Source organism: Thunnus maccoyii, chromosome 6, assembly GCF_910596095.1.
Source record: "Thunnus maccoyii chromosome 6, fThuMac1.1, whole genome shotgun sequence".
NCBI classification, from domain to species: Eukaryota; Metazoa; Chordata; class Actinopteri; order Scombriformes; family Scombridae; genus Thunnus; species Thunnus maccoyii.
In genome coordinates this window covers 2,585,255-2,657,343 of record NC_056538.1, presented here as the reverse complement: position 1 = coordinate 2,657,343, position 72,089 = coordinate 2,585,255, and the positions used below count along the sequence as shown (strand labels likewise).

The 72,089-nt window shown below is 40.1% G+C and overlaps 1 protein-coding gene and 1 long non-coding RNA gene across 2 annotated transcripts; both read right to left on the bottom strand.

Annotated features, from left to right (window-relative positions):
• Positions 1-15,360: 15,360 nt before the first annotated feature.
• Positions 15,361-20,478, bottom strand: LOC121899158. Its single transcript, XR_006096636.1, has 3 exons — positions 20,330-20,478; positions 17,906-17,959; positions 15,361-16,453 (listed from the first exon to the last, which is right to left on the bottom strand). It is a non-coding gene; the product is annotated as an uncharacterized LOC121899158 (long non-coding RNA).
• A 16,130-nt stretch (positions 20,479-36,608) lies between these two features.
• lhx1a (LIM homeobox 1a) lies at positions 36,609-43,734 on the bottom strand. The gene is made up of 5 exons (XM_042414669.1): positions 43,565-43,734; positions 41,520-41,743; positions 40,433-40,674; positions 38,318-38,483; positions 36,609-37,296 (listed from the first exon to the last, which is right to left on the bottom strand). Exons 1-5 carry the CDS (start codon positions 43,732-43,734, stop codon positions 36,917-36,919), a joined length of 1,182 nt encoding a protein of 393 aa, XP_042270603.1. The 3' UTR covers positions 36,609-36,916.
• Positions 43,735-72,089: the final 28,355 nt, after the last annotated feature.

Here is a 72,089-nt window from a genome sequence, read left to right as displayed (position 1 = left end):
GACCTCCTGCACACATAGAAACACATACACACACACACACCTTCTCTATTTAATAGATGAACTTACCTGCAGATGCTTTCCCTGTTCTTGGAATGAATCCCAATCAGGGGTTCCCATCGCTGCGGCTACATCCATCGAGGAACAAATTACAGTTGGGGATTAGGATTGGGGAGGGGGGGACAACCCAGTGTTTTATCAGTGGGGCCGTGTTCCGTCTGCCGAGCCGCTTATATTTCAGGTAAACATAATCCAGATTCGGCTCTGGCGGGGGTAGATTCAATTAAGATACAGAGACAACTTTGTTAATGCGGCCGTATCTTAATACCCTGGCCACAGCTTGTAATGAATCTGGGCTCAGGGTGGGAGCTGGGAGTCAGGGACAAGGGAAGAGGACTGAGTGTGACAGTATCCTGTGGCGGTAGCTGCTGGAGTTACAGTCATCAGGCCAAGGCTTGTACTGTATGGGTGGGGAAACTTTAAAATGCTGAGTGTTTTCAGGTTTGTCTTCTTAATTCACATTAGATTTGATTACAAGAGAGAACTTCTGATACCATTTGTGTTTCCTAGTTATTTTATATCAATGAATCAGGCTTTTTAACATGGTTATACTGATTGATCACTCCATTTCTGTGAGTTATGCAATGTTTAAGTCCCACAATATGAAATAATGAATGGAAATGCTTACCCTCACTGATACTCCTGCGATACAAAAGTTTATCGGTTAGGCAATGCTTTGACTTTTAACTCAGTCACTCCTAACTCCATCTTTTTTGATTTCAAGACCATAAACTTTGATGACTGATTAGTGGTTTTTGCAGTACACCTATAAGACAAGAGTGAGATGAGAAAAACAATATCAATTTCATGTCTGTGTGTGAAGTACAGAACTGGAGCCAGGATATGGTTAGCCTAGTTTAACAAATACTTGAAACAGGTAGTCTGACTCTGTCCTAGTTCAAAAACACACCTGCCGGAGCATCTAAAGCTCGCTAATGAACATTTTTGGCTTGTTTGTTTAGTCCCTACCCAAACATGGTTATAGGGGGCGTTATCTGCTGTAACTATATACTGATATGCACTTCTGTGTGGCATCTCTGCATTTCTGCAGTGTGGGTTGCTAGATATAGTTGGTGAGCACCGGTTTGGTCTCTATACAGGCCTATACAGGCAACCTCAATGTGACTGCAAGACTTAAGGAAGCTGCAGACAGTCGTTAAGCAAAAAGTAGTTCCAGCATATAACTCCCTCTACAAGCAACAGTTTTAAATTTCTATTTAAGTCAGGATTAAACAAACCAGATGCAACGTGTAAACTAGTGAACTCCGAGTTGTCGGCAGACATATTTTTGTCTTTTTGGAGAGCACCAGCCCAGCCATTTCATCTGCCTCCAGTCTGCTAACCTAAGCTAACCAAGTTTTGGCCTCGGCTTTATATTTAACAAACAGACATGAAATTGATATGTATCTTCTCATCTCATGCTCAGAAAGAGAGTGGATAAGCAATATAAATTGGTTGACAAGAGACACAACATACCAGTAGAGTTGGTGTATGGAGTTTTGTATTACCAATTTAGGCTTCTGAGAGCCATTTAATAAAACCTTTGAAGGCTTGCAAACTCAAATCATGATAAAATTTAGAGAGTGTATTGAATGAATGAATGTTAAATTTCAATTGAAAAAAAAAAACAGAAACCCCAAAGTTCAGCAAGCCTGAACATAACATGAAAATATAACAGATGCAACATTTTTTTGAAAGTCACAATGACCTTTAGCATCTCTTGGAAAATGCCATCAATAGAACAAACAAAGAAACAAACAAATGAATGAACAAATGAACAAACAAAAATTAAACAAAAGAAACCCAAATCCAGAAATGCATATGGCACGACAGCAGTTTAGCACATCCAGAGTGAAGAAGTAATCATTATTGCTGGAGGGAAAGTGGAATCATTCTTGAATTACAGCAGATTCACATGCACAATGTATTAGAATATTTTACTTTATTGTTGTACTGTCCTCTTCTTAACTAACATACACCAGCTGGGAATCCAATTTCCAATTCAAACCTACTTTGCCCATTTTCATAGGCAGCAGTGGTATTAGGATATGAATTGACAAGACTATCTATTTTAAGTCTACTGTCACTGTTGACATAACAACTTTGCTTAAAGCTCTGTATGTAGCTAAAGCCAGAATTAAGTCAGTAAAAATTCTTATTTTCCCACCCATGCTGAAACAACAATTTGACATCATCTGATTTAGTGAGCCAACAGATGAAGACATTTCCTGAATAGCATCTACAAGAACTGCACAATCCCAAAGCGTGTTTGGTCTTTAAGTCTGGGTCACTAGCTCAACAATCCTTCCTCAGTATCAGCTGAGAGACAGCCACCCTGAGACCCATGTGGTGAACAGACGGCCTAACCAGAGCATATCTCATCCCTCTGGATGTTAATATTTATTGACGGCACTAGGCTGGTGTTAGAACATTAAAAAGGGGATCGGGAAGAAGGGCTCTGCGGACTTAAGCCCTGGGAGGCCACGGCGACTCAAAGTCTTATTCAGATGATGTGCCGTGAGATGCTTGTCCTTGAAGAAAGGGAATTAGTGTCTGTGGAAGTCAAAGGGAAAATAGAGAGAGTGAGAGAGAAAGAGTTGGGGGGGCTGAGAAAGACAGGGAGAGGGAGAACGTGTATGACAGGAAAATGTGTGTGTGGATTTGCGAACGTGTGTTTGCATGCATATGCGTGCACATGCCCGTGTGAGATAGAGCGAAACAGAGAAAGGAGGGAGAGAAAGGCAAAGCAAGACGTCTTCATGCGGGGAGAGATGATGCAAAGAGCACTGGCTGGTACAAAAGTGCTACCACAGGACCGAGCAGACAATCCCCTCTCCAGGAAACGCAGATCAAAGTGGATTTAAGTAGTCAGGACTTGTTCCGTGCAGTTCCAACCAGCAGTCTCGACCCTGTAGCCATACTTTTCCTCTCTGTGTTAAGATCAGTTAGGAGGGGTGACGAAGCTCCAGAATTGAGTCACGGCAAAATTTGACGGAGAGGCCCAGGCGTTCCTAAGAAGCAGCGATGCTCTGTGACATTGTGGAGTTTGTGTAGGTTACTTGTCATGGCTTGGAGGTGCTGGGAAATACATTTTAATCACATTACAGTATATATATAAAGCTGACTACAACCTTCAAGGCCTCCAGTGTTTTTAACCGTCTCTTAAATGATATTATTGTTGGTATAGCTGTCTGCGGCACTATATAATAAAGTACAAGAAATCAAGGCATTATTGTCTGTATTAGTGAGATGGTTTGCATGAGTACTCTGAATCTTAATTACTGTTAAAAGACAGAACACTTGCTGCAATGCTCTGGTTTTGAACATGACTCCTCCATCACCAATGCCCAATTGCGCATATGTACAATACAGTTTTATGGACTGTAGTGTTTTCCCAAAGGACAAATTCTCCCCTAGAATCCTCTTTCACTGACATCTACATACACTCCACGCATTTCAGGGGTTATGTTGTGAACTGCTGTGATTTACTTCCCAACCTGTCAACTTCAGTTATTGATTTTCTACATATCTAGACATAAAAAAATCCAATTTTGTAAATGTTGGGGAATCTTTGTCATCATGATTAGAGTAATAAATATGTACAAACATTGACTTTTAGTAGGAAACTAACGGTGGTAATGGCTCTTTTGACCCATCCATCCACCCTGACCTCCTCCTTACTAGGTTTTGAGGTTATAAAACAATATCATGCTATGTCCGCCATTGTTTTGGACAGTCAAGAGTTATAATTCACACTAGAGATCAAAGGAAACACAGGTTGTATTTAGAATTTGAAAAAATATCTGAAGCTGTTATTTTCCTAGGGAGGACAGTATTGCCAATTAACTATTGTGACCTGAATGGCTGATCACCCCAATCAAATTGGCTAATTTGCTTTCTTTTTTCAAACTGAAAAAATTTGCTTGTTGTTCTGGAGAGGTCAAATTTATCTTGAACATTATCCACCACAGTCAGTTTATGAATAAACTTAAGGTGAAGATCATGCCATGCAGTTGCAGAATCATTTTTTGTTTAATTAATCCTCTGTTTAAACTGTTGTTCACATAATTAATAGCCTGATAATTAGCCTTACGTAGCCTGATTGAATTGCCATATAGTTTGTCGGGTAGCAGTTGCTAGAGCAGTTACAACAACGATCAAAGAAATATGTAGACTTAAAAGAGGTTCATGGATATCACTAGTTAGCTAGCTACCTATGTAGACAGATGATTTCTCCATTCTTAATCCTGCCTCCAAAGCTCTGATTGGATGATTGTTTCTTCAAATGGCAGAATGGCCTTACACAGAGAATCTGGAATAAGGCTAGAATATTGGGGAGTTTGGAGAAACCCCAATCTTTTTACCATCCAAACCACTTGTCACTTGCTGATTGGTTTGTAGGCTCAATTGATTTGGATATCTTCCAAAGTATATTGTCCATTTGTCCAAAGATGGGGCCAGTTGTTTGCCTGTGCTACTGAAATGTTAACAATGAATTTCCTGACATTTTAACTACATATTATAGACAATGATAGTACATGCAGTATAGAGAAAACAGACACATTCATTGCTTTCACACTACCTAGGCAGGCTATGCATACAGTAGACTGTACATCTGTAAGTATAAGAAAGATGTGTAAGAAGTCTGCATTAGAAACAAGAAGTGGCAGAAGATTATACATCTGCACTGCCTCACATTTAACAGAGGACTCTATTCTGCACAGTACAAGCTGGCACGACAGCATAGAGATAGAGCAGAGTATAAGGACTGGGGCTGCAACAGAAACACAGATAGTGAACAACAGAGACGGCTGAAAAGGCTGATAGAGACAGTATAATGTTGGGAGAGGGGAAGCCAACAGAATGCATATCAACAGAGGAAGGGGAGAAATATAAGAGGAAGAAGCAAAGACGAGGACACAAGGAGGGAAGGAGGTGATTTATTATTTGTCTTGATATATGGTGTGATCACAGACATTCAATTTATTCCCGAGCGAGGGTAGAGCAGTGACAGTGGTGGCGTGTAGGTATGAGTGGCCGTCAGCACCACAGGGAGAAAGATGCCAGTCTCCCTTCTCCGCTCTACAAACTCCCCTCAGAGCAGGCCTGTTACTTTCAAAACCTCTATCCTTTCTCTGTCATCTGCATGCAAGAAAATGATTATTAAAATATATTTTAGAATCAGTTGTGAATTTAACTGAGGCTGTTGTAGGTGAAGGTCAATGTTGTACCATCAAAAACTTTTACTCTCTCCAAGTTCACTTGAGGTCTGTAAGTGTTAGCTTACCTTAAGCAGTGCTGTACAAGCCCTGATTCACCTGCTCTGCCCTGGTCAGTACTAGTGAAAACCAGGGGTGGGCCCTGCCATGAAATTTGGTTTTGATTCGATACCAAGTAATACCAGGGCTGGAATCATGATATTGATACTGATACTTCTTATTATTAAAAGCAATTGATGTCACGAATTTCTTTTTGTGATTTTTTTGTGTGGATGACTTAATCCCAAATGTTAAAACTCAAGACAGCTGGTGAACTTGCAAAGTGATCACTGCACTGAGTACATGTCATTTAACATGGTACGGATGCATTTGAGGCTAGTATAAATATTTAAAACAATTATCTTTTGGTCATTAACAATTTTTGTGAAAAAAAAAGGTTCACACTTTTGTAATTTTGTCAAGCAAATCGCTATTGTAAATTGTTTTTTAAAACAGTTTAATATGAGTTTTTTAGATCTCATTAGATACAGACCATGCTGAGTGGCTGATACCTGTTTTTATTTAAAATCCACTACCACCTGGTCCACTCTTGTCTCTATCCCCAGGATGAGGACCACACCCTCCGTGCTAGGGCATTCTCAAACCCTGCATGTGTCAACTTATTCTTAGAGCACTTCATCTCTAAGAAACCATGCCTGGATCCTCCTTAACCCCCACTGTGAGCTCCTCCACACCCAGGAGAGAGAGGGCAGAATCTCCCTCAGTATGACAAGCTTGTTCTCCCTTGCTGTCCCCAGGTGGGTTATCCTCTGAGAGCAAACCCCAGGAACATCACTCCACCCCCCGTCATAACTCCCATCTCATGGAAGCAGATGGGCGCAGTTCTCCATACATCTTTCATTCTACTGTAGTTGCTGCAGAGATAGTTTCAACTTTACATTCTGACCAGTTGTGAGTCTGTAGAAAGGATAACAAATAAGATTACACATGGTCCTAACCAAAGAGGTATGTTCCTCTTCCTGCTACCTCTGCCAACTGCCACCCAACATTAAGCCAAGATCGAGGGAATTCATTACAAATCAACCCCTCACCCTGTTTCCTATGCCCCCACCCAAACCCAGCTCAAACTGCTTGCATCCTGTAATCCGACAGATTAATGGCAGAGCATGAAATGTGGCGTTTACGTCGACAAAAGTTAAATGTTGTAGGGAGGGAGGGGCGGGCTGGCTTTGGCGTGTGGATTACGCCCTGCGAAACCCCCTTAATGCCAGTATAATTTGATGGAGCTGCCAATTTGCTGTATGCGCACTCTCTCTGCCCCACTTACAACCCCCCTTCCCACCCACTCACCCACCCACCCCCCCACCAAAACCAAAGCCGACTTTGCTGCAACACTTCTGAGGAGGATCTGAAGTTCGGAGAGGCGGAGATACACGTTGGGAGGAGGGACAAGCAGCCACAGATGCTGCCTGGGATCCCTACCTCCCCCAAGCTTAAGATCACAGTGCTAATGTCATGGCAGAATTTATGTCATGTCTGGATTTACATAATCTGAGTCAAAGGTACCACAGGTGTAGATGCTAAAGTGAAACCTGGTAGAAAAAATATTACTAAGGGGTCATCTTAAATGCTACTTGTAGCATTCTAATGCCAAAGTTTGATACACTATAATTACCATAAACAAACAAGATCATCTAGAGACATTTAATCATACATTTTTTCACCACAAAATCACACCCTGTCAGTGTCAAACTTTGTCAAAATTTGTCAAACCAGAACGCCCAAATATCCTACACAGGCTGCTGTTTGTCCAATGTCTGTTGATGATAAATATCCATAAATCAACTTAGAAATATAGATATATGTTTTATTATACATATAAACATTTTAAGAGTCTATAACCATGCTAGCGGAGTTTTACTTTGGTACAGCAGCACTTTGAGTTAAATGCTAATATCAACTCGCTGACAGTGATAATGTTAACATGTTTAGCAGGTGATGTTTACCATGGTCACCTCAATGCTAATTAGTACTGATCACAAGGTACAGCTGAGGCTGATGGGAATGTAATTATTGGTAACACTTTCTATGAAGCCCATGTCTATAATGCATTATGAACATACTTATAATGTGTTATAATCTGCTTATAGTGCTGTATAATCATAGTTATAAACACTCATAAATACTCATAATGCTTTATAACAATAATCATAACACATCATAAAGCATTTTATAATGGCTTATAAGGTCAAGTATCATAATATTTCATAATTGCTCGTCACTCACTGATATTTATAACTGATGTATTATAATTGTCATAGTTGTAATACATTATAATCATTTTACAATGCATTATAATCACTGTTATATTGCATTATAATGTCATTATAAGGTACTCTAAGTAGTCACTGGGTGCTTTAAGTAAAGTGAGAAAAATATCATTAAATCTATCGGCTCTTTTATACAGAGATCCCGCATTATAGCTGTAAAGAAGATCCATCATTAAACCGCCTCTGCTTTTTTACACTGAACCAAACAAAGCCGGCAAAAGCACCCCCTGTGTGCTTTCACATAGCATGCCGGTGTTCTGGATTCAGAAGCATGACGTGTAACACAACAGTGTCAGCTCCCTATCTCACTGTGCCGGCTGTTCCTTGATCCAGCTCTGTGACTACCTCTGTAGCCGGCTTATTAGCGGAGCAACTCTGCCCCCCGACTCCTTGTCTGTACCTTTTATACAGAACAGTGAGGTGGAATAAAGGTGCAACGTTCCCACCTTGAACAGGCTGTGTAAAGGGGACTTGCGTGTGGTGAAGGAAGGTTCCCACATTGGGTCTTGAACCACAGACGACTATGCTAACCAGTCAGCCAATGAATTAAGCCATTGGCCAATGGCCAGCGTGTCTAGTCATATGGGGTCATTACTCTCTAGAGGGCATGTGCCTGCACCGTGACACTATGCAAGAACAACACACAAAATGTTGTAAAATTAATTTATGTATTTAACGGATCAGAACAAAAATTGAATACTTGAATACAATTTGACACATGACAGAGATATTCCTGAATGTAGGTACATGTGTGAATAGCGAAAATCACCAGCAGTGGCTGAAAGGTCATACCAGTAATTTACCGGGAACTATTTGTGAAAGAGGCAACAGATTTAATGATATTTTTCTCACTTTACTTAAAGCACCTAATGACCACTCATAGTAACTTGTAATCACATTATAATGCATTATAACAGTGATTATAATGCATTGTAAAATAATGTATTGCAACTGTGAGAATTATAATACACTATGATCCTTATGTCATTAAAAAATGCTTTTAATGTGTTATGATTATTGTTATAAAGAATTATGAATATTTATGAGAGCTTATAACTATAATTATACAGTGCAATAAGCAGATCATAATGCAATATAAGCATGTTTGTAATGCATTATGGACATGGACTTCATAGAAAGTGTTACTTAATTATTTTTGCAGGTATTTGGTCATGAATTAAATAATTGGATACATTTATTTATTTAGTTTTAACTTATAATGGATCTATATGAAAAGTCAGGGGATCACCAAGGATACTACGGTTCATGCTTAGGGGAAGATGAATGTTTGTACTAGATTTCATGGCAAACCATCCTGTAGTTGTTGAGAAATGTAATTCTGAATGAAAAATGCCAGCCTGCCTGATTCAGTGGATGAAAAGTGCGAGGCTCAAGGGGCTCACCAAAGTCACCAGGATTGATCCTCTGAGCATTGTGAATATCAGTGCCAACCTTCACACGATCTGGACCAACTTAATCATCTAAACAACCGATACTGCCATCCTAAGAGCGGACTGCTAGCATGGCTAAAAAGGCACTCATCACAGATCTAACCTCACCAAAAGCATGGTGGCAACTGTAGTTCCAAAAACTGAAACACTTTAGCTGTGACCTAGAACCTGGAACATGTATAGTACCATTCATATACCAAGTGATGGCATTTGTTGGGAAAGATAGGTACTTTCCCTCCATTGAGTGGTACCAAAAAAAGTTGTTACTTGCACAAAAACCTCACTACATTGACACCACATGCTTATTTGCAGGTGAGCTGGTCCCATCTGGTGAATGTTTTTCTGACTAGTTTTGATTTTATAATAGAACTCTATGTTAGTTTAACATAGTTTAGTTTTTTCAGGAAGGCCTACTTGGGTCCAACAGGAGTAAAACACAAACTAGTTGCTCTTGATACACAAGCAAAAACGGTCAAATTTGATGTTTTTAATGACACATTTAGTTGTTCCTCCATATACAATGCAGCATGTCTTCTCCAATCCAATTCCATTGTTTTGTTGACTCACATTGGTTCAGTCTTGAAAAAAGTCTTCAGTTTGAATGAATACATATTTGTCACTGTGCTCATAGCAGAAGGAGGGGCTATACCCCATATGTGAAGCACTGTGATCAGAGTTCTTTGGATTAAACAGTAGGTGCGTCACCACCAACCATACCAATTTGTCACTAAATGCTGTAGGAATCAACACATTAATGTTTCTCCCCGTGGTCTGAAAAAGTAGTTCAATTTGTCGCTAGTTAATTTCGAGAAATTAATTTGCCTTGGGAGTCTTATAAATCAGTAAATCTAGCAACAAAGTTGGCAACAGTGGTTTCTGCACTGACTGAGTTACAAAACTTACAGAGTCTCTAATGGAGGAAGAAGCACACAACCACTGAGGAAACTGACTTTAAATCTGACTGTAAATTCCACTTCAAAGTTTTCTTGTGGTCTATATTTTCTCCAACATAACTTAACAATTCTATGTTATATCAGAAACAAAACATCATTATAGTTACTACACTGACCTAAAATTGATCCAGAATATGAAAGTGAATTCATTCAATCTGCTGAATGTATCTAATGACTTCTAAAAAGTCAACCCATAATGTAGCAGCACAGCAACAGAATTTCAAGCTCTCTGACTGGATATATCCTCTTGCACTGCTACTTGGGATTCATCATTGACTTCTCTACAGAAATTATGCATGCAGTACATTTGACTTTAGTATTTTAAACTTTGTTTTTATCTTTTTAACTTTAACCTTTTTCAGCACATTAGTACTGATGATTCAACAAAGAACTTCAGTGAAGAGAGTGAAAATATTCCGTTGACCAACATTGTCATTGTTACATTTGGCAAGAGGTTATGAGTAAGTGTGATTTTAAGTGTAATCATGATATATGCATGTTATCTCCACCTTCACTCCTAGTTTCACTCCCATTCGAGATTTGGAAACACTCCATCTAACCTAATATTGTCTAGGATATATCCCACATTGGTACTCTGTAGAAGAGAGGGGGTAAAAACAATGGTCTTGCTTGTTTAGAGTAATTACACCAAGATATCATGATGAATTTGTCATCTTTCATCATCTTTAATTTTAAGACTGTGTACTCACTGATGGTAAGGTCAAATGATTAAACTAATTTAGAAATGTGATTTCATGCAGTGATTCCTGAAAGTGAAGTTTGAACCTACTGACCCTCCACCTACGGTACATCACTGGTTATGCATGCTTCAGTGCATGTTTACAACATTTGTGAACTTTGACTCTAGGTCTAAGGCCATCTATCCACCCTCCACCCCAAACAAAGAAAAAAAAATCATGGACCTAAACATATGGCTATGATCAAAGCCATCTACCACAAAGTGTACTGTGCTAAGCGGCTGCGTAATACATTACAACTGACTCACCGAGAGGACCAGATGTCAAAAGAGCAAGTTCACAAATGCTCTCCTAAATGTCACCAGCCAGCCAAATCCCTCCCATCCTTCAATAGCAACAATATCCCTGGAAGTCATCACCACTGTAACTTGTACATAGCAAGACAATAAAAAAAACCCTGTCAGTAATGAAAAATATTGTTTGTGTGAGTAGATGTACTGAAAATAAAGGTGGATTTTGCTTTCAACATGTTTTGTCTTTTGTTTTCCAAATAATATGATCCCAAGAATCTGATCTCGATTTCGATAATAACTATGGTCGATGATCAGAATCAAACCAGTAATGTCTGAATGATACCCAACCTTAAAGGGGAGGATGGGTTGGCTAAGGTTAATGTCGGGGGATATGAGTGAGCCTCTGTGTGTGTGTGTGTGTGTGTGTGTGTGTGTGTGTGCGTGTGTGCGCGCGTGTGTGTATATGTGTGTGAGGGGGGGGGGGGTCTAAGGCTATGAGGTTCAGAGTCAGGTCAACAATACTACTTTTACCTCTTGAGCTGTGTCATGATCAGGACATGGTTGTCTAAGCTAATCACACACCACACATACACACACAGACACACACAGACACATTTGCCAGCAATTCTATCAGTGTGTGTGCATGTCTGACACAAGTAGAGGCAGGTCAGATCCAATCAGTGTGGTGTAGTCCTGTTCTCTGGCTCACCACAGCCCACCTCCCTGAAATAATACTCATAATTCATGGGGAGGAGGAGGAGGGAAGTGGGAGGGTGGAGGAGTTTGCTCTTTAGCATCATTCAAAGGACATTTCCAAACTATTGCTCAAAATGACAGAGGGAAGCATGGGGGTGTGTGAAGAAAAGGGGCAGGGGGGTGGATGGTGGTGGTGGGGGTGCTCGGAACAATCACACTCATTCACACCTCCGTTGCCAATCCCTTCATCCCCACATCCCTCCCATCCCTCCCCCTCCGAGTCCACCAATTAATCGCAGTGAAAACATGTCTGATTGAATCTTTTCAAGCAAATCCTCAGGCTTGGGCTTTTGTTGGTCCACTCCTTGTCAACATCCATTAAAACAGGCCTTTAATGCTCCCGCCCCGGCCATCTTCCCCACAAAATATGAAGTGAGAGATGGGGAGGGGGGGAAAGGAGAAAAAAAAGAGTGAGAAGGGAAACAGGCGGGGGGAAGGAGGGGTGGAGGACAAAAACCTCCGGCGCAGACTGATCCCACTGTCTTCAACTTTAATCAACTGTATGCTAGACCGCTCTTCATCCTCCCTCTCCCTCTCTCTCTTTCAGTCCCTCCCAGTGTCTCTCTCTCCATCTCTCTCTGTTTCCCTCTCTCTCTTCCTCTGTCTGCCCAATAATGGGCTGTTTGTAATGCAGGAGGCGAGCTCCACATCAATCATTCGCCCCAGTTTTCACCCCCCCACCACCACCATCGCCGCCACCACCATCTCGTCCTCCGCTGCAATAAATATGCAAATGAGCAGGAGCCAGTCATTGGTAATTTCAAGCTCGGCTCACTAGTGTTAAAAAAGGACACAAATGTATTAATTGCCGAAGGCCGGAGGAATCCCATTTTCTGTGGGCATTGATTACAAAATTGGTATGAGCAGCTTTTTTTTATAAGTTAGGGCTGGCTGTATGGTGTGTGTTTGTGCTGAAGTGGAAGATGGGGAATGACAAAGGTAGGGTTAGTGATGTCACATACACAACCCCATCATCGGTAGAGATACATCAGATTGTGGCGTAGGTCAGCTTCTCACACACACAGAGTGGCAGATACATGGGAAATAAGTATTTGCGAGTATGCAGTATCTTTGGATTGATATTGAGACTACTGGACAGGCAAACACATGCACAAATGCACAGGACATGCAACCTCCAACTACACCAAAACACCACCCCTACCCTCAGTAAACAGGGAGTGTGCACGCTTGCTGCACAGCTGGCTGTACTAATGTGAGATTATGTCGCGTGGAGACCCAATTATCCACAATTGATCCCAAACAACTCCTACTACAGCTCTGAGAGCAGCTGTGTGTAGGTGTGTGTGTGTGTGTGTGTTGTTTTGTTGTTTCATAGCACTTACCTCCATGAGGGAGAACCCGCATGGACATTCTTGCAAACGCACCAAGGAGACACCGGGGGGCATTTCCCTCAAGGTTAAAGGATCATTAGAGTTATATTCAAGCTGGGTTAGATTATTTCTCCAGTTTTTGCCATCATGGCGACTGATTGGGTTGAAAATTTCCTCACTTCTCTGGTAAGCTTTATAAAGATCCAGGTTTGTGGAAGCACTGTACTCTGATACATACATGCATAAACACCTATTAGTAATATCCTAACACTCAAAAAGTATTTAAAGGGTTACTCCATGGTCAAAATTAAAGCAGCAGGTGTCTGAAATATGCTGACCTTTGGTCACTAATATGGATCAAGCTTAAAAAAAAATCAGGATCCTATTTCCCATAATGCAGCTGGTTGATACTGATCTGGGAAATATCATGTCTTTCAAACTCAGTTTGTAATGCAGGATCTGTTATGAATTTGGAGATTCCATGTTTATTTATTTTTTTCTTTTTTGTTTTCTTTGGGGCATTTTATGCCTTTATTGTACAGCGACAGTTGAGAGAGATGACAGGAAATGTCAGGAGAGAGACACAGGGAATGACATGCAACAAAGATCCACTCCCACAATCGAACTGTGGACTTTGCGGTTATGTGGCATGTGTCTTAACCAGTACACTATCTGGCTATTTGGAGACTCCTAGCCCAAGCTGAGATAGCTTTGATGACATCACTGTGAAATCATCAGGGCAATATAAATATAATATAAATAGTGTTCACATCAACATCCGAGTCATAATTACAACTGGGAAACTGACATTTCTGAAAGCTCCAGTATATCCATTCTTGGCACTTAAAATTAAAAAAACCCAAACCTACTAATGAGAGAGAAGGAGAGTGCACAAGAATCTGTAAATGATTGTGGGGGAGTGATGAGAAAAAATGCAAAACAGACTGCACTAAGGGTCAAGTTAATTACAGCAAAAATAGGCAATAAAGTTACGTAAAATATTATTCAGCTTTATTTCACTTATCATACTGTTTCCTCATAGCCCTTTAGCAAATGTTCCAATGTCTGGTGCTGTGGCCTGTGGCCCGGGAGTTGACAGCCTCTGGTTTAGAGATAAAGCATCAAGATTGTGGGTGAAATGTGGTTAAGGGGCAGTGAATGAGTGATGTTCTCCTCTCAACATCATGAGACTCATTGTAATGGGCAGTAACAAGTGAGAATGTCGACAGTTTTAATTCTGTAGATAAAAAGCTCCAGTGTGTGTGTGGTTGCTTAAAAAAGAATGTGCATGCAATATGCGTGCTTATATGTACATATATTTATGCATAATGTGCTTTTGAATGTATTACTCTGGAGTCTATTTTTGTTTATGCCTGGCTGTTAGCCTGTCGGTACTCCACGGTGAATACGTTTGCCCTGCCACAAACCCCAAGTAGTGCAAATGAATCTTGCTTTACTGCTATCAACCTCATTCACAAGTCAAACACATGCCGTATACACACACACACATACACACATGCATCACAATAATAATAAAAATAATAAATCGACATGGGTCCGAGATGGTGTCCAAGGAATCTCATCTCCCCATAAATTATAGCCGTAAACTTTTGCCGCCACGCAGCCTAATTAATTCTCGTGCCGTTACACAAAAGGAAATGTCGAGTGACAAATGGGCGCAGGACTTGAAAGCTGCCAGGTCTGCAAAACATTTTCCACTCCAATTTATAAGCAATTTTTACTGTAAATCATCAACCAGAACTGGCTACTTTGGGAAACAGGACAACGTGGTAAGTGTAGTGATGAGGGAGAGAGAGACAGAGAGCATGGTGGGGGATGACAGGAAGAAGTGGACAAAAGAGAGAGAAATAAATACCAGTAGGAATGTCAAAAATATTTACCCTGACATTATTATTAGTCTATTTCAAATTTGGAAGGACAACTTTTAAATAGTAACCCTAGGCCATATCTTTTACTTGTGTTCTATTGCATGTTACCTGTTTTAAAATTAATTACCTATTTAACTGCAGCTGATGCACAACTGTAGTTGGTATGTGGTATGCACATGGTATTTTATATACAGTATTTTTGTGTTCCCTCCCCAGCAAACACTGGTGGACAATAACCACCAGTGTTTGCCTATTTGAGTTTGACCAGTGTGAATTTTTGCTATTTCAGGATACTGATCAATATATTGGGCAGATTTAGTTTCCTCCTGAATATTGTTATTGTCAAGGCAGAGAAGCCTAAAACAAAAACTCTTCACTTAAACTCAAGTTAGAGACATTTTATTTTACAGTTTACAGCTTCTTAGGCATTACTACAAAAGTTACCTACCAGCTAGCAGGCGAACTCTAGGATATAGTACAAAAACAAAACATAACAAAAAAAAAAAAACACAGACTGAAGCTGGAAGAGGTTCCTACAGACTGGAATGATCATTAAACCCTACAATTCAGAACAAACAATTGTAGATGAACAACTGTGTCTCCGGAAAAGAATGTGTTGGATGAATGTGCAAAACCCCAAATTTTGTTCACAATATTATGTTGGTTTGTTTTAATGTCCAATACCAATGTTTTTAAAGTGGTTAAGGTTATTAAATGTAAGATTGTGGTGGTGACGGGACTTTCCTTTGCTACATAAAGTACACACTACTTTCTGCATTGACAGAGAATGTTGGCCGGACACCGGACATAAATCGTCCAACATGAACATAATTCTTTGGATACAATGAAACATATTTACAATGAGAGCCTTACTATTTGTCCCGAGGAAAGGCTATGTGTACATTACAATAAAAAGAGGTTTGCATTTTTGGGAGCATGAATGCTCAGAGATTTCAAGCTAATCTACCAATCACATAATGTGATGCAGAATCTTGTGTGCAAAGTCAACTCTTTGGACTAAGTTTGGTGCTAGAGGAAAACTGATGGATTATCCAAAACAAAAACGGCATCATCCTCTGGGGAGCATGAATGTTATCAATATATGTCATGGCAATTTCATTTATTTAAGTGGAAATTTTGGTGGTGCAAGAGGGAAGGTGAAGGGGTCACCAGAATGATTAGGAGTCAACCTCTGGGAACCATCAAAATCTGTCCAGTAGTTGTTGGAAATATTTTGAGTTAGACTGATGAGTGGCTGAACAATTGACTGACATTCTTCAAGAAAAATGAATAAATGAAATAACTAAATAGAATATGGGCTGGCATCAATGACTCAATGGTTAGCATTGTTGCTTCACAGCAAGAAAGTCTTGGGTTGGGATCCACAGGCCTACAAGTCTTTCTATGTGTGTATGTTCTTCCTATGTCCATTTGTTCCAGCTTCTTTCTGCTGTCCTGCCACACTTTTGGGTGCTCCTGTGAATTGGAGAGTTGGTCAGTCTGTATGTGTCAGCGGGGGCTTAGACCAAAATGGCATAGCATTAAAAAAGCAAGAAGTTGCATTGGTGTGGGTGCCTTGCTACAAGTATCAGCAAAAGGATGAAAAATGATCAAGGTAGGGCCATTTGAGAAATACATCCATGAGGTTAAAGGTTTATGTGACATAAAAACACTGCACAGTGGCTTATAATATTATGAGGAAAGACTTCTAGAAGGTTTTCATGGCAGCAGCTATCATACTTCTCGATCATGAGGTGAACATGAGTATGCCCTTAATGTCGCAGGCTAATCATCTAGGAATGTGTGCTTGCACATATTTGACTAGCCATCACAGTGCACTGGCAGTTGATGTTACAGAGATTAGCTAGGGTCAACTTTTCTGCAGGACAACCAAATGTTTTTTTCACTGGAGCTCTCTGCGTTGGCACCCCCCCGTGCAAACACAGTGGTTCCATTGATGCAATGTGAATGTTGGCCTGAACATGACCTTGTGGTAGACTGGTGACCCATCTAAGCGTGTATTGCATCTCTTGTACGCTGAATTTGTGGCTTTTGTGGCTCTAGCCACTTGCAAGCTAAGGAACAATTTGTAAGTGGGGAAGATAGTAGTCATTTAATAAAATGATACAGATGCAGCTATGGACAACATACAACTGTGTCAACTTTCCTGTTGGTGCCACCTTTATACAGCTTTTACACATTGGTGCAGGCAGTCCTATCAACATCTAATCAGTGTTAAAACATTGCTGGGCTACACCTAACAGTGTGATGGAAAGCAGCTCCTAATGCTGGAAGAAAGCTCACTTTGACTCTGCATTGATCAACACTCTGGGCTGATTGGGGGCAATGCAAATAACAGAGAAGTGATGGACAGCGACTGGACTGCCTCAAACCAGCCTGGAGGAATTAGCCTGCATGCTTCCCACCACACACAGACCCTTTATCAATGTCTGCGGACCCGGGGCCAATTTGAATGTGACTGAGGCACTCAGTGGACGTGACAGTGACGAAGGAGGCCCATTGGAAGCCATGGTTCAATGACTCATTATGGAGAAGGCTACAAGCTGTGTTTTCTGCATTTGATGCAGCACAAGGCTTTAAAAGCACTAATTGGAGTGTAAATGTGTCCTTTCTCTTGCATCTGCTTTGTTTGTCCTTATCTTGTCACTGAAAGGAGCTTGTGTCAGATCAGCCATCAATCTAAGTTTGAAGTATACAGAATATTTTGATAAAGAGGCAACAAGTTAAGATGACAAAAAGGCAAAAAATATATTTTTGCCAAGAACAACATTCATGTGGTGTAGGAGGGGCTCCCTTTGTATTCACTTGTAATTGTGATTATGACAATAAAAAGAAATGACAGTAAACCTTTGTGTCAAAAAATACAGTATATCGTTATATAGATTTATGTCACATCCCCCTACTCACCAAACCATGATGTATCAGAAAGTCTACAGTCCCCCAGACCATGATGCAATTCACCTAAATAAAAAAAGCATGATTCATAACCTTTGTAGTGTTGTTTTTTATATGCTGGGTTGTGTTGAGAAGAAAATAAAACTGACAGTTTAAAGGTAGAAAAGATCTCAGTGTGTTTCAAATGAAGTGTTTGTCAGGTCGAGTGTCTGAAACCCCCTTTTCGACTATTTTTGTAATTGTCCAACAATACAATCTGAGGGTGTAACAATCACACTGACTTTACGCAGGGGAGGTGTAAAAATAGACAGTTTGAACTTCATTCTCAAGCTCACTTTTTCATTCTTCTCACAACTACTTCCAGCAATTGACAGTGCAGCACTATATTGCCTTCCGAGAGAGACTGTCCAAAAGTGTGCACCCTTGCTCCCATTTGTATGAATTATAGTAGTGAAAATACAAAGACACAGACTTCTAGATGAGAGATCAGGGAGGCAGCGGGAGGAAGCTATGATGGCAGGCTCTTTGCCTCACTTTCAAGTGTGGCTGTTTTTAAAAGATATAAACACGTTTGCCTTTAGACGAGGGCAGACATCACACCATACAACCTAGCTCGTGTGAAGTGTATTGAGACTTCAAACGACTAATGTTTACATTTACCTGACAAGGCCCTCTTGTGGCCATGCAAATAATTGCCGTTTTCTGTCAGAAGTGAAGCAGCATTATGGTGTCATACTGCCACAAAGGTGGTCTCTTTTGACCATGACCACACCATATTTCCCTGACCTTTTCTCTATCGATTTGATTTGTCTTTTCAAATCGTTCACTTTTGTAGAACCTTGCATTCAATTCATATATGTAATATTATCAAAAATATTAAACGCACAATATGTAATTTCAGCCGCTAAGGGTCTCTCAATCAAAACAATAACGAAAGACAATGTGATGATGGTGTGAAGTAGCGTGGGATCATAGAAGTTGTTGTCTTCATTGGTAAGCAACCAGCTTCTTCAGGTTAGGATTACTCCAGTGTTCATCATTCAGGATGTTATTACGGGGAGCCGTATTATCCAGGGTTTCACGTTAAAAATCTGTGTTTCTCTGATGCTGTTTAGCAGGCACAGGATGTCCGGAAGAGGCTGCTAGCCAAGCTACTGCTAACGTTTGCTCAGCTTGTTTTTCTGATAACTTAAGATCCAGACGTTCAGTAGGTCTTTACTGTGGCCAAATTATCTGCAGAGGTCTTCTCCTCTCCAGAGCAAACAGACCTGTTGATTAAAACAGGTGAAAACACTGAATAAAACAGTTTCACAGTGGCACCGCATGTCTGGTAGGGGCTGTTAGCTGAGCTGTGGCTAACATTTTCTCAGCTTGTTTCTGTGATAAGATCCAGACATTCAACAGGTTTCTACTGGGAGTAGAATTATCTGCAGAGGTCTCCTCCTTTCCAAAAACAAACGTACACAGGGATTAAAACTGTAAAAGTACTGAATAAAGCCGTTTCACGTAAAAAATCAGTGTTTCTCTGACAATGCTCAGCGAGCACCAGACTTCCGGGAGGGGCTACTAGCTATGCTGCTGCTAACGTTTGCCCAGCTTGTTTCTCTTATAACTTAAGATCCAGACATCCGATGGCTAAAATCCTTCATCTAGTTAGAAGATATAATTAAAAACGACCAAGACCTAAAAAGTTTATCATAAAAATGTGGCTTAAAACTGAATACAAGTAATTTATAACAGTTTCTATTGAACAACCACAACGCAGACGAATTATCTAGTATGTGTATACTCTTTGGTAAACGCAGTTGTAGTGGACAAACATAAAGCCGACAAATGAATCTTGTATGCTTATACTCTTTGGTAGAGGGGGTATGACGCCATTGACAGACGTCCAAATGAATAAACATTTGGGATAATGCAAGTACATAGCTGAACAAAATACGTAACATAGGTCCAGCTGTTTTTACACATTTTAATGCAGAATAGTTACATATTATAGCTTTAAAAAATTTTTAAAAGAACATTTTCATAATAAATTTTTTAGACAAACTTACACCAAAGAATATAGTAAAGTAGTGACATTATGTCAGTCTGAAACGCCATTGGTCTTTGGTGGTCAGGATGAACACGTTGGCATAGCAGGGTCATCTCATGGCAGAGATGGCAGTCTAAATCCTGTCCAAACTGTTTGGATTCAACAAATCAACACACACAACGTACAAAATGCTATTGATACTGTACAGTATATTCTACAACATCATCAGGAAAGCTTTCACATGTTTACTTCAGTTGGTACAAATGGTGTGGAGAGGGGGAAAGCACCCCTACTTCCTGTGGGTATGGACCATTCTCCCCACAAATAGTGCAATCCATACAAGTTGGGAAAAAAATGTAAAAAACTCTTTCTTAAACAAACAAACATGTACTAAGCCATACCTCACACACATTCTGGGTCGCAGCATGATCCAGTTGATTGATTCCGCCACTGTGATCCACAGAATTGTGGGCAGATGTGGGAGCAGCCTCTGATTCAGACTGTGATCAAACTGAAGTGGTGCGCTCCATGCATAATAGCTGTAATTGAAATAAACAATGACCAAACACGCTCCCACAAAACAGTCTACTGTCTCCCAATCAAATATAATCTCAGCTCAAGTGAGGCGTTTGCATTAGATTATTCATGTCTGTGACAAAGTGGGTGAGACCACACCATTTGACCCTGTTACACTTTAATGTATTTCTTGCCATATTTGTCATTTGTTTGTTTGTGTTTAGCATTGTTTTGTTCTATGTACATCTGCATTCATGGTTTAATCAAGACAGACAAGTATTGTTTAAATTTAATTCTTAATTGATATTAAGTCTGTCACTGACATCACCACTGATGTCAAGGTTTAGACCAAGTATGGGGGGATTTATTGTATATTTTGTTAATGTTTTGTTTAGTATTTACGTGATTTGTACTTATTTGGGTTATGGTAAGGACGATGCTGTGGCTGTGTTAACTGATATAAGTGACATTGTCATATACCAGTTGTTGGTATAAGGGAAAGGACACTCCTGTGAGAAATATGGTTCTGTCTAGACAGCTTTGAGGGCCTATTTTTTTGAGAGAAAGCAGACAGAAAAACTAAGGGAAGATACTAAAATAGCATTCAAAAAACAAAGTAGGAGAAATGAGAGGAAGCAATAAAAATACGAAGGAGCCGGACAATATATCAGGGACGAGATTTGATCACACCAGTCTGAACAGTACACTGGACATCATGAGCATGCTGCTGGTAGTTTTGAGTATTGTGGGCTGCAGGAAACAGTGTAAATTGTATTTTTGCACTGTCCCAGCAAGAGAGACAGATATTTAAAGTTACTCTTGGAAGGAATCGCATGACGCTTGGCTTGAGAGAAATGTTGCAGAGGAGTTCAGGTGATGTGGGGTATAAGCTATTTTCTCATTTTTAGAAAGCACAGGACTTAGAAGGACAGGAGTAGTAGTAGTATTATACTATACATTCTGGTCCACACACCAGTCCAGAAGGTGGCAGTAATGCATCTAAAAGCTGTTTGCCAAACTTCAATAAACAACAGTAGAAGAAGAAGAAGAGAGAGAGCAGAAACTAGAGGATGTGCACGTGGCTGTGTGCAGATGATCATGCCTAAGTTTGTGAGTTGAGTTTTCCTGAGTTAAGCCAGTTAAGATGAGTTTCATTTTTTTAGATACACTTGTTTTTTTGTTACACAGGTCTGAATAGACCACTTTTTAAAGTCATTGAACAGGTGTATGAGTCTGCCTCCTATTACCTTCATTGACAGTCTGGCTAAACTTCCTCATAATGTCCCAGCCTGACTGAGTTGGTGGCCTCATACATTTCATCTACACAGTTGTAGTATTGACTTTAATGGCTTGTATGAGGTAAATTACTTATACAGATGTGCATTTGGTTGCACATTTCTATCATAATAACAACTGCAGCACAAATCCATTGGTTTGTATGCATGATCTCAGAGGGAATTGAACCATCAACCATATCAATACATGTACTAAGAGAAGACCACAAAATTTCCAAGCACGACCAAGGGATACTGAAGTGGAACAGTGACCATTTGTCTTTGTGGTCTCCCCTTGCTTTCAATTTTAATGAATTATTTTCTGTGAAATTCCGGCAGCCTATCTACTCCATTATAAACTTTGGCAAGGGTAAAAAAAGGGAATTGCCGTCTAATTAATTATTTCCAGCTTTTGTTTCTAATTAAATGCATGGTTAGTCTACTCTGTGAAGGTGGGTGTGTCGCAACAATGCTGTTTTACCAGTGCAGACACACTCGGTGAGCCTGGTTCTGACTGTCACACCCACGCATCTACAAGAAACATGATGCTGTACAGCAGAACAAAGGAAAGTTTGGAGAGGAGAAGTAAAGGAAAGTTCTCCTGAAGTGTAATCTGAAAACACACAAACACACACATACACACACACACACACACACACACACACACACACACACAGTTTTGTTCTTTAATAAAGTGCAGGAATGGAAGCCTAGTGTTTGCCAGTTCGTTTGTGTTTACAGCAGCATTCTCATACAGTCGAATGATATGATATTTGTATGTGCATGTCACTGTTCCTTCAGCAGTTTGAACGTTGTGAAAAAACATGCTAAACTTATATGAGTCTTACCATGAATGAGAAAAAGAACCCTAAACCATGTCCTATCTTCTAACTATGATTAATGACTGCCAACTGTCATGCATGCATCAAGAACAGAGTCATACATCATGCAATAACTACAGCTGGCAAATACTGACAAGTACACTGAAGCCATGCCACAGTGTAGACCTAATAGCATGTTTCAATGTTCAAGCTATTTTGATTTAATATTCAAGTACATGTGTTGGGAAAATATCCAATATGTACAATTTTGGCAAAATAGAAAGCAAGAAAAAAAAAAACGTGTGCATGGATGCATACACACACACACACACACTAAGAGACACACACCTCTATTCTCGTGTAATCCGTCATCTTGCCTATGGTTTTAATTCCTGTTAACTGCATGGTTGCATGCCGCTGCATCGTTCATTCTAATGGAATTGAATAACAGAGCTGCTTGGCTGCACTTGCACAGGCCTGCTTTAATTGGAATGAATGTTTTTTTTTTTTTTTTAAGAGAAATATTCTGGCCAATTTTTCTCAGCTTAAAGACAATGTGTGGCTCAAGTATTAGTCACTTTCCCCCTCTGTAGCTGTGGAAAATATAGACAGTATATGTATGGAAAAATGTCTCATGACTGCTTTGAATCGTATGGAAACGATGATTTAGCTATTTACTGTACATCATTTTGTATTTGCAATATAAAGTAGGAATGTACAGATACAATAGAATATCACTTGCCACCTTATAGTTTTGAATAAAAATGTTCCTAAATGTATTTATAAATATACTACTTTGTAGAACAGTAGGTAGTGTCAATAATGTACAGTATAATATACAAACAATGTACCATAAGTAATATGTAAGGTATTTAAGCAATACAATAATTATATTCTGAAAATGTAATCGATTTTCAATCATTTTTGGTTTTATAATTTCGATCCATTTTACATCACTTACATGTTGTGGAGCCTCTTTACCAGACACTTCTAAACAAAGTCATCACTGTTAAAATATTTTGTTTTGCCAACAATTCAGCATACCTCAGAGCTTTAGAGACCTCATACTTGTGCAACACAGATCGAGATACAAATGAAAAGTATATAAATTATATTGTTAATAAACTTTCCAGAATCAATTATGAACAATAATATACCAAAAAATAATTCTAAAATGAAAAAATGGCAGTTAGTTGTTTTTTTTTACAATCACTTAAAGATGCCAAAAGATGTATTTTAATAACTTGATATCTTTAAATATAGTCTTGCACATTTTGTGTTTATGTACGTTTTGTACTGTGTTGCACGTAATCTACTGTATCTGCTGAATAACTGACATGTTGTACCAAACACAAACCAGCACAATAATCACAAATCACAGTCTTTGCAGCTGGTTTTGTGCTCTGCATGCATCAGTCTGCTATTTTGTTGTGCAGCTCATATGATCTGAGCAATCACATTGTTTATTTACTGTGTATTGTTAAGAAGATGCAGTTGCTAGTTTTCCTGGAGTCTGCACACAAATATATATAGGACCAGACCTATACATTAACTGTTATTAAAGAACAAAAGTTACAAGAGGATTATCCAATTAATTAAATGAATAACACTGTCAGTTTAAAACAAGACAAACTGATAGATAATCAAATGGAGATAGATGTTAGATGTTTATATTACGCCATATTATTAAATATATATGTATGTATATATGCTGTAGGTCGGTAAAAGGTTCCAGTCTGAGGAAGCTCTGTATAAAAAGCATCTTTCAAATAATTTATTTTAGGTCTTGGAAGACATAGTTGACCCTTTTTAGCTAGTGAAATACTCATGTTGTGTATTGAAGTGTATTGAAGCTAAGATTCCCTGATAAACAGCAGGATACTTTGAAGTCTGGTTTTGAAAGGCAGTCGGGATAATTTAGAGTGCATTTTGTCAATGCTGGCAGGATATGCACAGTGCAGAGCTAGACTGGCAGCTCTCTTTTGTACTAACTGCAACTTTTGTATTTATCCTTCTTTTATGCTACAGCCCAAACAACAGAGCAATATTCAAGGTGGGTGAGAACCAGTGATGATATAACCATGTTCATAACATCTGGAGGGATGGAGGGAGAACATTTCTTGCTGATGCTTATGCACCTCCCCATTTTTTAACAAAACAGTGGGGGCAGTCTTACTCGTTGTCTTATTTGTCAGGGGGCCTCCAGGATTCTATTTCATAGTACGCACAAGAACAGCCCGCCTGCTTGTAGGCTGCCTTTAACGTCTGGGTTCCCACACGCACATATATGCAGTCTACTCAGCGAACAAGTGAGCGAACAAGAGAGAGAGATTGATTCATATTTTTGCGCTAATGTTACTGATACAACATCACTACAAAACTCTGATTAGCCTGCCGCACGCATTTCAAAGACCAGCCAACTGGCCTGAAAAACAACAACAGCTAGCTAAATAATACGCTACAATAAAGCACAGAGAAACGTGCAATAAAGCATTAAGCACCAAATCAACAGATTCCCTCATTTAGCAGCATCATCATAAGTACAGTTAGGCCTTAAGATAGTAACAACAATATGCAACAGCAAGACCAAGCCAAGCTGCTACAATGAACAATCCAAAAAGCTAGATGAGAACATAAAATGAAATAGTATTCCTACCTATTTGAAGTTCATTCTGCATCTCCCCATTGCATCAAACTCTTGCAGAACAGCCAATGCAACAATTACGAGATCATAATGGATGTTCATCAGTGCAAGTCCACTCAGTTGTTTGTCAGTCATTGTATTCCCGAGATACGTCTTCAAGCGATGTAAACAGCTGAAGGAGTGCTCAGCACTGGCAGTGGATACAGGCATCATTAGGAGAATCTTCATGACAGAGTTTATATTTGGGTAGAAATCTGCTGACAATCTCAAAACCTGGCAGATGTTACTAATGGCAGGGGTATGCCTATTGTGCTGCCTCCATAGTTCCACATCTGCAGTGTCAACATTGTGCACCAAAGCACCATACTCCTCCTTTATCTCCTGTCTTAAACTGTCCATCAACAGTGGCAATTTGTTGGGTAGAAGGTACCGGGCTTCAACACGTGGCAGTGCAAGGCATGCTCTGTCCCCCACCTCTGTGAAAATGTGTCTTTTCCAGTACTCTTGTGGCCTTGTAGCAGGTGTGTTAGAGCTCTGGGTTTGTGGTTTGGTGATATGAGGCAATAATGGAGTGACTTCAACACTTGCAGCCAGAGAGCATGCTTTCTCCCACATTTCACTGTATGTAGAATAATCTTGTTTGCTCTCAAGCACTGTCAGAAGAAGCTCACTATTTCTTGAACAGTGTTGAACTTCTCCTTAAGCGAGACTTGGTTAGACACATTAACAAACAGACCTGACCAAGTGAAATTTAAAGAAAAAAGTTTAATTTCTCTGTAGGGTCAGACACTTATAATAACAAAGAGAGCTTGTCACTGGCAAAAACAAGCACTTTTAGCGGACAAACATTGACGAGGCACCATTGAGTCGGGCTGATGTGATTTGTTGCCGTACCTAGCTGTTCAAGATGGCAGACCTGCTTGCACATGTGCGACTCATGGATGTATTATTAGAGCTGGATAGGGCTCTGCCTCTCAACGTTGCAGCCAGTTTTTCCCAGTGCTTGTGATTTTGCAGTGAAAAATACCCCTGCAGCCCAAGAAGCATTTTCTCCATAGACCACTATTGTAAAAGAGACATCTGTAAAACTGTTGACAGGATGCCTCAAACTGCAAACAAGGTCAATTATGACTCTTTCTATTATGAATTTTTGATCCATGGAAGTTTTATATTTGTAAAACTTTCCTTGAACTGAGAGAAGCGATATAGTAAATCTGTGACATCACCACAATTTAAAGTCTATGGGCTGAGCGTGAACTCATGGGCGGTGCCAGTGGGAGAAACACTACTGCGCATATTCAGTTGGCTGCACAATGCAGAAGCAAACCTGGAAGCTAGAAACTTTTTTTGGCATATGTGCCAGCCGAGCTATTCTGATTGGACAGAATAGGTGCCATTTCCAAAGACAGGATCTGCTGTTGTCACAATTTTATTTTTGAGATAGAATGTAAAAAAAAAGGAAGAGAAAAAAAAACCCAAAATCATAAAAAAAACTGTATGCATGGTGCATACAGAATTACAGCTGCCGGTGCCATAGTCATTCATGCTCAAATTCTGCCTCTGAATTATCTTATTCATCACATTGCACAAAAATTTATGAGTCCACTGACTCCTGGTCAATGACTTTTGACCTCTTCCCAGCTGGATGTTCTGGCAGTCTAGCCACATCTTGGAGTCCCACTTAGGACCTTGTGGTGCTCACTGATTTAGAGGTGTGTCATGAAGGAAGCTCAGCGTAGTCTGGTTCTCTTCGGTTTACCTGTCTTCACTGAGCCTAACATTAGCGTTCCAAGATATCAAAAAGCTGGTTTTGAATTGGATCAGTTAACTCTGGGTCCAATCTAGCTGTGAGCTCATACAGATGAAAGAGTTGGTATTCTTAATTACTAGCAACATCATCAGAACCATGAGTACTTAAGATGATATGAAATAAAACCGTGATTGTCAGTTGAAATTTGATAACTGGGGCAGCAAAAAATGCTGAAATATACACAATAAAATCACACAACTTGAACGACAACAATGACAAATTGAGGCTGCAGAAACACCAGAAACAATATTCAAATATTAAAAGTAAGACTAAGGCTATAACTAAGTGTAGCAATCAACATGCTCAGTAATCTTGACTGAGCAAACTTATGAATATGTGATACAATTTAAAAAGTTTAAAGTAATGTAAGAGGGGAAGTAGTTAATGCCTGATAAGATATATCTGAGAGCATGTTGTATATGTATCAATATAAATTGGAGGAATTCCCCTTTAAGTTACTTTACATTTTTTCAATATGCTGTGCCACAAAAAGCTTGTTTAGTACTGAAAAAGTGTTGTGCTTCAACAGCCAACAGCTGTATAACACTGTATACAGTCATGCTCATGTAGTGTTCGATTCACTGCATCATGGACACCTCAGGGCTCAGAAATCATGCCCAACAAGTTGGTCAACCCCAACTTGACCAAATGTTCCATTAAATTTTTCTTGATAGGAAGTCAAAATGTAGCCTACTAATTAATTTGTGGGATGCAGCATAACTTAGATGCTACTTGGCCTTATGCTCCGCGCAGTAAATCAGGGTGTTACTTTCATAACTGTGATGTAATCCACTGTAGCTATTGACCTGATGCTCAAACAGGAAACGTAATTTGTTTATTCCTCTCCTCTGCATGGGTTGCTTGCCCATTCTCATCACTGTATATATACACAGTGCACTCAATATTCATCAGTACACACAGTGACAACTTAGGGGCCAGATTAGTGCATGTGCAATATCCACCCTCCACCAAAGTGAATTAATTGTCTAATGGCTTTAAATTGATTAGGCATGTCTCAGGTTTGAGTTGCAAATCTCCCTCTAATCCAGGTATTTCCCTCTCAGGATAAGCATGGGATTGCTTTAATTAGCAACGTGGCCATGTGTGTTGGGTACAGTAACATGGCAGCGAACACCTGGAGCTGAAGTTACAATGTGTTTGGGTGATAAGGGCTTTCTACTGGGGTGCATTTAGCCACTTGCTCAAACACACTCGGATAATGCCACAGTAGAAAATGCTAAGCTGGCAGAAAATAACAAAAATCAATTTGCCCAGGAATCGCTATAAGCAGTGAACATTCAAAAATGAAAGTGTTACAGCTGTGGTGTTTTGGCTTTAGGGTTTCCTTGTTCTAATGTTCATTTTGTGTCTAAAAGTAAGAAATGTAGCTTCTAATTGTAGAAGCTTAGATTTTACTTCATAAAGTTATGGATTCCTGTCTGTATGTGTGTATTAACAGCATGTGTGTGAAGTTACCATGCTAAGAGTTTTTCTGTTCAGCCACTATTAGCCCTTTTTCACTGCATAATAATGGGGTGTCTCCTAGGGACTCGTATCTTTGGTTGCGCTGGTGATGTTTAACCTGTGATGGTATAGAGCATATGGGAAATGATGTTTGTTAAAGGCTACTAAAAACAAAAATATTGAACAGACAATGATACCTCATGGTGGCACTGGATGACCAGTCAGGGGAACACCAAAGTTATTAGGATCAGTCATCTGGGCACCATGGATATCTGTACCAAATTTCATGTCAATCCATCAAATACTTGTGGAAGCACCAGAATTGAGCTGTGGACCCAGGTTTCAGTTGTGGTATAGTGGTGGTGGATGATTGGCAAGTACTTTTACTTTTGTTAATCAAACCCTAGCTTGTGTAAGCAAGTTGATTCAACTCAACTGACCTTTCATCCAAACAAAACCTGATTAAAAGTTTGAAATAGCTAAAGAGGTAGGTATAGCCTCTGTCAATTGCAACAAAGGCATACAACCTACATAGACAGTATAGCTATGGTTTTCCACATTGTGGTTAGTATCTTAATGTAAGAGATTGTTTGTCTTTTGGTGATCTACATGACCTTTATGGACGTTTATAAAGTAATACTGCAAGCTAATGTCACAGCTCCAGCAGCATCCTATGGTGGAATTCAAATTCCCTTGACTTATTCTTCATGCATGTTGATATGTTGTTAGTGATGTGATGTCATGGTGATTTGAAAATAGGACTATTGGCAGTGCAATAGAAGTAATAAACAAAACAAAACAATGGCACTCACTAATCCATCTTCCCGTGTCCTTCAACTGTGGACAGAAAACGAACGCGTTTCAACGAAAGACTGTTTTTTTTAGTCTTTATCCCAACTGTGCACACGATACAATCTTAAGATTTGGAGTTGTGGGCACCACTGCTTAGCACCAGTGCAATAGATGTGACATTTCTGGTACAGTATGTTTGGACACAAAAGGAAGACTCAGGAACAAAGCAGGCAAAAATGAGGTTCACTCGATCAGAACTCAAAGACACAAAGATGCAAAGAAATCCAAAAAGTCAGAGGTCATTAACTAGCACATAGGTAAATAAGAACAGAGGCAATGACTCTGTGACTGTGGTGGCACAATAGACCCGGCAATAGACCAATTTCCAGGAAGTTTCCTTTGAGATCAGATTTTCGCTGAAGAAACCCCAAAACACAGCCCATTCTCACAAGAAAAACTACAGTATAGGTCTAAAATTCAGGCCGGCAAAAACAACCTATAGTTACGTTTATGCCATCTAGCAGCCGTAGTAATTATGACCCGGGGAAGTGACAGTTTAGATGATATCAATATAAGGTGACTTGATAAGATGATTTTGCTTTACTGGGAGGAGGCAGGTTGGGTGGATGGTTAGATAGTTACCTGGCAAAAAGTGGACTTTGCTGCAGGAGACTACCATGATGATGAAGGTTGTGTAACTTTAAGGATATATAAACCACGTTTCAAATGATCATTTTAACCCAAACCATGATCTTTCCCTAACCCTAACCAAGTGTTTTTGTGTCTACTCCTAACCAGACCTTAACAACAGCATTATCATATCATAAAACATAATTATTATTTTAACAATTATTTTTGAACAGTGATTTGTAACGGTTTTACGATCCTATGGGTCATTCTGGAGTGCATTACTGTGGCCGCTAGATGGCGTAAACCTAGGTATAGGTTGTTTTTTGCCAGGTGATTTTAAGACCTATACTGTCATTTGATTATGTGTGATAATCAAACGACAGTTGTGTGATGTGTTGAAAAACAAGCTCAACTCAGCCCACACTCATTATCATAGAAAATGAATAAAGTGTTGGTCTCCTATTGTTTTAAACCATGTGACTACTGTACACAAAAACAGACACGCGCATGTTAAATAGCTATTTTAGACAAAATGTATTTCCAATCAACAATGAAACACCCTATTCATGAAAGGAAATACACCAACTCAACAAAGAGCCTGTGCAAATTATAAACAGATTTTGCACTGAAGTGTGTATTCCATGTTATATCACGATGGGAAATTGCCAGTGCAATCATACACAAACAACTCATTGAGAAAACCCTTGCCCTGAGCAAAAAACACAGCAGTCGGTCTCCAATATGTGAATGACAAATGAATATCACTCAGTGGGTCAGATGGTGTAGACACACTCCATGCTCTGTGCTAATCAGGCCAACCTACAGACCTCACATACCATCAGGACATCCTCCAGGGGGAAATTAGTACTTTCCACTTTGCTAAACAAATATACTTTCCTCCCTGGGTGAACACATTGTTCGTTACATGTGCAATTTCTTTATGTAAATTGTACCACAATAAGTTACATCTGAATTAAAAGGAAAACATTTAGTTTTATACTGATTCTGAACGGCAAATTATAGATACACAATTTCTCAGGCAAGCTACATAAACTCAGGCAGAAATAATCTCAATATATACCATGATTTATTCACCAGTAAAAGTGAAAACTTTTTCCCTGAGTGCAGGTTAGCTTAACTGGCACACTGAAGTGTCGACCTCTGGCTGATCAATCAATCAATTAATCATGACCATGATTTTTTTTCATTACGTCAGTGAGCTAGCTAAACTCTAGTATGCTTGTTTGAACTTGTTAAGTTGCCCAAGATAACAAGCTAAATTAGCTGCTGTATGTTAGTATAGCTAGAGTGTTGAGGTTATTATTTCATCCTTGTACCTTTGTCTTTTTCACTGCATAAGTATGGGGCTAACTTTAGCAGGCTAAATACAAGATGAAGAATTAGAAGAATTTGTCGACTATTATCTAGCAAAATTACTTTCCTATGTGAGTTTAAAAGAACATAAAAACCAAGCTATAAAGAGGCCAAATTGCAACAATGGTAACAATGTGGAATTATTTAATGTTTAATATTTAAAGAGTCTCAAACATGATACCATATCCCAAACACAGACAGATTGCAGACAAAGAGGAATGGCAAACAGCAAAAGCTACACAATCAAGTACTGTATTGTATGTACTATAGTTGGGCCTATGACAGTTGGCATCCAATATGACCTACCTTTGTGCTGTGTCTATAGACTCAGTTGCTGAGTTAAAGTCCTTCTACATGCAGTGCATATTTCATTTGGTCCATACCCTGTACCTTTTTTCCCCTTTAGTTTCCTACCATCTCTTCCTATAGAGTTTCAACTCACCCTGTTAAATTAGAACTGCGCTGTTAGCTATACAAAATGTCTGTTGAGCTACAACTGCAATCTAAAGTACTTCACCATAATACAACTAAAAGCATTGTACTTTCTGATTGAAATATCTGAGCTACTAATTTGTGATATCAACCATGATACTAAAGCACACTCTTAACAGGCCCTTCACTCTGAACTACTGACGCAGCAAAGGAGATGTGTGGGTTGGAGGTCATTGTGATAGACACGGCCTTTAGTAAGGGTTGACCTTGAAAAAGCAGCAGGTCAAGATCAGGGTCAACAGCTGGGTGAAACTTGGGCCATGACTGTGGGGTCACAGTTCATTTATGAGCAAATTAGTACATGTTAAGAGACGACAGATTCTAATAAGCTTACTCACCATTTCAGCTAATACGAGTTTGGATCTCTTTAAATTCATATTATAGCCTATTGTACATCACAGGAAATCATATCAAACCGATGTAAATGATTCAGATGAGCATATACTGTACATTCTCTATTCATGTCTATATTAGTGGTGGAGTATTGGCTTTTGATAATCTCATACATCAGTTGTAGAGGTCATACTGTCGTTTATCTACGTTTTCATTTGCCACCACATCACTATATATATATATATATATATATATCATTATATCATGATTATGTATGCAGTGAGTCTTGTATCTGATTGTGCATGTGATGCACAATAAAAAGACATTTTGCTTAATTTCACTTAATACCAGTAAAAGTTCAAAACAAGAAAATGTGTGGGAAAATCACTTTGAATACTTTTCCAGTGTTCACAAATTTCATCTAGCTTTATCTCATGACGATGACTTCACAGCTTTTAGTCTTGCTGTGACTGACCAAGAAACTTTCTAAAACTTTACTTCTTCAGTGGTGGCACTGATTGTGTTGGCTTTTATATGTCACTACCTTATTGGCTGTAAACTTGTGTAATACCACTGAGGACACTGAGGTCATGTCCACTGTGATCTTCTTGGGAATTTGAGGGCTTTAGCTACCAAGGAGGTGTTAAGATTCTACAATTAAAAATCTACAGATGTTGGGTATTTTATAGGTTGATTCCAGTATTTTTAGATTCAAAATGTAAAAATGTGATTATTTTAGGTCAATGAATAATTAAAGGATTCAATATTAATCCTGGCAGTGTGGAGAAGGCAGCATTTAGACCTATAATTTAACCAATAAGTAAATTAGAGTCTATTTGGTGCTATCTACATCCCTTTTTCTTTCTCTTTACATCCTTTTCTGTGGATTATGTTTGACTTTCTCTAGGTGGCACTCTTTTCTTACTCTGTTCAGCCATGGCTCCAGCTGATCAAGCTTACGTTCTTCTATTCTTTCAACAAAAAACAAAACTTATAAATGCATTTATTTCTGTATTTGGAGCAGGAAAAGAAGGTTTCTTGGTCTGGCTATAGGTTGAATCCCTCTTGAATAACACCTCTAAGAAGGAATCAGACATTATTTGCAGGAAAATTCCACTAAATGTGATTCAAATATTAAAAGACATTGTCCATGAGTTAAACATCTCCTTCCATCTTTAGTCTTTGAGAGAAGGAGGAGGAAGTGTAAAGAGTAGTGAGGTGGCAAAACAAAGAGCTCGTCAGCAGAGGTCAGCTTATCAGGCTGCTACATGACTGTGTATCACCCACTCGCTGAGTATTGAGCCAGGGAAATGTGGCTCAGCGATCAACCAGCCCGCTCCATTGATTGACAGCGTTTTCTCATTCCTGGCCAAGAAATTGGCTTCCCCCAACATGTGTCGTTTGTTTGAGGAGAAACAAGGACCTGTGCCATGTGTTTGTATGCTTACGCTACGTTCACTCCGAGGAGAGGGTACACTTCCAGCTGAGCCACTCTGCATTTAAAACTAGCAGCCAAATGCTTCTCATATGGAGAGGGGCTCTAAAAAAAACCCTTCTCAGTTTGAACGCAAGTATCTCAGTGTTCGCCTGCTGGGTCTGATCTTCCTATTGGCTCAATATTTTGGCCCCTGTTGTACCCTAAAGTAAACCATTTTGTACCCCCCCCCCCCCCTCCTCCTCCTCCTCCTCCTCCAAGAGTTTATCCCCCTGTCAACCCCCCTAAACACACACACATTCACATACAGTATACTTATTTTGGATCCCAGTGGGTGTGTGGGCTATTCAAACGTCCTGACTCAGAGATTTAAAATGTCATTTAAAACCCATTCAATGCTGTTAAGGCTTGTTTTATTTTGCCAGCGTTAGACTACAAGGTCAGTTTGCACCAACAGCTGATGAGCGATCAATAGGAGATTTGAACTTAAAGAGCCGTGGCCCCAGGGGCGGTCAGCCGGCGGTGCATGGTGTTACCATGGGGGGGTGGGATGGGGGGGGCAGCTAAGCCCAGGGGCTCAACAGAGACCTATATCCTTCCACAGACCCTCCACCCCCACCTACACCCCACCTCCCCAAGCTTGGTTAACTCTCAAGACCATGATTAATTCATGGTGGATTACAGTCTGGAGGCAGGGGAGAAAACTGGGATTGCACACGGTCCTAACTGCACACGCAGGGTTAGGGAGATAAAGGTTCCCCCGGATTCATGCCACAATCCTACCACCGCCCGCCCAACTCGTTTCCCTACAACTATGAATAATTTTTTCATCCTTCCTGCAAGAACACGCCTCAGTGTTTGGGCTTCTTGATTATTAACACGGCTGTGTTCGCCGAAATAAGTCAGTAGATGTCCCTCCTAGCCGTCAGACCGCACCACGAGAACAGTAAGCTGCAGGGAATAATAATGTAGGAGCGGGCTAATAAAAGCATAACAAGCAGCAGAGCTGCGGTCACGGCAATTTCATCATTGTCCTTCACAGTTGCACAGCTAACTGCTTATGATTAGTCGACGACCTCGAGTAAGTGAATGGAAGAATCTGAGGCCAGAGCCAAAGTGGTTGGGGAAAAAAGTGGCATCAGCATAAGTTGTGAATCCACTCCCCCTTGTGTTGGCTGCAGCAAGCAAGTCCACTAAATACTTCCACGGCAAGTGAAATCAGCTGAAAAGGGTTTTTTTTGTTGTATTTGTTGTTCATACTCTTGCACTATTTGTCTATGAATTGTTCTTCGAGCCATCAGGATCTGGTGCAATGCTGCAGCAGGGGAAAGAGAAAACCCTTTGTTGACAGTTAAAGATTAGCATCACAAAATTCATACAGAAAAGCATGACTATATGTTTCCACCACCCTGCTAAAAGCTTCTGAGTTCTCCTTCTGACTCAATTTTTTCTTTGTGTGTCTTTTCGTCACTTTCCGCCAACTGCCATTTCAATTTCACTCAGTGTTTTTGAATCCCATTAATCAGAATTAATAAATGTTTACCTGTCACCATGTCTGCAAAGGCCAATTATTTCACACTCCAAGTGAATAGAAAATTAGACGTGTAGACAAAAAGCGTTCATTATGAAATGAGTGACACTGGCCTGATAGCCTAAGTACCTTACAGAGAGCCCTATGATGTACTGCTGCACTGACACTGATACACGTGATACATAATGCACTGTAATGTAAGGATATACTATAAGATAGCTGCTCCAAAGAAAATATGTTAAAAAATTCATAAGTATATTTTCTAGTTTTATTAGAAACACATTTTTGTCAACATGTTGTATTTATACAGTGAATGGTCTAATATGCACTGGAGGTCACATAAGCTTAGGTTTATTGGAACAATAAAAGACATACCATGAGGGCTTGATATTCAAAGAGATGTAGCAGCTACGAGCTGCATATTTGACCATCAATTTTTAATAGTTTGGATTTTTCTCCTTTGAAGACACAAAAATAAAACCTGTCTAAGTATGTTATATTAACAATTTTATGAATGTATCGTCAGCAGACTAAAAAATTAAGAAGTCAATTACTCCTTTTAACACTTACATTTTGTCTTAACACGTTCTGCAGATGATGGTGCAAAGCACTTTAACAGTATTTGTGCTATTTTTTTTTTTATTTGGCAACTGTCTACTTTGTTTTTATTCTTTTTTTAACCTTTTTTTGTAAACAACATCTTGTACAAACTAGCACAGTGAACCACAACCCCAGCAAATGTGTTTTTATCTCCATACAATATAAATGAAATCAATACAAAAGTTTGGTTGGTTGCTTGGAACATTTTTATATGGATCGAGAGGTTCTAAAACATGGTTTTCGAGACTTCTGGACTCCTGAATTAAATAGATCACGTAAACAGTTGACTGTTCTAAGTCCCATTTAGAACCCCAGTAGAAGATTTTTAGAAGGTAGACTTCATTTCAACATTTCAAGTTCACTTCCATTTTAAATAAAGGGTTTGCAATCCGTAGAGGGTTTTTACTGTTTGCCTTTTGAAGGCAGCCTTCTTCAGATTTGGTGGAAATTCTGAAACCAAGAAAAGAAAAAAAAAAAAAAAAGAAACAAATAGTCCAGACGGAGGAAAAATTGTCATTTCCTCTGGCCTTCAGAAACATAGTGTCAAAAAGGTTAAGTGTCAATATGGCAGAGCCTTGAGAGGCAAAGAGGTCTGAGGAGCTTCTGAATAAATACAAGGGACACGTCTAGTGCCTCGAACATAGTCTGAACGCCGCTCAGCCTTCCTACAGTGCCAGGTCAGCACACAACCAACCCTCAGCCCCTTTATTCTCTCTCTGTAAAGCTATTGAAGTCTTTGACAGTAGCTAATGATGTTTTTCGTGTTCGGGACATACTATAGGAGATTTCGAAAGGGTTGTTTTTTACCCCACTGGTGAGTGTTAGGGGGTTTGGTCGCTATGCTAGGCCACTGACAGGAGTCAGCAGGGGTGACAGGGTGCTCCAGGGGCCCAAAGAAAGGGAGGTGAAGGGGGGCAGTTCAGCAGTCTTGCCCAGTTTTTTTTTTTTTTTTTTTTTTTTTTTTTCTGTAAGTCCAGTTTTGGATTCAGGGTGGGGGCAAATGAAGCAATTGAAACACCCAAACACAATACTGAAGAAAATGTTTTTGAGCATAATTTTTATGCCAGATACGCTTTCCCCACAAAAGATCAACAAATCAAATGGGAAAATAAATAAATAAATATGAAATCACAAAAAAATTATGATTCAATGGCATTGCCCTAACCCTGTCAATATCCATGTGCCTGTTCTTGACCCAGCCCCCAACACCACCAAACCTCACCACCCTCCGTTACCGAATCTCTCGCCAGTAGAGTCTGCTCTCTCGAAAAGCTACCACACGGTGCCTTCGTTCATTTCCGAGGGCGGGTGGGACAGGTGGTTGTTGTATCCGCTGCCGTTCAGCGACAGTGAGGTAAAGGGCGGGCTAGGGCCGAACACCTCAGAGGAGATGCTGTGCAGGGGCCCCGGGATGCCAGGCTCCGGGCTGGGAGAGTCCCCCGGGTGGTGGGACATGATATCGGAGAAACGCTGCACTTCGCTGGAGGGGTGGTGGCCAGGCAGGGGGTGGTCCATACCTCCGAGAGGGGTGCCCGTGGGGCCTGAGGAGGGCACGAAGGGGAGATCGACTGGGGTCTGGGCCTGCGACGATGGAGGCCCCTGAGGGAAGAAGTCATAGTTCCCTCCCGGGCCGTAGTACTCGCTTTGATAATCTGCAGATCCAAGAGAAGAAGAAGAAAAAAAAAATCAACGTTAGGTCTGAGAACAATGGGTGTGCAGAAATAATTCCGGAGACATTGAGGAATTCATTGAATATACATAGCTTGATTTGTATTAGAGAGGGAGAGAGACCCTCGCCGTGCTACATTAGTCACAGAGCACGTTACACTTAAATCAAAACTGCAATTGGGTGGGGAGAACAACGTGGCCACAAAATTAATTAAAATGGGGGCCATTTCATCAGCGATTCTACCTACTGAGACCATTTTTTTTTCAATTCGGCAGAATATTATTAGACTTTTTGCTTCAGCAGAAAGGACAAAGGCCCGAGCACAAATGAAATTCTCAGATTCTCAGAAAATTATCAGATATTTCAAAGCAAGGAAGAGTATGGTATCAAATCACTCAGACGTAAACTAAGTTCACTTCAACTTAACTCACTGCTCACTGATTTCCAAAAGGATTTGGATGAGTTGACCCAAACTGAATAGAGCAGTTCAGTTTATTTAAAAAAATTAAAAAGAACCTCTTTGCTGAATATCAGAACTTGTTTAAGCAAGAGTGGGAAACCACTGCTTTGCATGCATTTGTTTATATAAGTGTTATTTTACTTTTGTGTACTGAATTATCATGACCATCTCTGAGAAAAGAGTCTAGGAAAGGTAAAAAGAAGTGAAGAGGCCTAACATGGCATCTTAGCATGTTATATAAAGACACCTAAATGAAATTACTAATCTGAAAGATAAAATTGTAGGAAAGTTGTTTCATGAGGCTACAGCAGGAAATTACAGACAAATAAATGAAAACATATAAAACAAATGAGGGAAATATTAAACTAACATGAATAAAAATATGAAACTTCTTATGAGCATTTTGCAAAAGTGCACAAATAAGAAAAAAAGTGCAGAAAGAGAGAATATGAGCTTAAAATTGGATGTTTCATCATGAAAAAATGAATTAGTGGAAATAAAAAAAGACACTTGTCTTACAGAAGGAGGTGAATGGTACACATACCTCCATAGTAAGAGAAGGGCCCGTTGGGGATGAGCTCCCCGGGCTCCAGCCGGTCCACCAGCGTCCTCATCCGCCTAGGGCTCCGGAAAAACGCGTGCCTCCGGGCGCCCAGCGCGCTCAGCTGCTTCATGCGCCTCTCTTTGGAACGACGGTTCTGGAACCAGACCTGGACACACAAACACACACATTTACAGGTCACTTCATGTCACCCGGCAAACGTGCAAAAGGCTGCTGACGCCATTTTGATTGCACATCAATATTCTGCGCGGGAGATGAGAGGAGGGGGGAGAAATAGATGGGATGGGAGAGATGGCTCCGTTGGTGTTAAATTTGGGGTGGCGAAAATGTTCTGGGGCCTGAGTAAATATGTAAACAAACAAATACAAATTTGGCATGTACTTTTTTTTTTATATATGCTATTAAACCTCTCTGAGTAAATTCACCCCATATAAGAGAAAGTGTAATTAGGTGTCATATTTACCTTGGCACCTGCACCGCTATGGCTTCTTATAAGAGTAAATAACCGCGCTGTCTGTGTGTTGTGCGGCGAGCGTGATGAGCCGGTGCGTTAAATCCGCAAGGCTGTGCGTTGGAGAGGACTGCGCCCCAATTATCGTTACAGGAACGCGAGTCACATCTAACCTCCCTAATGATCTTTTAACCCTCCATTTACTCCGACTGAAGCTACAGCAGCGGGGGCTTAAAATCTCCAATTAATACTTAATAGGAGGGTTGTTACCAATATATTACCGGGCTCTTGGAGGTTATCATTTCCTAATCTATAGGCCGGCCAGCCGTCCTTTAATTACGCTCTTCCCTTTTTCCCTCGTGCTCATACATATTAGATACCCCGACTTCGCCACTTTCACTTTATCGCCATTAATCTGCTATGCTAAACCTTTTTTTAAAAAAAGCTTAGCTCTGCCCCGCAGCCTTCTGCACATTATGAAGACAAAAAAAAATCTAATTTATTAAAAATAAAAACGCAGAAAAGCTCTATTTTCACGTCATTTTGGGCCTATTCTATTCTTTCTTGTAGAAGGCCTGCTATTATTCCTGAGGTGTAATAATATGTTGTGTCATGAATCGCAGATTTACAATAATTCCTCCAATATTGCTCTTTGTAAATGATACAAGGAAAATAGTCACAAAACCTACATTATTATTATGAATAATAATAATAATAATAATAATAATAGTGCTGATGATGATGATGATGATGATTGTCAGTGCTCTGTGTTGCTCCTTGTTTAACTTAAGGCGGCCTTGCTGTAATTCAGAGTTCTGAGGAGACAATCTGAAGACCCTTGAAACAGATTTCTGCCTTTCCACTTGGCTGGAAATGCTCACAGCATGGCTAAATGTGGTCGCAAAACGTGATGGCAGCGCTGTGCCAGGACTCCCAGCGCTCCCAGCAGCCCGGCGCCAGTTGGCGACTTTGCCCCGTCGCGCGCGCCAAGAATCAAAAATACCCATATAAATTACCCGTTTCCAAATCAACCTCGTTCGTCGTCCAATCTTTGGCTTAATGAAATCAATGTGACCGCGCAGTTTGAAGGGAAGAGGCCTCCTTTAAAGAGGGGTGAAGGATGTGAGAGGAGGGGGGGTGGGGGGTGGAGGGGGTGGGGGTGGGGGCGGATGGTGAGGGAGGTGGAGCCTCTCTGATGGGATGAGGCCTGCACGGTCATGGCAGTCTGGCAGCTTGGCAGGGACATTTTTCCATAAAATATAAGCTGTTACATCACACCTTTTAATGGGCGCGTAACACCCTATAAAACAGAGAAGGTGCGGGTCCACCTCCTCAACCTGTGGGTGTCCGCTGCTCTCCATAATATTTCAGAACATCTCAGGCAGAATTGGAGGTTTTGTTTATTTATCACTGAACTGTAGATAAAATACTGTTGCTGGTGAAACCTGTAATTACAATTTTTGTCAGGGGCACACGGACCACAGTTTGAGAAACACCCACTTCAGCTAATAATGGTTATTTATATCTTGTTATATTGGTTGTTAATGAATGAATTCATTGTGAAATGAAAGGAGGAGAACATCCCGGAACCCCCGCCGCATGCAGGACCTTCGGGAGTTGGATGCTTAATGTAGATGCTCCTTTACCTGGATGACCCTCATGTTGAGGCCGGTCTCCTGGGCCAGCTGCTCCCTGATGTGTCTGGTGGGTTTGGGGGTGGCAGCGAACGCCGCCTTCAGCGTCTCCAGCTGCTTGGCCTTGATGGTGGTCCGCGGGCCGCGTCGCTTCCCGCCCAGGTTCTGGTCATCGTTCTCATTATTAACCGTTTCCTTGTCGGACAGGGCGGCTATCTCCGTGTCCTTTAAGACCACGTCGTCCTGTAGCTGGTCTTGAGAGTCCGGTGATAAACTCGGGTCGCTGCATGCCGTTACTACAGGAATGAAATATGAAAATTAGAATAACCAGACATATTCTGCAAAAAACAACAAAACAAAAAAAAAAAAAAAAACGAGCTGAATTGTTTGAGTGATTTGGTGGAAAAAACTACAGCTGCTACAACCAACAGAACAAAATCCATCCTATTCCCAAAAACTCTATTTATCACTGTGGACTGTGTCAGCAGTGATGTAGTGGTCAATTATAGGTGGGTGAACTATGACCTCAAGTCGGTGATGCAAACTACCACCAGCATTTATAACAATAAACTATATTTTCACAAAACCTTTGTCCAATCTTTTCCTCCTTGAAGCATTTTTTAAATATCATTTTTATACAAATGTACATTATTTGTTAGCCTACACCATGAAGATCCAGGTTATAAAGACGGATATTTTTTTTTCTTACAAATAAAAAGCAGCAAATTTGATGTGTCTTCTTCTTTACTGCGTTGCTAAAAGATTTAAATATTAAATAAGAATTATAAACAAACAAACGACACTTCAGCACATAAGCTTATATATTACACTCCAAAATGAAGACCATCGTCCTCACTGCTGTCAGAGAAAATAAAAACAGAACAGAAAATATTGTAAATTTGGGATCATTCCATGCGGCAACAAAGGCAATGGAGAGTGTTTTTTTGTCCAATTCTACTCCTTGGATGCGTCTAAGCCCTAGTCATGGAAATGATGAAGCCACTGCGGGGCTGAACACATCACATCCATCACAATTTATCCCGCCTCACGCTCACACAAACACACCCACACATGCACGAAGGAAGGGCTCCCTCCGTACCTGAGAGGAGGTTGGTGTCTTTTACACTGCTGTTGTTTAGGTAATCGTCTTTGCAAACGAATTTGTTCTCGTCTATGATGTAGAGCTCCTCGCCGGTGGAGAGCTGCTTATTGCACATCATGCAGGTGAAGCAGTTGAGGTGAAACACTTTGCTCCGGGCCCTCCGGACCAAGTCGTTTGGAGAGATGCCCTGCGAACAACCGCCACACTTAGTGCCGAACCGCCTGCAGGAGGAAGAAGAAGAAGAAGAAGAAGAAGCAAAAAGCTATAGAATGTTTTACACAAATCATTTTTTTTTTGAAGCGTTTAAATAATATCAACATCCAGCCAGGTTGGTAACAAGGCGGGAGTGATGGGGAAGGAATACACCGTATTTTACAGACAAAGAATAACATTTAAAAATACTGTTGACTCAAAAAAGCTGCACAAGTCACATTTTAGTGGAAGAAAAAATAAAGAATTAGAAAAAAGGCGCATTTGACATCCAGATATAAAGACACTCTTATTGTCTAAACCCTGTAAAACGCAATTTAGAAACTTTCATTAATATTTCAACATGAATAAATATAAAAACAAAGTGGAAAATAAAAAATAATAGTGATAAGTGTTCTCCAGCTACTCAGACACAACCTTTGTGTAAAGACTCGCACTTTCAAATAGCGCGTTTAGTAGTTTGTGGAGGTAAACATAAATATCAACACTGAGGTTTTTAGATAAAAAATGAAAAGACTGAAATGTAGAATTATCTTTGTGCGTGTACACGAGCGCGTTTTGTACAAAAGACGCTGTAGAAATATTTTAATAGTAAAATAAAATGTTGCCTATAAGATCCATATTTTATATAATAATAACAAAATATTTAATTTCTCCTGAAGCGATTGCACGACTGTGTTTAGACATATTAAATAAGAGCTGCTGAAGGTATTTTTTTTATTTCTTTCACTGCTTTTAGTTCTATATTTCCAGTCTTTTCCAGACTACATGTAACACGTTTGACACTATGAAAGCCATTAAATATACGGCTTCTCTAACACAGCAGACTGCCCTGGAATTATAAATAATAGCCTCTGCCACTGACTTCAACGTTAAACAATGTGTATTGAGTGGTGTGCACCGCTTGTTGACTGCACGTCTGTGATTGCATTGTCTGTGGACTTGATCTTTTCAACTAGTTTACTATTCAAATCCACTTATCACGTCCTCCTCAGTCGGACTGAGCAAACACACCGGGCTGCCTCTCCTCTGGCCGGGGTTTGATCCTGTGCGCTCCCCCGGCAGCCTGCACGCTGTAAAAAAAACACCCCAAGTGTGATTTCCTCGATTTCCTAACAAACCGCCCCTCCCACCCCCTCTCCCAGCTAAGAGCGAGTGCACACGCGTTTAATGTTGCTGCCCCTCTTTTGTTGTTGTTTTGCATAAGAATCCAAATTAACAAGCTTTTAATTACTCCTCCTAATCAAAGCTTATCGCCTTGCAGTCCTCATTCACGCCTACAGGCACGGACAGTTTGCTTTATTCATTCATTTAGAGAAAAGAAATTAAAAAAAAAACAACGGAGACTCTGCGTTCATTCTTAGTACTTGCTGTCCTGTGTGTGCAGTCACACATTCTTTTAAAAACTTAGCTTACATGCTTTTTTTTTTAAAAACCTGTATTTATTTTATTTTAACTGCTGGTTTGATAAAGCTAAAGGCGGTCTGAGTTTCTGTGAATTACTTGCAATTATACTGTTGACTTATAGTTGTTAAATGCATTTTAAAAGTTTCAAATAACATAGAAAAATGTATTTTTTAATTTACATTAAATCTGCTGAAGATTAAAAATACATTTTCTGTCAAATGGGATGTTATGCCTGAAAAATAAATGTTTTCCGTCTACTTCAATGATGCACCATCACCAACAAATTGAAACTTCTTGATATAATTTCTTAAAGGCCTATATTCATCTTTTTTGCAACCCAGCTACTGACATTAAAGCAGATATATTAATAAACAAACAAAAAAAAACACTAGTGAGGAGTTTGGCTGTCATTTCTCCGAGCTTACCTAAAGAAATCATTTTTGCAGTACAGTCTTCCCTCTCGAGAAAAACATTTCTCTGTCAAATTACATTTGCACTCGCAGCACTGCACGCACTTGACATGCCAGGCTCTGTCCAGCACGTTGAGGAGAAAGCGGTCCAGGATAGGCCTCTCGCAGCCGGCGCAGTGGACCATGGCTTTGGCTGGGCTACGACCCCACAAATAAAGCACACACACACACACACACACACACACTCACAAACAAAATCAACAGCGCAGGCCGAGCATTGACCGAGTTATCTGCTCTCTCCCTCCCTGATTCGCCTGGAGCTCCCGGGTCAATGTGCGCGGAGAAGCCAGTCGATCAGGTGTCACCACAGATTTCTCCCTGCATGCGTAAAAAGGCTCAGCGTCCAAAAAAAAAAACAACAGACAGGAAGGGATGGCGACCGCGTCCTCTGTCACTGGTGGTAAAAACCAAAAGGGAAAAAATAAATAAATCAGTCCTTTATTGGATCCGAGGCAAAACACGCAATTCGACCAAAAATGTAGATTTCAGCACAGGAAGCTTGAGGATCAGCTCAGGCTAGAAGACCGGAGCCAGTTTGGTTGTCCCGGCGCTCTTGGAAGTGACGCATCGGCCGAGAGGAGTGTCGTGTGCCAGTCAGTGCTGGAAGAGGCGTCTAATAAAATGGTTTTAGGGCAGAGCTGTCACACAACAAGACACGCACGCCTATAAATAATTCAGTGCACTCTGACATGGCAGCGTATCCACTGTTCAAAACCCGGCGAGAAACAAAATCACACACCAGAAAGATTTTTTTTTTTTTTTTTTAAAAAAGAGCGTTTTCCCCTCTCGCTCTGTCAGATGATCCTGGATGTTTAGCTTGCGGTGGCGGGTGATGCCGAGATGCGCTGGCGGTTCCGGTAGTAGTCAGTATATATGCTGGGATGCCCTCAGTCTCCAGTACCGTATGTATGCTGGGATGCGCTGGGTCTCCAGTACACTGTCTTGCTCCTAAAGCTCCAGCCCAGCCTTATTCCCAGCCTCCTGACGTCAGGCCGCGGCCGGACCAATCAGCGCCGCACCATGCCAGCAACCATCAAGCCGCCCCATCATAACCCAGCGAGGGCTCTGCCTGCTATTTATGCCACACACTCAAGACACCAATTGTCAAGAATTTCCCTGCAAACTGTCATATGTTAGTGAATGTGTTTGGAGGAAGCAGCCGCGGCGGAGGGCGAGCAGCGCGGAGGGAGAGACGCCGCCACTTTTCAGCTGCTGAGCAAATTGTCTTCTGGGCATGAGGGGGACATGAAGGAGGAATCTGAGCAGGTAGATACAGTGTGGCGTCTGCAGGATAAAGAAGCTAGAGGCGCATATTGCATGGCGTGCATCCTGTGTAGACTGTTTACCAATGTAAAGTTACTTTGCGCCAGAAATTGATACACAAGTTGAACATATTTGTTTAGTAATTGGAGAATATTTTTTATAATACTTATATAATCAATAAACTAATTGTAAGTTCAAATATGGAATATTACTTATCTGCTTTGCACTTCACAACACTCAGAGAGTTAAATCTCTGATTTCACAGCAGGTAGCTGCAAAAGTGTGGTGACTGTTGTGGAGATGCTGTTACCGGTAGTTTCCTTTTCTCCGCGTCCAGTCAAGCACTACAGAGTGTCGTGTGCTTATTTACTTTGATAATGTTTCCTTGCGCCTCGGCAGTAGCACACATTAGTAGTTTTGTCTTTGGTGTGACGGAGAGGCAGCGTGGAAGTGAAAGACAGAAAGGCTCTAAAGTTGACAGCTCAGCCAGTCAGGAGCTTGCGGCCCAGACACCTCGGACGATTCATTAGGGGAGGTCCAATCCACTTCAAGTCCACCTTAAGTAAATAACACCATGGGCCTAACAGCCCGCTGGATTATTAGTCATTTCCCATCAAAGAGATCAGTCAAGTCTTTTGTGTTGGAGCTTTTTTAGATGATTTACAGGCCCTGAATCCTTTTTCTTTCTTTTGCTCAATGACAATAGATTGTCTAGTCTGGAGGGAAAAAAAGTTTACATGCTGCTTGAACAAATTCGTTTCGTTCCACCATCTAACCAAGATTTACATTTGCCAAGAAACTCGTTTGGAGTAATTAATGTTTGCATTATTTATTTACATAAACTGTTCCATTGTGGCCTGTTAGACAATAGTTTCATAAATATTATTAGTCTACAGAAATAAAATGTTGCGGTTGTCTTTAGTGTTAATAGATACAGGATGAGGCGTTTATTTACTCGACTAAAAATTGAACCAATCGCAAAAGCTGTGCACTTAACGCACTTTAAAGCTGAAAAAGCGTCCCAGACACACATATTTATTCTTTAACAGTAGCCCGCCAGCATCTCTTGCATATGGGCTGCTTCTCATGCAAAACGCCCGCAGTCCCAGTCCAGCTGCCTCCCGGCGTCTGGGGAGCGCCCCTTCAACAGGACATGTGTTCCTGGCTTGAAGAAAAGAAGAGATAAGACTTAAAACATACACGTCTCTGTTTAGTTTTCGCCTTACCCACCTCCTCAGCCTGCTCTACTTTAGTCCTCTTCTCTTTTTCCTCCTGTTTCACCCACTTTTCTGTTTGTGGAAGGTGCGTCTGAGCGCGTTCTGCTGAGCATCTGGTTAGGTTTCCATCAGAGAGTCAGGGAGAGAGGGGTCATTGAGCTCCATGACAACTGGGCGGTCCATACTTCTGTATAGAGGGGCAATCAGTAATGGAAATATCACGTTTCTTTTAGACCACAAAACCATCACTGTTCTTTTTTCCCCTGCAAGGAAATCTGCAGAAAAAACCTGAAAACAAACCCAGAAATCCTGCAGTCTGCAGGCCTCGCGCTCCCCACCACCACACAAACTTGTAAATGCAGCATGTAAACAACAAAAGTTGTTGTTATTTCCATGTGTAGAAGATGCCTTGATAGTCTGTCAGTGGGGATAATCTCTGCCTGATTTAAACCAGAGAGGGGAAAAGCCAGCTCACGGAGGCAGATTAATCCACGAATAGAAGGAAATCAAAATATAGGCTATAGGCTTAAAAATATCTCAACTCCCCTCCAGGCAGAGACACTATTAAATGCAAAAAATGGTTTTAACCTTACCACTGTAATCCCTTACTAGCAATAGATTTTATTCTCACTCATATTTTCATTCTGATGCAGGCTGAAGTTGTAAATTGGAATTTGTGGTGCAACGTCTTTGCTCAAATTGAAGAAAACAAAACTTGGTTTTTATCCTTTTTTTGTCCCGCTTTAATCTCAGAATGACTGGAGGTAGATTTGATGGCAGAAGGCCTTTCAGCAGGCCTGTTGAGAAAATAAAAATCAAAGTGAGAACTGTAGCTGAAAATGAAAATCTAAATGGTCAAAGTCACTTTATTTGATTGATCTCTTATTGGTTTCCACTGTAAAAGGGTTAGGGTTATTAGCTTTTTTTTTTAAATTCTATACATTTCCTTTATTTCCTCAAAAGTGTTCACGTGGACACCACAGGCCCTGCTGTACAGTAAAGAAAGAGGATTTTCTTGTATCAGGACCATAGTGTTGTAAAGCAGCCCAGGAGATTTGGGGTTTATGAAGTGCAGACAAGTGAACTGGTACACTGCGAGATAATTAATCTGAGATAATGGATGAGGCTGTGAAGATGCATGCAATCATTAATTCTAATCATGACACGTTTATTTGTCTCCCCTTTCTCCTCCAGGCTCAGTTTAGAGACACAATGTCACCACAACAATGTATGGGGGGCACGGCTAGAGGAAGAAGACTTTGGAATAAAGACTCAGTGCTGAATCAAGCAGGTGATTAGATGTGCTGGGAAAAAAAGGTGTTTAAAATATGTGAAAGCGATATTTAAAGCAATTTTTTTCTTCTACGTCTAGTTTTTTTCCCCCCCGTGGTGGCCAGGCTGTGAAAGCCGGGGCTGTGTGACCTTAAACCCGGGCTAGTGAGGCCGGGCAGGCTGCCGGGGGGACACACCGTGACTCCGGTAATACAGAGAGAAATATCACCCCCGACTGGAGCTTTGATCAACTGAGTGTACAGGGGAGGAGGAGGAGGGGGTGGAGGTGGAGAGGTGGGGTACCGGTCCGCTGCTCTGCTCTGGCTGTTTCAGCCTCTCTGCAGGTTTTTTTTTTTTCTTTTTACAAAGGAATATTGCAAACAGGCGCTGGCATTCATAATTCATAATAAGGCGCATTGATCATTCTGGCTTATGAATGCGTTTATTTTAGAAATAAACAGCCTCATTTCTGTCAAACTGGCTCAGTTAATATCATTTTTTTTTTTTTTTTAATAATTTTTCATCTGTATTCCTACTTGGAAAACTTCACCACGTGGAATGAGAAAAATAATTTGAAGGCAAAATGTGCATTTTTTTTTTTAAAAAAAGGAGAAAATTAGAAGCCGAAATAAGACAGAAATTATTTGATTTTAGTCAGTTGCACTTATTTTAAGTTGCTTTCGACAAACATGTCAATGTGCCAAATTAATAAAATTGCTTGAAATTACATAGATATTTTTTAAAACGAAAAACTCATTTTTTTCTTCTGAAGAATAATATATTATTTTTGCCAGTAACGAAAACCAGCAACAGAATGCACGTGCGTCATCTGAAAGTTACAAAATAAGCTTTAAAAAATGTTTTATTTTTGGGCGACACGCTCACTCACAGAAAGCTCTTTGAACAATGAGTAAACAGTGCTGTCCATTAACATTTATGACATAATATGTCAACTCTTGTCTTGGTTGCTCAAACTGCATGGAGCGCGCACATCTGACGCAAACTTTACTGCTATAAAGTGAGAGTGTGTTTGTAGGGGAAGGGGTGTTGGAGGAGAGGGAGGTTGCGGTGCCCTGCCCTGTCCCTGCCCTGCCCAGTCTGTCAATCATTCTTCTCCGCATTATCACGCACTCCCAGAACCGAAATCCGACCCTCCTCCCCTCCCTCCCTCCCTCCCTCTTCTATCCATCCTTCTGTCCGTTCATCCATCCCGGCGCGCGGTGCTCACGCAGCAGAAAAGGCCCTGCATGGCTGACAGATTTGGGGGGAAATTCAGAGTCTGTAATGGTATAACCCACATGATTGGGGAGGCTGCAGCAGCCAACGCAAAGCCACGCAGAGTCCCACAATCGACTGGCTGAGCTGTGTCCTCCCCTCCCACCACCTCTTCCTCCTCCTCCTCCTCCTCCTCCTCCTGTGGATCAGCAGCCAAACATATGCCGATGTGAACTCAACGTGGATTATTGAGCCAACAGCAACTCTACGCAAACATTTTCCAGACTTTCCAACTCCGGTCCCGGCCTGCGCTGAGAGAAATCCAATGGGATTTATAGATCATCTCCCTACAGCTGTCCCTTCTCAGTCAGTCAACCCCCCACTCCACACACACACACACACACACACACACACACACACACACACACACACACACACACACACACACACTAGCCGATATTCAGAGGCTGTCATGATCCGACCACCAGAACCATCCACAGCTACAACCAACACCGTCCTCTCTGTCTGTGTGTTTTCTCAAGGAGATCATATGATTCAGTGAATTGGGGGCCCGGGGGGTCCAAAACAGTTGTGAGTCACGAGACTCCGAGGTCACCATCAGCATCACCACAACACCGCAGCCACCACCACTAGAGTCCCTGCCACTCCTCTAGGGGGCGAATTCAATCCGGGTAAAGAGAGGGCTTAGCCTATGATATACTGCCATTATTATTGCTAATATTGTATTATATCATTAACTATAATTTATTGCTGGCGTTATGTCAGGCTAAAGCTTTAGGAGACAATATGGTCACTCCCCATTCCCAGTCAAATCTTTATGATATATATATATATATATATATATATATATATATATATATATATATATATATATATATATATATATATATAATATATTTTAATTTTGAAAAATGTTAAAAATAACCTCAGCTCACGAGGAAGCAAATCAATACACAGATAAATAAATAGTCAATATCTTTTTGGTTATCGTTTCTCTCCCTGCTATAAAATCCATCTGTGACCGTATTTAAACCATAGATGTCCGCAGCTAAAACCTATTAAAATTATATTTATACAAATAGAGAACACAGGTTTCAAGATTTGCACTATTAAATCAATAGCACAAATGACAAAAACTGCATCATTTCCATCAGATCAGCTGGAGAGACTACTAACTGAGCCATGTGGAATTCCTCAAAAGAGACCTACACCTTCACTGTGAATCCAAACTCAAAAAAAGAAAGAGTTTTTATTTCTTATATGAAAATGCTCCAAACAGAGAAATGAACATACATAAAGGCGCAGGGGAAGCAGCCTCTACTAAAGCAGTTCTCCTAGTTTAGATTAATGGTACTCCGCGCTTATTCTGCAGTCGGGGGTGAAAGGGCTAGGATCACTAATGATTATAATATAATGTGTGGCGATAACCACTCCCTTTGAGATATTATCGCCCGCTGGCCAATGCTCAGGGGACGGGCTTGCATGGCTGCAGAGCGGCAGATAGCTGCTGCTGCTGCTGCTGCAGCGACCGCAGCGGATTTCTGCGCTCTGAAAGAAAAAGCCCGCAAGCATGGAGCGAGGGAGAGCTGGCCGCTGCTGATACCTGCATTAAAATATACAGCAGAGCAGACTGGCCCATGAATGCTGCTTAACAATATACACACACACTTTCAAAAAAAATATATTAGAGAGACGTTTATGTTTTTTGTGAAAATATGGGCACATGTTTATTTAGGAACTACCTTACATCTATTTTTCATCTTATTGTGATAAATCAAACTAAAGAAAAAAAAATGTTCTTTTTAAAAGCAACAATGTGAAGTGACTTCATTACATTTACTGCTTTCTGAAACGGTTTTGGAACACTAAAGAGGCCCTGCGGAAAAGCATGTTGAAGAGTTATTTGAACCCAGACGAAAATGGCCTTAAAGGGTTATAGAGTAGCAGAATCTGAATCATACAAAAAACCCCTCATTATTCCTAAATAAAACAAGAACAATCAAAGACAGATAGAACAGATACTACAATTAATAGAGATGTAGGAGTCATAGAATATGATTTAATGCTGCTAAAATTCAAAATTCTGCTATTTCATGAATCTTTTTGTTGCAATCAAGTGCCCGAAGAAGAACAGAAGCTCCTCAAATGATTTATGCTCTGGTTAATGATTTTATTCAAATTCTCTTATTAGAAAAAAAGTAAAAATATACCTGAAAGACAATCAGAGAATTCAAGCATTTCAGCCTCTTTGAAAAGTATTTTGATGTTAAAATAAATTGACTGCTTGTGTAAATTTAGACTATTTTTATACACATATTGCATTACACTTTTAGAGGAGAACTAAATAACCTTTGGTTTACCTGTATCTTATCACCTTCTCATTTCTTTAATGTGAAATAAAGTCTTAGATGCAGCTGTAGGCCTGTACAATAAGAGCAACATCAAAGGAAAATATATTAGAATCTACCTCATCAAGACACACAGGCCTGTACAGTAAATGTTGTGAAATCACAGATGTCTACATATACATGAAAAATGTCTCACGTTCCGGAGAAAAGAAAAGAAAAAACACTATAATCAAACAAGGATAAAGAAGCCTCTGATTCCCTAATGTGAACAGGCGCGGACAACTTTTCCAAAGCCGATTAGGTTGGAAATCCCTGCATAATTATCGATATTCACTGATCAATAACAAACAGCCCAGTCCTCAACGACATGCCTGCGTAAAAATAAAATTCTCTGACAGAGGGAAGCAGAGGAGGAGGAGGAAGAAGAAGAAGAAGAAGTGTAGTGAGTGATGCTGCTGTGCTGGATGCATCGCAGCCAATCCCGCACTATCCATCTTCATTGGGCTTTTGTGTGCGCAAAAAGCAAAGGCGCGCATAACGTAAAGCCCGCATCAAAGCCGCGGCTTTATTTTTATATCCAATAGATCAGCAGGCAGACAAAGCTTTATTTTCGCCAGGAGAGAGATATTTTACCTCTGCCTTACGGTTTTATGTTAGAGAGGTGTCAGCCGGGGGAAATGGATGGCTAATGCATAGGCAAAGCGCTGTTCGCCTTGGCATGCTGCACGTCAGAGGGGGGCTGCAGGGAAGAGCAGGGGGGGATTTAGGGCCCCTGGGGGCCCAACACGGGGGTCTGAGCACTGGTGGTGGTGGGGGGGGAGGGAGTGGGGGGTAGAAGTATCCGCCCCCCACTCATACTCATGCTCATAACACAGTTGAACACATAAGCACACAGTCAAACATACACCTCAGTTAGACTAATACATGAGCTTTACAGTATTGGCCTTTTATTAAGAATTCAGTCTTTATAGACCTCCAACCACCCACCACCTTCTCATCCCTCCAAATATATATATATTTTTAATATTATTATAAGTCATACTGATTAAAATAAGTGTCAATAGGAATGTGCCAGACTGAAAGGTTACACAAGACAACCAGCACATGAGGTATTTAAACAAGGTGACCCCCAGAAAAGAAGAAGAAAATACAAATTAAATCCAGTAACAGTCACAAAATGAATTTTCCAGAATACAAATGTGCAGAACATCAACGTCTTTATTAAACCAAACTCAAGATTCACTTATTAGCTTTTCTGGAGCTTTCAACCAGTGATGATAACCTACTAAGATTCATGTTGTCATCATCAACTGGAAGCCTAGAAAAACGCTAGTAAGTACATCTGTCTCATAACGCATTAGAACGCATAAGCACGCAATCTAAGACACACACCTCAGTTAGACAATGCATGAGTTTGCTGGTATTGACCTTTTGTTAAAATACAGGCCCTGTCCCAGACTTTATGAGGCCCTAAGAAGAGCCCCCATCCCGCTATTCACCCACCCCTTCTCAAAGTTCTTTTATATTATTCTAAGTCATACTGGAAGGTAAAGTGGCATAAAACATGTGATGTGTTGAAAAGAAATGCCATATAACCAGCATGTGAGGCATTTAAAACCAGGTAATCCCCATCCCCAAAAACAGACAATCCCCTGAGTCCAACAGTTATAAAATGAATCTTGCAGTAAATAAATGTGCAGAGCATAAACCATCTTTACAGTTACAAAGAAAATCAAATTAACTTTTATTTGGCCAACAAAACTAAAATCAAAGTCCACTTGGCAGTTAACTGAGTTTTAATGGATAATTACAACTGACTCAAAGTCGTCTCAAACTCATGGTTGAAAGCTCCAGAAGAGGCTTAATGTCACTAATGTTATCTTAGTTTTGGCTTTGACAAATTCTTAATAGATAGTAGGGATGAGCAGTGAGCCCAGTATTTGTATTTGTATCTATATTTGTTGAGGCAGCAAAATTATTTGTATTTGTATTTGAATAAAAGTGGAAAGAGGCTTAAAAATGCTGCTTTTGTTTTTATTACGCTTTTAATTTTAGAGTTGTTTAAGTGTTACAGTAAGAGTTCATGAATAAATTACCTTACGAAGGAGGTCCCCACACTGGGTCTCAAACTGGAGTCTCCCAGATCATTGATGACTGCGCTGACTACTGAGCTAAAACTTTACTCATCACCTCATTGCAGACAGACCTCTACCTATTTATACACCTATAACACAAAGACAGCACACCATGTAACGTGTAGGGAAGAACTTAAAAGGCGATTCTTACTTTGCACTTTTCATTTATTTCCTATTTTTTACAACCTTGGGAGCACTTCACGTTTGTCAGTAGCTCAGCTTTATCTCTGGGGAACACCCCCCAAATCCAGGAATGTTGTCCAAATTAGGAAATGTGCGTCATGTAGCAGGTGGATGTGAATCTCCTCGCTGAGACCTGCTGATAGACGTAACAGCGGAGCAGAGGAGAGAGACTGAGATACCGATGTAACCGACCTGTGCGCTGGTATTTTCTTCTTGAAAACAAATCATTTTAAAAATATTTGTATGAAACAAATATTCTTAAAAAAAAACCACTATTTGTGATTTGCCGAATAATGTATTCGGGCACACCCCTAGTAGATAGCCTGCGTTACAAACTTGTGTGGAGTTTAGATGTGAGCGTTTACCAGCCTGGGAGGCTCTAAAAACGAAATGCTATTGGTTTGCATTATGGGAAATGTAGGATCCAGTATTTTTGGAGCTTGACCCATAAAGTCAGGATATCTTGGCCACTGCTGCATGGACCATTGACCATTCTTTAAAAAATCTTTCTATTTTAAGTCTTCCAACTTAATGGAAGTGTAATGCCCAATCACTGGAGTATCCCTTTAAATTATCACAAAAATTAACAGAGCACATTTCTCATTTTCTCTTTAAGTACAGCTAAAAGCTAATTAAGCAGCCAAGTAGTTTGCTTTATGCCAAGGGCCGTCTATATGTTCACCCCTGACCACAGCTACACAAGAGGACACTGATGTATTCAGTTTTTCAAAATAATTTTTTTACAAATAGATGCGTAATTTAAAGGTCAAATGTATCCTTCAATGTCCTTTTAGTAAATGAATGTGGAGGAGTTCACAGTGCCTTAAACTCTGTGTCTTAGATGAGAGTTTTATTGTCCCATGATGATTTTAATACAGTTTCAGAGGCTTTTCTGTGCCAACAAGAGTACATCTGCATGACATTTTTTATTCCCAATTTAGCAGCGGTTCAAAATGTAAGCAGCATCACACAAACAAATCTATAGAATTCAGCCTTGAAATCTTCACATTAGCAAAACCCCCTTCAGACCCTTCCAACACATCCTCATACAGGACTATTAGCTAGTTGTTAAAATCTTATGCACTGCTCCCTCTCTGACATGAATGCAGATTTCTCGCTATATGCTGCAAAGAGTTAACGAGATTTACAATGCTGCTCAAAACACAGAGCTTCCCTGTCATATTTCCCCCTCATGCTAAATAGAAATCTTAAGAAGTAATTGGAATTTACTGCATACCTGAATAACTGCATATAAATAAGCACACATTTCATCAGGGGGTTCACTGACACTGTTTGGTCGCATAAAAACTGCTGCATACATTATAATACACAGCAAATAATCTTATTTTGCTGGAGCCTTTGCTACATGCTTGGGATTCCGTCCAAATTACCGAGGATTCAAACAAGCGTTTTCAATTTATTAAGCCTATATGGGCAACATTTCATTTTAATGGGACAATTTATTTCTGGGAGGGGATTATCAGGGGTTGGTTGAAACCATGGCAGTGTGTAAATCTGACAGCGTTCATCTCATTTAAAGGCAGGCAGCCTTTCTTTGCTCAAGCCTGTTTCAGTGGACGGGGCAGGAGGATTCAGGAGCCTCGCGAGGCCTCGACCCCTGTCCTCTTCCTGCGGCTGAAAGGCAAAACTAGCTCGTTGACTTTGGCCATGTCTCCCAGACAAATTCCTCAATTCTCAACACCTTTATGAGCCTGCATGCGCTTACCGAATTTGGTGGAGGAGGACACAAATCCTCCGGATGGGATTGGCAGTCATGCCCCCGGTCTCTCGGCCCGACACGCTCGGGATGTAAAGTGGCCGTCGACGCTGCGACCCCCCGGTCGAGAGGGCTCAGCGGATTTGGAGATAATGACATTGCCGCCTCTATTAAGATTCACATTAACCATTTCACCACACGACCCCATTTCCCTTTGTCCTAGCCCCTGTGTCAAAAGCCTCCCAGTCTTACCGTGCCTGTGGTAATATTCAAAGCTGGCCAAACAACCCTGGCTGCCTGCATGTGCACAACCTCTATTCCTGAAAAGAACAAAAAAAGAGGCTGTCTATATGCAAAGAATACAGTGGAAATACATATCCCACTTGTTGAAAGCAAACCACCTTAACATTCATGGAACAGACTATTTGGCTGCAAATAGATCCCTTATGCTTGTATCTGACATTTTCCATGTTGGAACACACACTCACTCTCAGAAATATTACTTTGTCTTTTCTTTTCACTGACTGAAAGACACATACACCAAGTGACCTCTCTTTCTCTCTTTCTGTCTGACACACACACACACACACACACACACACACACACACACACACACACACACACACACACACACACAGACAGACACACACACACACACACACACAAACCCCAAGCTGCCTCCCCTGCTGGCTCCCAGAGCTGTGACTGTGGGAGGGAGGCCAAATTGTTTGTCTCTCCCTGTGTCAAGGCTCTGCAGCGGGGATGAGACCATGAGAACAACTGCTCCCTGTCTGGCTTCTGGCTGATGGCTCCATCAGGTTAGAGCAACAGGGAGTCTGACGCTGCATGAGCTTGAAAGTGTGTGTGTGTGTGTTTGTGTGTGAGTGTGTGTGTGTGTGTGTTAGTGTGTGTGAATGAGTGAGTATATGAGTTTGAAGAGAGGTAGGTGATCTTTCCAGGAGTGAAAAGTGATGCTGTGTACAACCAAAGTGAGCATTAAAGGAGAGTTTGAAAAGCGATTGCTGGGAAGCAAAGTGCAAAACCAGCACTGAGTCCTCAGCACCAAAGATGGGAACAAAATTTAAAAACTTGTCAGAAAACAATGCTACGCATCGAAACTGGCAACAAACTATAAAACAAAGAACTCAGGGATTACCTCTTCAGGAAAACTCGAGCATCCCATCACTGAGAAGAATTCTCTTGATCCTTCTCTACCTGATGAAGAGTCATTTTTGATTCAAATGGTATATATTTCTATTTATTACATGAAATAAATCTTGCAAAATCTTGAAAGCAACCTTAGCTCCTAGAACATATGTTTTAATTTGCTTTGTGAGATACGTTCTGGAGGAGATGTAACTGTTGCGCTCACTGTTGATTTTTCCCAGTTGAGGAAATATTACATCTCAACATTGTTACCTAGAAATGATATATATATATACTTAACATAATTGCCCTCTGGATTATGTTCATATTCAACGCTTAGGGAAGTGTTGGGGTGGATGACGGGCATACAAAATGTAGCACATTGACACTGGAAACACTGGATGTTTGCATCAGTTTAGGCAGCAAAAGCACTTTGGTTAAGGAAAGTGAAAGATTGTGGTTTTGGTTAAATGTTAATGAGCATATTAACCAAGTGCTGTCAATGTCTAAACATCATCATAAAAAAGTCTAATAATGCTGGAGTTAGTAGTAAAAAATGAAATTACGTTGTCACTGAACATTTTACTGATAAGTTCAGTATCAACATTTTTGCAACTTGCCAGATTTGCTAGCAATGTATATGAATGTATTTTTAGGAGACAGGCTTGGACATCAGTGTACTGCACAGATATCATAGGGAGGAGGTCGTGGTGGATGGTTGTCTGTACAAAGCACAGGACTTTGATACCAGAGCCTGGGGTAACACACTTGGTTAGAGACTGTGTTTCCCTTAGAAGACAGACTATGGTCTCTTAGAAGTAAAGCTGGAGGAGGTCAGGGTGGTTGGCTCGGCCTACAAAGTGTCATCAGAGACCACTGTTTGCATCTTGTCTCCTACCAACAATTAGTGTTGCTTTCTTTGAACCATGACCATGATTTTTCCATAATATTAACCAGGCTGTATGTATTTTGGAAGGCCCTGACAAATAAAGTTGTCATGCCAGATCAGAAATGCTGATGTGACTTGTCTTGGAAGACAATGTTAAATAAACTGTTTTGCAATTTAGGTTTGGAGACTTTCTTCTGGGTTAGTGTTAGTGACATGTTGTGTCTTGTGGTTTAAGTCAGCATTGAATTTTCCAATATTTATTCAAGATCTAAATCTTCCCTGACCTTAACCAAGTGTTTTAAGTTCCCTAAACATTAGCATTACAACATTAAAGGAATAGTTCAACATTTGGGAAATAGGGTTATTCAATACCACAAACTGCCAATTTTACACTTCTGTTTGTGTGCGGATTAAACAAACAAGATCCGTCTGTGTTAATTAGTGAGCTTCAGAGGTGTTGATAGTCACTTTGTATAGAGCCAGACTAGTTGTTTCCCTTACTTTCCAGTCTTTATGCTAAACTAGACTAACAACATCCTGACTTCAGTTCTGTACTTAATACACAAACATATGCTTTAGTTACTAAGAGTGGCTATTGTAGAAAAACACAGGATCACACTGACAAAGTTTTTTGCAAATGTGTTCATTTTGTCTGCAGATACATTCAATACATACATACGATACATGCTTTCTCATTATGTTCTTAAAAATGTAATCCAGGCAGCATTACCTTTCCTGCAAAACCTATTATTTGCTAATGCAAACAAATTGTATATGAATGTCATTTTAAGGAGATAAGGTTGTACATACGTAGATATATTCTGATGTTGACTTAGCTGTGGGGTCTTTACTGTCTCATGTTTGAGGAGCAGTGTGATCCTACTGTACCAAGGTGACTGCCAACAGTCATCTTGGATTTATTGGCATTCATCTTCTAAAGTGCATTGCATTGCATTCATTGGAGAGTATTTAGTCATCTTTCCATCCCTGCACATGTGTTTCACTAAACTATCTCTTCATATCATTCCCTGATTCTTCTCCTCTGATAATGTGGATGAGGTAGTTATGCCACTGCATGGAGAACCCTCCTCCTCTCCTGACTTGCTATGCCTGCAGATGAGTTGAAAGGGTGAGGAGGTCGCAACCTTCCTGGGGGATGTTTTACGATGACACGGCCGGGAAGGTCTGATTTGTCTCCACTGGAGCGTGCCGCTGGCATCTTCACACCCAGCGAGAGAGAAAGAGAGAGATAGAGATAAATAGAGAGAGGAGCTGAGAGAAAGAGAGAGTGTGTGCACAGAGGAAGAGTGTTGGTGATGGTGGGGGGGGGGTGTTTGTTGGAGGTTGGATGTCGCAGGGTGGAGGAGGGCGGGCTGTAAATTAGCCGGCTTGGCAGACTGATGGTCAGCAGCGGTTTCAGAGAACAGCACCCACCTTGACCCCCGCCTAGGACGTCCAGCTGAGCCCAGAGGGAGGAGGAGGTGGAGGAGGACTGCAGACCTCAGATGTGGCTGTGTACTGTAGGCTCACTTTTATCTCTATGTTGTAAACATGCACAGATTCTGGTCACTACATAGTCATTCATGTTGCAGTCTTGATCATCTTACACTGTCTTTGACAGTATCATATCATATCATATCATATCGTATCATATCATATCATATCATATCATATCATATCATATCATATCATATCATATCATATCATATCATATCATATCATATCATATCATATCATATCATATCATATCATATCATATCTGTATCTGCTTGTTCTAGCTCTTCATTAAAGTCATATGATGTCTACAACTCATTCCGCTCTTTTTAGCGTGGCAAAGACACTGAAACAGCCTGAACAACGGGGTTTCTCACCTTTTTTGACATGTGAACCCATTTATAGCTCTCAAAATCCACATGTCCCTATGTGTCAGGTTGTCATGTAAATCTAGAACAGCAGTGTGGCATTATTTTGTATTCCATTTCTATGAGAATAGGTGCATCTTTAAATGGATTAAATAATGATAAATAACAAATAGTACACATAGCAAACATAAACTGAAAATTTACAAACTGTGATTCAAACTATGTGGCAGTAAAACTGTTTTCACTCAAGAATAATGAAAACCATTCAGAGACACTCAATTACATCGTAAAAATGTAACCAAACAAGCTGCATGTATGCATCTTAGTGATGGTTAATGACATTGGTTGATATCTGATATCCAATATCTATATTATATACAAGTCCAACGTTTGTTTTTACTAATTCTAACATAATGCCAGTATTAGCTGTAGCTGTGTGTCAGTACACATCTTTAACAGGAATAGTTTTAGCAAGGCTGGATTTATAACCAGAAATATCAAAGTTGGTCCTGCTTCAACGTCTGATCTTGGGGCCCTGTTTTGAGGAGTGTCCCTGTGTCATAATCTAAGAGTAAGATAAGTAATTAATTATCACATAGCAAGGGGACAGGGAGTATTCCACTAAAGAAAAACTACGGGGGGAAATGTAGATAATGGGGGGTTAACAGGGGCCCATGAGCTCATTTTTGTCCCAGGGCCCCCTGGCAGGTTTATGAGCCAGGAGTACTGGGTTTTTGAGGTCATCTTTTATTGATATATTGTTTTATTGTTTTTGTTTGTTTGTTTGTTTGTTTTACACAAAAAAACATAAACAAGCATTTTTGTAAGGTTCCTTTAAATTTGGTCATAAAGAGTTGCAAATAAAATGTTTTACTGAGCATTTTACAGGTGACTAACACTAACAGAAAATATAACAGTACATTTTAAACATTCAACTGGAAATCAAATCAGTATCAATGGCAGCTATAAACAACAACACAAATATTACGAAACATGTTAAAGGTGAAGTTGAGATGAGAAAATTAAGAGAAAAATATATAAAAATGCATATGAAATAAAAAAAATACAAGGAACTACTATAAATTATAACTACTATAACTACATGAAACATTGTGTAGTGAAGGCAAGCCACTGAAGACTGAATGCATTTTACACAGTTAATATAGTTTGTCACCACTGTAATCTATGGGAATGTTTTTTTTCCAGATAATATTTGTTTCAAAAGATGGAGGTAATCAAAACATAATTTTAGCATTTCTGCACCATAATTCAATGTCACTTATTGACCAACAGATATACTAATCCAGTATATCTGTAATAAGCCAAAGTGAGCTGATAATACTGCATAAAGTCGGCCGAGCTCTAGTTCTTACCAACATATATACATGTCTGTATCTCTCTTCCTTTCACCCTCTTTACATAAATCTATAATCTATAAATACTGGAAATCAGACAGAGCACATACATGACTGTAGACCTCAGATTCATGGCTGACTGTGTGTGCAAACATGATAAAAAATAGTCTGTTTTAGAAAGCATGCAGCACTCTCCACCCTCCACAAAATCTCACAATATATAGTAAATTGGCCCATATTAAACAAATTAATCTCACGCTTGGCAGTTCATCGATCTGCTGTTTCTCTGTTGCTTATTTGCAATCATGGAGCTCATTAATGGAGAAAATTATCTAAGTCACCCGAGGTGCTGCGGCTGGGGAGGAGAGAGTTAACAAGCTACAGGGACACAGAGGCTGCTTGGGAGAGAGAGAGAGAGAGAGGGAGAGAGAGAGAGAGAGAGAGAGAGAGAGAGAGAGAGAGAGAGAGAGAGAGAGAGAGAGAGAGAGAGAGAGAGAGAGAGAGAGAGATGGTGGTGTCATTTGCATGGAGTTTGCTGGAATGCACTCCCCTATGGGGTGTAGGTGGGAGAGTTAACGCCCTGCAACACACAGCCCCAACACACTCTAATAAATCATGTAATCCCTGAAACTGGAAGACAAACATGGGAGCAGATCTAATCAGGACTTGGCAGAATCCTTTTATCTGGGCCCATCTCTGCCTTGTCACACACAGTACACAGTCCCGCGCTCCTCTTATGACGAACACTGAAATGGCTGTTGATAACCAGTGATGGATAGGAACTGAGAGGGTTGATGGAGGGGGGGGTGTTTGAAGCCCCATACTGACATTTTTAGGATGATATTCATCTTTAAATCTCTACATTTGCATACCTTATAATTTATTCTGCATCAATGGACAGTGGAACTTTCCACTGCAACCCAGAATAATGACATGTTTATAAGTTGGCAGCCCTCTGTGGCAGGGTGACCCCAGACACTTACAATTTGGAGAACACTGAGATGCATTTCAGCTTTTAAATAAATAGTTATTTTTGAAAACAGAATTAAGCAAGTTCTTACATAAATAACTTTGGGAATGGGAATACATTTCAAGCTACATGTAGAATTACTGTGTGCTTAAAGCATCTTTCCAATTTTCTGATAGTTTAAGTTATTGCTTCAAAAATAAGAAAATTACAGTAACAATTGGTGCAGTGTGAGTCCTCATTGTGTGTGTGTGTGTTTCTAATTCTATGCATAGTGGCTTTAATGTTAGGTTAGGGTTCAGTGTTTTTCTATGGTCAGGAAGGAACATCACAACTGCTAGTATGCCAGCATGTCAACATGTAATACCACTAATGACAGCTAGATACTGGCTACAGAAAGTCTCTCCATATGATTAAAAATATGGAAATATTCTCTGGTGTTCTTATTGTCATCAACTGTAATCAAAAAACTCAAACCAACAATGAACTGATCTACGTATTGTGTGTGTATCAAAGCCTGATATATCTTATTCCTCTTTGCCATAGAGCTCCACTGTTGTCCACAAACTATCTACTGTATATATACTATACTAACACATCAGTGAACCACACTGGGGCACCGGATGACATGTTTCTTCATTACCATGAACACACACACTGTAGTTTATTTTGATTCAATCCCACACACACTGTCCTGCTGCCAGAAATACTCACTAGAACACCAAATATGGATTAATCAGCTGCTAAAAATAGTTCCCAACAAATACACATTTCTCCCTGTTTGAGTAACATTTATTAAAAACTACAGGGAATTACAGAGCCTTTTTAAAAACTATATATTTGATTTTTAAAGATATATGTCGTCAGTGGGAAACAATGGGCATGATTAGGGAAGTCAGAAAGTATTGAGAGACAGACACATTATTAATTTTGATCTTTTTATTCTATATTTTTCTCAAAGTCACATCACAGTCACCCCGTCAGCTCCACCTCACCTTCTGTACACACATCTATTATATGTCTGTTTGTCCCAGAAGAGGGATCCCGCCTCTGTTGCTCTTTCTGAGCTTTCTTTCATTTTTTCCCTGTTTCCCTATTTCTTTTAGGGAGTTTTTCCTTATTCGAATCGATGGTGAAAGGATAGAGGATGTTGCATTCCTGTACAGATATTTAAAGTCCCTTGAGGAAAATTTGTGTTTTGTTATATTGGACTATACAAATAAAATTGACTTGACTTGACTTGACCTTTGCCTAGGATTTTCTGCTTATATGTAATACCTCAACTTGTGCAAGCCAATCCTCTTCTCAATTTACATTGAATGCAGGCCGTATACTGCCCAATTTTGGTGACCACTTGCCTTGTTTTGAATTTAATTCTGCACAGTTGTCTAATGGAATGTATTAACTGTGTATAAATTATATAAAGAGCTGCAGTTGTGGGCTAGCCTCTGTTTCACTATCTCTCCGTCCTGCTGTTATTACAGACATGTCCAAGTTAACATGACCCCTAAAGTCACTTGCGGTCTCGTGTCCTGTCAAGCCATTCCGTGTAACCCACAATGGAAATGCTGTTCATTAAAGGTCCCTATCTAAACATATGGAGTGAACAACATGACATATTGTGAGAAAGGCTATGTTCCAGGGCTGGGACTATCAGTTATTTACAATATTAGAAATGTCAAAAAGATTTTGCATGAGGTTTTCTTACTTCTGGAGCAGAACTCAGATGTTCCAGTTTCACTTTGGCTTTCTATGGAGCTACAAACAGGAGTCTTTGCTGACAGTAAAAACAGTCTCATATTAACGGGTCCAGCATAGATTGAACATGCACTCAGTAGACCTGTGCCATATGAACATCTCCTGAGTGGCTAAAACTGACAGATAGTACAAACTAGGGGTGTGCCCGAATACAAATACATTATTCGGCAAAGCACAAATAGTGGGTTTTATACAAATATTTGTTTCATACAAATATTTTAAAAATTATTTGTTGGGGGTGCTCCCCAGAGATAAAGCTGAGCTACTGACACAGGCAAAGTGCTCCCAAGGGACTCTCCATAACCTGTTGTTCCCCTTCTGCTTTCCACAAAGTTAGTTTGTAAAAAATAAAATGAGAAGTGCAAAGTAATAATCCTCTTTGATCCTCCCTACACATTACATTGTGTTATGGGTGTATAAATAGGTAGAGGTCTGCATGAGGCAATGAGTAAAGTTTTAGCTCAGTAATCAGCGCAGTCGTCAATGATCTGGGAGACTCCAGTTTGAGACCCAGTGTGGGGACCTCCTTCGTAAGGTAGTTTATTCATGAACACTTATTGTAACACTTTAATTTTCTAAAATTAAAAGTGTCATAAAAACAAAAATGGGATTTTTCCCACTTTTATTCGAATACAAATACAGATACAAATAATATTGCTGCCTCAACAAATACAGATACAAATACAAATACTGGGATCACATCCCCAGTACAAACCCAAGTAAAGGTAATAAAAGATTCTTTAGAAACCTTTGGGTGACATCACAGAAACTACATCCATGTTTACAGAGAAACTGATTCAAGTCCAACATATTAAAGTGGTTTCATATCAACAAATAGACAGGCAGGAAAGTAGTTGAAACTGGAATCAGGTGATATGAGTGATATGTGTTCCTATGATTTCAGAGACTGATATGTAGATGATGAGGTCACCTGTCAAAGTGTGTTGGTTTGTTGTATTTACATCATACAACAAACCAACACACTTTGACAGGTGACCTCATCATCTACATATCAGTCTCTGAAATCATAGGAACACATATCACTCATATCACCTGATTCCAGTTTCAACTACTTTCCAGAGCTGGTTTCAAATGAGTTCACCTGAACTGGGCCACCTCCTGTAAATATTCACTGTGTCAGTTACAGGTAGATGACTGGTTAGCCCCCCCCCCCCTCTGCTTTTCTGTTACACTACAGCCCACCATGAATCAAACACGGTGCCAATTCACTGGGGAGCCATCACTGGGAATATATAGCAGCTCCTGGGTTACTTTGTATTGTAATAGATGCATTGTGCCGCTGAAGAATATCCCAGCCTGTATTCAAGCAGAATGAACAAAAAGGGGAGCAGAAGAAAGAGTCTGGTGCAGATTCAAGGGGGGAACTGGAGGGACGGGGGAAAGTAGCGTAATTAGAAAGAGATGGGATCGGGGGAGGTTCAGTTGCTCTAGATGTGAAATCTAATTTCTATATAATGTCATTTAAATCCTGTGATCCAGGAATTGTATTTGAACTTGGATTATCGGAATCATCAGCCCGTGAATGCCTAAGATCCCTGCCACTGTTTGTGTGTGTGTGCAAATGTGTGTGGAGGAGGGAGGAGGAAGGGGGGATTTAGTGTTCCTCAAGTTCACAAGTTGCAAGCTTTTTTGGGATGATTATAGTGGTGGAAAGAAAAGATGAAATCCATTTAAAGTTGAATAAAGAGATGGAGCAGGAGGGAATAAAGGGAGTTTTTGAAAGCAGCACAGTGAGAGAAAACAAAATGAATCTGCAGACAAAAATGAGCGTGAACTCATTTGAGCAGAGAACTTTATTTATTTTTTTGCTCCGAAAATTACCTATAGTTTCGAAGCAACGATGAAATGAAAAATGATTTTTCATTTTCTGTTTGCTAGTATGTCGTCATACACACTGTGCAAGTGTGCAAGCATAAATGGCAAAGTCAAAAGTAACATTACACTCACCTCCACAAAATCTGTGAATGATAGTGGCATACATAACATATCATATATGATATACTGTTCTGCCTTTCAGGAACAATGTATGTACTCTGCATGCCTGTTGAGGACAATAAAGTTTGTTTTAGGTTCTTTGGGGAAAAGGAGAAATTCAGGAACAGAAAGTTGATGAAGGAAGAAAGAAACTCCATCATTCTCTTGGATGATACAATGAGACACAACTTTATTCATCCCCTCGGAGCAATTGCAAATTACAGTTGAGAAGAATAAATGAATAAGAATTGCAGCCCCACTGTATCACAATAACAGATGGTGTCTGTATGACCAGCCAAGACGTCTTTTAAAAAGGTGAATATTATGATTATTCATGGTCATCAGTGAATCAATATATAGATTAAATGATTTTTGCAGAGGAGGTAGAGGTAGTGTTGTCAGCCTAGGGTATAGTAACTGCAGATCTTTCCCTCAGGTTGTGCACAGCCCCAGTGCACTTCACCAGTCAGCTGACTGAAGCTTGAAAGTGAAACCAGGGCAAAAAAGTCCTCAAAGCACTGAGCTCTGCTCTGCTTAATGCTGTGAGGGCATGGTCATAATTAAAGGTGAGCCAACCCAGATAAGTATATCTACATATGAATAAATGTCGACTTTCTCATATCTGGATTATGGACAGTGATACCCCATTCACACCTTGCATTAACATACGATCAGTATCTGGATACATTATCTTGATGAGGGAAAACACATGTTCATGCAGTTGTAAATGCACTCAGAATGCATTGTGATTGGAATGCAATCGGATCGGTCAGACCACATCTGGAGGTGGTCAGGTTCGCATTGTGATCGGATTTCAACCAGAGTTGAAACTATTAAGTTGAGAGGTCACCTAGCTCCGTCTCTTCCTGCCAGCTAAAGCAAGCCCTGCAAAAGCTGCAAGTAGTAGTAGAAGTCTTTCCTCACAAAAAAGTGAATGACATCCATTTATGGCAGAAGTTCCCTTGACCTGGGATGCATCACGCCAGCTCTGCCCAGCTAACTTGCATATTGAGATCCAATCACAATGTGCACAGCTGAGAAAACGCATTTTAATACCAGGTGTAAATGCAAAGACCCATGGGTTGGATGTCATTATCCAGATAATGTGTCCAGATACAAATCACATTTTAATACCAAGTGGAAATGGTGTCTAAGATTAAGATTTAAGTGAGTAAATCAAACCGAAACTGTAAAAGTTTGGTGGGGCAGATCAGATATTTTTTAAGAATGCTAATTAACCAACAAGTTGCTGTCAGGTGAAAGCAACACCTGTGACAAATCAGGTCTCACACAATTTCTTCAAAACTCATTCATATTCATATCACACTACAGGGTGTCTAAAAACTTAACAATTTCTAACTGTAGTGGGTGTTTGTTTACAACATTTTGCCACAGACAAACCTATTTAAAGTCCTAATTGGGCCTCATGCCTTAAGCCCTCATATAAACAAATTTATTCTGAGGCATGTACGAGTGATTTAAGAGAATTTGTGGCATTCACTAATATTCTCATACTTAAAATTTTCTCTTTGAGACATGGTCCAGACCTGTCAATGAGTCATGAACAGAACTTTTCTTTAAGAAAAACACTTCAGACTTCATAATACCTTCATCTGAATAAATTTAAAGTTTAAATATGAAATCAAAATCACCTCAAGTACTGTAAATATATAACTAAAACAAACTTAATGCAAAATTGATATTCTGTTCCCCATATCATCATCATGATGGCTACCAGTTTACTGAGAGTCATATTTACATTTCAGTAGTAGTTGTAAACAGCTGCCTCAATGTCTTCTTCAGGTCCAGTATCATCTGACAGTGTAACATCACCTACTGTAGGCTATAATATTGTCTCCTTTAATGTCTCTGTGACTCTCACATCCCTTGACCACCTCTCATGTTAGTCATGGAGCACTTTGTGCTACAAAGACATTTAACTTCATGTCAGACTGTACGTTCCCTCTTTATTTCTGTCACAGTATAGCGCTGCTCTGATGCCTCATTTTGAGTCCCCTAATATAACTGCTGACACTGCTAAATTTAGTTTTGCTTTTGTTTGTTGATTTCCAAAAGCGACTTGAAGCTTTATGGTGTGAAATTCTTTTTAGTCTTTGGGAGCATTTTTGTGAATGAAACTCACAAATGGAACATCATAGGTTTGTCTTATGTGGACATTTTAGGGGTGTCAATTATTCTAATGATCAAATTAGAACTCACACTTACTCATGAAAATGAGTGATTTGTGACATACTAGTGCAGTAAAGAATATTATCAGTATTATGCAGTAGTATCATGCAATGGTAAAAAAGAAAACAAGACATTCTCTGTATTGGATTACTAACCTCAAGCATGTTTGAGCTTATAGTTGATTTCTACAACACATTGAAGTTGTGGAGAATGGTGTTAGCCACCATCACCAGATTGTTTCGGCTACATTCATTCAGGATTGATCCCACTGCTATCCTCTGTCTGATATTGGATTATTGATCTCTATCGATCACTATTTGCCAGCAGTCTGTCACTCAATTGGCATTGTCACAGTGGAAACCCTGTTTTATTATCTGGTCTGTTAATTTGCTCTATTGAAGTGATGTTGATGAATAAAGACACTGCTGTTACTGACTCATCACTTCCAGCATGTGTCTCATAATAAAAGACATTTAATGTGAGGTATGTTGACAATGCTTGTGAGGTTAGCTGGTCCTCTGAGGGTTTAAGACCCTCATCTCTCTCCTCATTTCCTGTCACTTCTTCATTGTTCTGTCATTGTCTTGGGCTGTCAATTGAGCTATCAGCTGTTCACATCTATCCAATAGCACAGTGACACACCTCAATTGTTAGCCTATCATCTCACTGCTGTCTTTTTAAATATGTTTCTCTCTCCTCTGTCTTTAGTGCGTTCATGCTACTGTTATGCACACTCCTCCACCTCCCCATCACTGCCTAGTCTTCACAGATTCATCAGTTTCAAATCTTCATCAGCCACCATTACCACCAGTGTCTGGACTCCATGGGGGGATTTATTATGCTGTTGCTCAAGGCTGATGTGCCTCGATTAAAAATCTCCCTGTAGAGTCTAAGCAGCAAAGACTTTCTTGACCAAGACTTAATTACCACTAAATCATCTGTTATAATAAACAATTATCTTTACATCTTTACATTATATAGTGTATATATATATATGTATATATATATGTATGTATATATGTGTATATATATATATATATATATATATATATATATATATATGCAATATTAGTAGTGTAGTTGTGTTTTTCTTATAGTAGTAGTAGTTGTGTTTTTCTTATAATCTCTATATGAAAAATGCTGAATGCATGGATGGGAACATCCCAGTAGGACTTTGATTTTGCATCATTGCATCAAACACATGAGTGAGCATGCAGCACATGTCTTATAGGAGAGTCTGTCTATAGTGTCTTCTGTGCGATGTAAGAGAGTATCCAGAGAGCAAGCAGCATGCTCACGCCTCAGTCCCAGCGCGCTGAGCTGACAATAAAACAGAGGAAGCTCTCAGTGGAGCCTACAGGTGTGCTGCATTGTCTTTCCTCTGTGACAGCCCTGAAAGGAGAACACGCTACTCACTGTGGCGAGCCTGATTGTAGTGGCGTTATCGACCAGCTCCCTGGTGTAATTCCCAGATACAGAGCGGCAGAGACAAACGCAGGTAAAAACACTCGGAATCTTTTATCTCCACTGAGCAGCCAACGGCAGGGTGAGAGTTCTCCTTTCCCTCAAGCCAAAACACTGAATACTGGCAGGGATGCAGCTGTTATGTACTTCTTCCTACTAGTCCAAATACATGCTTTAACTCAGTCAGTTGTTGTGGATGCAGATCTGGAGAGACGAGCATCAAGTCAATTCCAAGACTAGCTTCAAAGGGGATCCAATTCAAGATGGAGACTAGAACAAATCAAGATCACAACAGACACAAGCACTGTAGATTAAAGACTTAGGGGTGAACAGAGATGTACTTTTATCTTCACTCTTCCTGTTTCTCTTGAATACTTAATTATTCCAACATAATCCAGTCTACATTGGCTACATTAGCTAAACCTGCATGTACAATTGTCACCCCTCAGAAAAAATAGTGCAATATCTTATTATGTTGACCAATGATGACAGGCTAGGATTGCACTCAATGAGTCCCAAAATATGAAAAAATAAACTGTTCAACCAAGCAGCCTTCATCACCTGAGTAACAAAGACACAGGTGCATCTATTTAAGGTAATTGCACCTAGCCAGGCAATTAGATATTTACATAGCAACCAATCATCATCTAGCAATTGAGAATTATTATTGTTATTTATTCTTAGTTTAGGACTAATTATTATAGATTATTTTTAGACTCATTGTATTGTACACTGCTGGACCTGAGTACAAATTTCGCTTCATGTGTAAGCATGCAAATGACAATAAATTAACCTTGAACCTTGAACCTTGAACCTTGAGAAGAAAAGGGTAGAAAGAGGCACACTGTGCACACACCATACCAAATCCAGTAAATAATGAAAACATATGAATACATATCCACATAATAAGTAGACACCATATTGTTCCTTTCATTGTCAAGCGCTAGGTGTTGATTGTTTGCTATGCAAATATTTCCTTGCTAGATGCTATACCAATTACCACAAATAAGTTCACCTGTATCTTCACTAGTTAAGTGGCATCTGACCTGCAGAGATGTGACCATGATGGTGGTTTTGTCTTTATGTATTCTGTGAATAAAGTGTGACCCTCTCCTCGTTAATATTTGACTGTATTACCCAGACATTACTGTTATGTGGCTGTGTTGGATATACAATACAAAAAATGACATTTTAACACTTTCTAACCTCTGGTTGGAAAAGAAACAGAGTAACATCTTGCATATGCAGTATTGAATTTTGTGGTGGTGTTCAGGTGAAAGTGCATATACAGTATAATGTGGGATTCTGGGCTGTTCCAGGCAAAAGTTAAACACCGTTTTTGAATAAATAAAAAAAAAACAAAACAAAACAAAACAAAAAAAAACTGTGCCAACATCATGGCCATGGATGCATTAAAAAACTCTCTTAATACATGTATGGGTATGACCAAAGCTTGCGATAAAGAAGAAGAAAAGAAAAAACTTAACTCAAGGTCCATGTACTAGTTTATTTCCAAAGCTTTCAATCTAATTTTACAGTCTTCCCCAGCAAATGGATTTTAGCTTAGTTGTCATGGAGATAGCTAAGTTGTCATCACGTCACCTATGTATGAAATTTAGGTTACATGATAAACACTGTGGAGTCAACTAATCAGTCAAACCCCCTCTGGCCAACTTTTTCCAAAAGTTAAAATACTGTTGCAGATTGTTTGACAGTTAAACATTTCTAAATTCTACAGCTGACTTGTGGTGCATTTAAGTGCTTCTGCTCAGGCCAAGATTAATCTGCTCCAACCATGAGATGTAGTTGGAAGCTTTGGAAAAAGCTAGTAAATGTTTTTCTTTTTTTGTCAAAGATTTTATTGGACCCAACTCGCACAATGTGATATGCAACCTGCAAGATTGTTGCTATTGCACACTGTATAGGGGCCTCAACACTTATAAAGCTCAACCTCACTGTTCAGTATATGACACCTTCAACATTTTAGCTTGCTGAAAGCTCAGTCGAGTGTATTTTATCATTAGAAACTTGTATATAGGCTGTTTCTCTATGATGTGAATTCAGCATTCTTAAAACTGCTTTGTGACAAGTAGCTGCAACCAGAGGCCAAACATTTAAGCTGAAGGCCTGAGATCTATAAAGGAGTGACACCATGCAGGTTTGGAGGAGCTGTTCTTTCTTCACATCCTCCTCTGTTTGCTTTCTCTTTCACCTCTTTACTTTCTTTCACAAAGTCCTATTCAACTGCTCCCCTTCTTCACTGTCTTGTCTCCCTTTTCCCTTTCTTTCTTTTCCCGCCTTTCATTTTTGTCTGTCTCATACCATGTCTCCACTCGCACCACCTTCACCTCGCCATTATGCCTCGCACTCCAGCCCTCTGAAAAAAAAAAGGAAAAAGAAAATGGGAAACAGCAAATCCTGCAGCCTCTTATGGCATCCGTGTTTACCAACCCATAATGCCGTTCTCAGATTTGTTCAGCTCCCGAGATCGCTCCTTGTGTGCATGTATCCCTCCACCTCGCCCACCCTCCTTACCCCCCACCTTTCCCTTATCGCCCAACAAAGGCAGCGGATGCTATATTTTCAGCTGCAACGTTACCCCCGCACCCTCCATCCCCCTGATTGTTATAGTGGTAAGTACACTGAAGCATCTCGCCGTTTCCTGCTGCTAAACCTGGAGACTGAGAGGGGAGTCTGGCAAATGCTACATACACACAGAGAGAGAGAGAGAAAGACGCCTGTCAATGCTGCATCCCCACAACCACTAACTCAAGATTAGGCAACGCTCTGAGCTGGGAGGGATTTCAACAAGACACCTTCTTTTACCTTGATGGGTGGTGGTGGGGGTTTAGGTGAGGGTGATGGCAGAGAAGAAATAACACAAAAAGAAATATAATCTGCATCTATTCATCATCAAGAACAGCACAGAAAGTTGCGGATGTCACTGCTGGGTTCTTCATTGATACCTTGCCAATGCCGGATGGATAATTGAAGTCTGGGGTCTTTCAAAAGGAACGCGCATAGGGGGGAAGTTATAATACCCAGGTGGAATGAAAGGATGTGTGTTATGTCTGCCAAAACACTCTAGCCAGTGCTTTAGGTCTCTTTAGGAGCTGAGCACAGAGAGCAGACAATGCCTTTTTACAGTTTCTTTGTAGATTTCACTCATCCAGACAGACCTGCAATCCAAATACATGAGAAGTGAGAGGAGAAAACACAGTGGGCAAGGATGTATCAAATCTGAGGAGTAGGGTAAATATGTATACAGTATGTTTCCCACTATGACTTGGCCCATGATCTGAAGTACATTTGCATTTAAATGTGACTTTCTAAAGTCCAACTGAAAATAAATTGCATTTTTATTTTTCTCTGCTATAGCATACAAATCCTTGCTGTAAATTATGTCCTGTACTCTCTTTTTGGGGGGAAAAAACTTATGTTTTTGTATTTTTTGGTTTCATGACTGTGTTTCCTGTCTGTGCT

Coding starts and splice junctions, on each gene's coding strand:
- lhx1a (XM_042414669.1), bottom strand. CDS start 43,734: ATGGTCCACTGCGCCGGCTGCGAGAGGCCTATCCTGGACCGCTTTCTC. Junction 40,675..41,519: donor AGACACCAACCTCCTCTCAG/GTACGGAGGGAG, acceptor CGGACTCTCAAG/ACCAGCTACAGGACGACGTG. Junction 38,484..40,432: donor TCAACATGAGGGTCATCCAG/GTAAAGGAGCAT, acceptor TTGTGTGTCCAG/GTCTGGTTCCAGAACCGTCG.